Genomic DNA, 72,089 nt, shown 5'->3' on the forward strand with positions numbered 1-72,089 from the left:
ATACTTGCTTAAACAAAAGAAAGAAGAAAAGTTAAATCTATAAAAGCACCTGAAACATTCATTTTATATTTTCAGAAACTCGGTTTGTGTGTGCTGAACATAATTGATGTTTAAAGAACAGTGGAGACAAACACCAACAAAGGACACAAACATAGAAACTTGCCTGTGAAAACCGCAACAGGCTGAACTGAAATAAGTGTGTCAACATTTTACTCCATGTGCCTTTTCCCCCAGGAGACATTTTGACTTTCCAAAGCACAAGTGTTTAATAACATGAATAGAACAAAGCCATTGTTAAAGTGTCCCAGTGACTGTGTGACAGAGAGCTGCATTCACAACACAAGTACCATACTGCGACCAGTCAAAATGTGTTCCATTAAAAAGAGGCGATAGTAAGTAATTGAGAAAATATGTTCAAAGCCGTTCACTAAATGATTGACACAATTCGGTACGTTTTCCCAAACGACATACACTTTCATAGACAAAAGACTACGAAGAAACAGCATTTATGAAAAACTGAACTTTTATTTCTTTGAAATGCTTATACAAAAACACACTTAAAGTTTAAGGCATATATTGCACAGACTATCGAGAAGTTTGTATATATATATATATATATAAAAAAAGAGGGACATCATCCCTCAGTCGGAGGTTTAAGGCACAGCAGCCAATCATACTGCCAACGGTCAGTCATGATTCACAACACCAACTTGAAAAACATTTCTGAATGCATTTGGCTATAAGGAAACTACACAGTTTGAGATAAAGTTCATGCCAATAACAAACAAAAACAAAATACATGACCTTGAAAATATTTACACGAGTCATCACATTGTCTGATCTGATTGGAGCTGATTGGAGCGCCATTTTTGCATCTAAAATCACACACACAAACCTTGCTATAAAAAAAAAACCTGCCTGCCTAATCTTAAACCAGCCATTTCCAGTATCAAAACCGTTGAGGTGTTGTCACAGTGGCTTAATGTAGTATGAACAATAAAACTTTTGACGTTAATACTTAGTATTCTACAATATGACCCAAGCCTGACGTGACCTGTGTAATCTGAGGTATAAATGCACATCTGTCTAGAGAGTACCTGTAACATAAACAATTCCTCCACTGACATCTACAGAGCAGAACTGGCAACCATAAGTCACAAACAACAAAGTAGAAAATACATTAGGAGAGCCGGAGATTCTATATCTGCCATGAACAAAAAAAAAAGTATTTTTCTTGAATGATGGGAGTCAGTGCTTGGACTGGCACATGCAAAATGTAACCGTTTGAACGCAACAAAAGCTCAATGACACTGGTAAACAAGACAGGATTGAAGATTCCCCCTCACAATTCTGCTATACTATTATTCACATAGGAACTTTTCCACATGATACAACTGTTAATAGAATGTCCTGATGGCATTCAGCCATATATTCTGGTCTATGCTAAGACAGTTTCATGGAAACTAGAGCTTTATGAATGATTAGAGATTCTATAGAAACCATTTCTAAGCACAAGTGGAAAGCACTGAAGAGGAGAAACTTGATTTTCATGCTCTTGGGGGGGGGGGGGGGGGGGAATAATTAAATATGAAATGTAGTTCAGGACATCTGCTACATTTGCTTTGCCAAGACACTATACGCGTCAATTCATCTTTCCACTAGTAAGACATTCAGGTTAGAAATGTACTGACCAAGTCTTAAGGCCCCAAACAACAGGGAAAAATTCAAATACCCTCCAAATCCAAGGATCCATCAATTAAAGTGTTTTGCACCACAACAGATAAAAGGCGCCATGTCTCACAGCAAGTGTAACATGTCAGTTGAGGAGCTTGATGCCATCGGGTCACCAAGCTACTCACCTCTCCACTGAAATTGATTTCTGTAACGGATCCAATGTGACCTTCTCCCCTTCATCCTATACCCACAGGCCTCAACAAGAGTCCCTGAAAACCGTACACAACTGACCGAGGTCCCTCAAAGTAACAAAGGTAACCGCTTTAAGCAAAAACACAGAAAATACAGCTTGTTTGTATAAATAGATTGGAAATGGTAGACTGAGACTGTGTTGAGTGTGTGTTGAGATGACATTTCATGAAGGCCAATGTCTCCCCTCAGCTATAAAATGACAGGAAGAGAGAGGGGGGGGGGCTGACACAATGAGGCGAGTCATTCAATCAGGCTTGCCTGGGTACAATCAATTCCCCTTCTGCTCATCTCCTAAAAAAAAGGGGCGGGAAAATGTCAAGTAAACAGACTACATTTTGAAATAAAATCGCCTAGCTGTAGATCAGGGCGTTGTTGCTGTACACAGAGAATAAAAACTCAATATCCTCCTTTTTATCCTGGAGGGGAATGGGTGACAGGCAGCCTAGACAAAAAACATCAATGTGTTTTCTACATTCAATAAAGTCCGGTACTGCTACTGAAGAGGCTAACTGCTGGTGCTGAAAGTGACACCGGATACACTTTGTACAATTACGCGATATTTTCCCCCTTGTTCATTATTTGTAATGTGGAAAGAGATTTTGGAAAATGGCATCAAGCACTTCGTACAATACTTTGACTGTGCACTGAGGAATGTTCTTACCAGCAGGTGCCTCCCATTGAGAACAGCATATTTAACGTCAGTAAAATGTTGCTTGAAACAGCATGTCTCATGTTCCTTACTTCACTTTGTCCCTGTTCAAGTTCATTCCCTGTATGTATTCTGCTGGCACAGGCTTAAATGACAAAGGGGACTGGTGATGAAGATACATTCTCCTATACAGTGTTGTCCTGCCAAAGGGAATGTCTGGCCTCTCCTCCACGTATAGAAGTATATAATATAAAAACATTGCGGACTTCCAGCTCCTAGTTAACAGTTTCACTGACTGTGTGCAGGCTGTGCTGCGGACCCCACACTGTGGTGATAGGGGTCTTTACCACTTGAAGAGAACTGCTTTGCCTGGTATCAGCGTGGACCATGCTCCAAACGCTGGGCAACACTGGTGAATTCCTGGGTGCAGTACTACTAATACAGCTACTGCTGGTGCTGGAGGAGGAGGGCTGGAGGTGTGAAGCCAGGCCCAGGAGAGGTGTCATGGTTGGCGTAGAGGAGGAGGTCGGAGCTTGGGCAGAGGAAAAGACCGGGCTGTGAACCGGGGCTTGAGACGACGACACCGCGGTGGAAACAGGTGACGGGTATGGAATGGAGACTGGGATTAAGGGAGAGTTGTGGAATGGCAGCAGAAAGGGGACTGCTCTTGGTGTAAAAGAGGGGAAGGCTGCAGAGGGAGCCGATGGAACCAGCGCTACAGTGTGGGATGAAGCAGCCTGGATTGGAGCGCTGAGAGAGGTGGAACTTGGGGCGGCTGGGGCGAGGACAGGCGATGGCACTGAGACTGGCCTGGTAGCTGGTGTAACCGATGCATTCACGGTACACGTAGTGGGCAGTACTGGGCTTGAGGCTGGAGCGATAGCTGCAACCGATTTCATAGAATGAGGCTGTCCTAACGCTGAGGCGGATGCTGGCACAAAGATTGGCAGATGGGCTGGGGTCGGGTGAGACTGGTTTGGGCTGGAAGCTCTGACGTTCTCCTTCTCCACCGGGCTCCAGATGACTTTATTCATCGGGAGAGGAGACAACCTCTGGGCTGAAGACACCGTGAGGGGAGCTGGGACTGTTACGGAGGCCGCTATGGAGAGAGGCACCGGATCCTTTGCTGAGGTTACGAGCGATGCTTGGACAGCCATGGCCTTCTCCATCAGACTCTGCACCCTGGAGGGGTCCATGACTTGCTGGCTGTCCTCTGGAGGCGGAGTGGGTCCCATATCACTAGCATAGACCTCCACTGCGTCACTCTGCACAGCCTCTGTGGGTCTCTTCTTCTGGCTCTCCTGCTCCGCCGCCCTCTGCAGAGCCGCATCCACCAGCAGCCTCAAGTCACTGAAGTCCTGTGTGGGGATGAGCTCTGGAGGTGTGGGAGGGGGCGTGTTGAAGAGGCCGCCGGTGGGGCTGGCGCCCATTGTTGTGCTGCCAGTGAAACAAGCGGCCCTTTCCTCGGCTTCCCTCAGCAGACTGTGCGTGTCCAGCCTCATCAGCGCCTGCACAGAGCCTTCTATACCCGGGTAGCCCGCTCCTGTCAGAATGGCCGTGGCCGTGTTGCCGAGGAGACTGAGGTCCAGCGTCGGGCCCGAGCGGATGACAGACGGCCTCTGTTGAGAAGAGCCGCGGGAAGAAGAGTTGCTTTCCGGAGAGCTGGCTCCTCCTCCGTTAGAAGAAGAGTGGCCTTCCCCTTTACCGCCCACCTTGCGTGAGATGGTGAACTTGGTGGGATCCTTGCCGTCCTTGCGGAGCAGGTCGGGGAGGAGGCGGCGACGTGCGTTGATGAACCAGTTACATATCTGAGAGAAGGAGGGAGAAGAAGCATTATCAGAACTGATGCAGACGGCGTACATGGACATTTTTCTTCAAAATAATAGAATAGCATCAACCACTGAAATGACAAGTGACACCAAGGGGAGGACTGTTTTCCTTTTGACAGGAACTAGGTGATTGGCCAACATAGGTCAGGGTGAGTATGTGAGGTTTAAGCTAAAAGAGAAACTCCCACAGTCAGCTGATTGAGTTGAAAGCAGGAACTAGGAGGAGAGCGTGAGTGAAGCGGAGTCGCCAAGCTTCATTTCAATCAGGAGAGACTTAATGAATCAGAGGTTAAAGAATGAACAATAATGTTTTTGAAATGTGCTCATGATATTAGAAAGAGTCCTTGGCGATTAGGCCCCATCTTGAAGTCATCTGAAGGAGGGGAAGAAATTCAAAAATCATCTGTGATTTGTTTAGGATGACCTAGCTTCTGGAGGTAGCTGGTAGGCGGTGCCTTACAGTCTTTCTGCAGTTGTGTTGTGCGTTGTAAATGATTGAAAAGGCTATTTTACATTAAGATTTTTCTTTTCAGCTTCAGGCCATTTTTAAATGAGTCAGCACCATTGCATCACATTACAGATCATCTAAAAATGATCTGATGATGCCTGTGATTTTATGAACCGCCTACGCGTTCCCTTCATCTTCAAGTGTTGACGAGGCCTTGCTTACCCCCCTCTAGTGGCTCAGCCTCCCACACAAGAAAGAAAAGAGTGAGAGACGGAGGAGGAGAGGAGAGCCCTCAGACAGCTGGCAATAATGAAGGTCTGAGCTGAGCTCAAATATGCTGAGCCACAGAGAAGGCAGCCGAGAGGCATTCCAGTGAACTGACTACATGACAAGAAACGCTGCTGCTGCCGCCCCACACTGATCAGTAATGCCTCCTCTAATGCAGCCCGTGTTGGTTGAGACAGAAAGAGGAAATGTCTACTGCTAATTCAATGGAGCGAAAAAGGGAAGGGTAAGAAAGTCTCATTCTCAGCGTGGGGATAGTACCACCTGATGATGCTTTTGCTTTCACTTGTTGATAACGGTTGGCATGACGGTTATGCAAAATAAAAATAAAAAGGCATTGCACAATAAGAGTAAACCTTTTCTGCCACCATAATAATTTAATGATTTGTCCCCACCTGTTTAGAGGTGGAGTCAGTGATTCTGAAGAATGCTTGTTGTCAAAATCACTTTGTCAAAATCGGTGAATATCTCCTCACGATCGCTACCTGTCCTTACAGATGTAGCGCTCAAAGAATACCTGTTTGTTTAATCCCCAGCCTAAGCTCTGTAAAAAGGCCATGTCGCTAGCTACGGAGGGTCCCTTTGTTTACATACCAGTATGGACAGGTAGCGGATTGATTCACTGATTTGACAGAAGGCGGTTTTGACAACAAGCTGTCTCCAGAATTGCTGACTGCACATTTAAGTGGATAACAAATATGAGAAGTCTTAGTAATTGTCACTATCAACCTTTATAATTAAGACTGCTTTTTATCAAGACAGAGTACTCATCTGTACACAACAAGGAGAAAATGGATAGTAGCTGCTGTTCTAAAAGGAACGTGACCGATTGTTTCATCCTTGCTACTTAAATTCTCAATAACCTTCCCTCTGCTATGCCATTAAAATATAATAAAATACAGATTATTTACACCTACGTAAATACCCGTTGTCCATATTCCATAATATGCAATGTTTGTTATGTAGATGGCAAAGATGTTGCTGTTCTGTGCTATTGTTTTTGACATTAAAAAAAAGGTCCACAAATTCATTGTGAAAACGCCAAAAAAAAAAAAATAACAAAAACATTAGAAATATATTAAGTTTGGATTCTTTACGTACAATTTATCATGAGTAAAGGGGAAACACAATGATGACAAGTGATTTTTATTTTTGTCACACAGTAGAGGAATTTCCACTTCAGAACAGAAATCCCCCCTCCCCCCAGAAACGGTGTGAGTGTGCTGCCAGTGTCATTTCCTCTGGCAACTGAGTGCCAGGGGGGGGGGGGCTTTTGGGAAGAAAAAAAAAAACAGTAAAATACATAAATAAATAAAAATAGAAATGTGTTGGTCACCTGCAGCACGGAGAGGTTGGTCTGGCCTGACAGACTGAGTTTCTCCTGCTCTGACGGGTAGGCGTTGAAGCGATGCTCGTACAGCCAGCTGCGCAGCGTCTGCACCGCCTCCTTGGGCAGGTTGCCGCGGCGCCGGCGCTTCCCAAAGAGCCCTCTGCCCGACAGGTCCAGCGGAGAGCCGTCATCGCTGTCCGACACAGCCGAGGAGTGCTCCTGCTCCGGACCAAGGTCTGCGGAGAGAGCTGAGGGGAAGGGAGTGGGGGAGGGAGGAAGAGGTGTCAGTCACGCTTGTTGTTATGCAGTGTGTATAGCCAGCCCTGTATGTATTAAGAGCTAGTCCTCAGTGTTGTGATTTTTTTTGTTGCCATATGAGTGTGTATAGTCTTGTTAATAGCTATTAGAGACTCAAAATGGTTTGGTTTGATCCACTTTTATGCACAGATTTTAAACAAAGGTGGAGTCAGCGATTCTGGAAAACACTTGTTGTCAAAAATCAGTGAGTATCTCCTTGTGATCCGTTTACCTGTCAGTACTTTGTGAGCTGAAAAAAAAAGCTAGTATTAATAAACAGCTTATGCTCTGTAAACGGGCATGTCAACAAAGGGGCCCGTTTACATCGCCTGGGCTTTGTTTTTAAAACTGCATTCTATTTCCAGAGTACACACACAGCACGGACAGGCAGCGGATCGTAAGGAGATATTTATTGATTTTGATAAGAAGTGTTTTTGACAAAAAGCCATGTGAGCAGAGACCGGTCACAATAAATGCTATGCACTGATTTAGCACATAGAGGTAAACAAAAGCACAAACCTTGTCAGTTACTTTTGACCTCATGCTTAAAAAAAACTAATTTAAAGTAAGGTTCATGAATGCATCATGGGCTGAGGCCGCCTAAACACAGGCCTTGTGGTCTGGACTTTGTTGTGGGGTTTATGTCAGTCTATGGTCAGCCACTGGAGAGAATCTCCCCTCAAAATGGAGCATGCCTGATCCCAGGGGTGGGCCACAGAATGCAGTAAATGTCTTTCTCTAGGGCTGGTTGAAACCTGACCCCCGGGGGCAGCGCCTGTCCTCACAAAAGAAGATTGTGTGCATATCAACATCACAGTAGCCAGTGGCCCAGGATCCTATTGACCATGCAAAGGAGGCCGTTTTCACCTCATACCACTCGGGCTCAGAGACTGCTGCAGCAGTTGACAAATCTTTTGAATTCTGCATTCCTTGACAACGAGGGAAGCTCTGAAACAGAGTTAGAAAAGCTCCGTGGGGAGACTAAAAACATATGGAAATTCAAAGTCAGCGCATTTCCCCCAATGTATGTAAATGGGGTGAATGACCAAAGCACATACAATGATATGTGACAGTAGGACTGGGCACTGCTGATTAGTATCTTTAGTGGAAAGTTATCATAAAAAAATCATGTCACCGGTTATCAGTTATTAAATTAAAGAATTGCATCAAATCGTGTAAAAAAAAAAAATAATTGGTGGCTGTCAATATCTGGTCTGACCTACTGCAACAATAGAACCCTGTCCATTGATTTGAACATCACTTTTTCTGAATGCATACTATAGCCTACAGTTACCATTATTCCTATTAATTTCACTATATGACATGTTTTTTCAAACAATCCACCCAGGCCTGTGTTCCAGAAAAAGGAGACAGCATTTTTCCAATGCAATTTGCTCTTTAAATAGTCCACAATCTTCCAGCCAATAAACACAACCAGCCACAACAAGTTGCATTCCTATAATAACTAACTCCACTTGGTGATCAGATAAACATTTAAAGACTTTGTCTAAATCACTTCAAACTTTTAATTTGGGATCGATTAGGCTAAATCAATAATAGCTTACAAAAGGGATTATAGACAGATGTTTGTAGGCTATATCCTAAGTCACACCAGCAGCACCAATGCAACATCTCAAATGTACTTTTTGTTTACTCCTCTAGTGGGTAAATCTGTGCCTAAGGGAAGCGGCTCCAGCCTTTTGAACATTCTCTCATAAAAAGACAGCGTATAGGCCAAATGGTCCCCAGAGCAAAGTTTGAAAGTTCACCAGTGAACCAAACTTCACGACAGCCTCACTCCCACTAGGTAGGCTACGGATTTGAATCTGACCGTTAGTAGCGTCAGTCCACAGTACATCAAACATCAGCTTCTCAGAGCGATGGCGTCACACGCGGCGTGAAACCATAAAATAGTTAGAAAAAAAAAGAAAAGCCCCTCTCGACTAGTGTGCAAAATGTGCCATTCAGACGAGACAAACCGAGCAGCACTTCGGTAAATTGACCATCTGGAGCGCACAAAGGAGGCGAGGCAGGAAAGCACAGCCTCCCGCATGTCACTCCGCCAGATGGACACCATGCCTGCCTCCGGAGATAACTAGCTGGCTAGCTGTCCCTCCAAATTCAAACACAAACACACGCTGCATTTGCTCGCGACAAAAAGCCCGCATACCATGTAAAAGCAACAGCAAAGACGTGTCATAGCCCGCTGAGGGGGACAGGAGACTTTGTGTCTGCTAAAACGTACATGTTGGTGATAGAAAAAGAAAATAAAACAACGCGAGACCCGCTCACCTCGTTTGAATGCTTTCATTCTTTGTTGATGGGCTTGCTTGAAAACACGCAGCTGTCCAAGTTGCTCGCGGTACAAAGCGTGCCCGGGAGCCTGGCGATGGTTGACACAACGGCACTTTCTTCCAAGAAGCTGAAGGTGTTGCGCTTGTTTTTCCACCGACTTAAATACCTTGCTTTCGGGTTCCTGTCGCGCGATAAGGTTTCCAGCTCGTTTCCATTGCACTCCTCGCTCTCTGTCAGGGGTAAATGTTTTCTGTTTTGTGTCGCTTGTTCCTTTTTACCTGCACGTAGCAGCGCCAGCTCTTTGCCAATCTTGACAGTCGCAACTGAATTGGTCCCGCCTCATTGACAGCTATCAGCCAATCACGGGCCTCTGGCACGCCTCATGCGCAGTAGTTAGCCAATCTCGGCGCTTCGCGAGACAGCAGACAGGCCCCTTGTCACTGTGACTGACGGGGAGAACCATTTCATTCAAAGTATATCGCAGTAGGCTAATTGAAACAATGTTATTTTCTCGACCAGGCTGAAAGTCAGCACGGTTACATCGACACAATACAGTGCGAATAGATAGCAACTAAGTAACCTAATCTTTTTAAACACCGCGGTCATTTCTTATTCCTGTGTGCGGGAGACAGCTATAGCGTGGGGAGGCTTTACGTAACGTCGAGCACAATGTTCTCGTTACATAAATCAAACACGTCGAAAGCGTCGGCTGGTGGCTGTATCCGTGCAGTTCATAATCTAATTAACCGAGTTGTTCCCACTCACACTGTCTACAGCCATTCTAGGCCTCCACATCTATTCTACAGTTGGTTTGACTCGAGACTTGTGGGGCTGTTCGCAGAGGTGTTGGGATGCTTTGATTCCTCAAGAGTCTCTGGGAGATCAGATTAGGCTACTAAAAACAACTGTTGGAAAAGATAGGCCAAAGAAAATGAGAAAAAAATAGCCCACGTAGTCCTTATGATTGAAGTTACAATTAATATCAAGCAGATGTTGAAATCATAAACAAATCATTTTCAGTATTATCTGCCTACAAATAAGTAGGCCAGTGTGAACTGCATCATGTTGTAATTCTGCAAACAAACAGTCTCGACGAGCATTTTGAGAAAGTAGTGTGTGCATCTTTATTGAATGTTACGTCTCTCCGTTATACATTAGAACAACCCTTGAAATAGTATAAATAGAGCTACAGCATTGTAAAAGAAGAGTTTCAGTTTATTTTCTGTTCTTATTTACAGAAGATGACTTTGAGAAGCACAAGGGGGGAGAAAAGCAAGCGTAATAGTTTCATCTTAATATCAAAGAACCCTTTTACCTCAGTATTGCACACATACACTGGCAAGCATCTAGGTTCATCTAATTTCTAGGAACAACAAACCCCCACACATCCTATAAAAGGCCTATATAGCCTTTGTCTTAGTCTTTAAAATATGTGCTTGCTTCATAAAATATTGGTTCCTTTTTTACAGATAGATATTTTTGTTGTTGCGTTATTGTAACTCTTGTGGTAAGAGCATAGGATCTGCCCTCACCCACTTCTATGCCTTATGTCGGTGTGGAACAAAGCAGAGATGCTAATGAGCTTGTTTTCTATTTTGCGAGCAGGCCTTTGGAATACTGTATGGAGATGGTACTATAGCTGCTATCCCAGTTGAGGTATACACCCCATTTCCCCCTAATCTTTTGAATCTTTATGCCTCTACTTTTCGTCTCTTAGTCCTGGAATTGTGCAGAAAAAGTGGTCATTTTTTTTAAAGATCTTAAATGGTAGCTAAACTGTTTGTAATGTGTTAAAATGTCAGATCTTAACAGAAAAGAAAAAATGAACAATGAATGGTGCACTGGTATCGAATAATATATGGTACAACTTGGACCATCGCCTAATTTTAAATGACACATTTCACTTTCTCTGGCATAACATTTAAACTATTGCTTTTTTTTCATTGCATTTATGGACGATAACATCTTCCACCAATTTCACTTTTGTTGACATACGTAATACAAAAGGTGAAAAATACAGGTCCATCCCCAAAATGAAGCTTGACAAAAACAGACCGCTGCTAAAGCAAATGCTGATAGTGTGACAGCTTTGGCAGTTTCAAAAAGGCCCAACATCAACCCTACATTGTGACCGTTATTAACCTCAAATCAACAGCTTTACAGAAACAGACCCCCCCCCCCCCAAAGTGCAGCCGTTTGGATCATGGATGACCCTACCCAGGAAATAGACCCAGGTGTGTCCCAGGGATATCTGTGTGTATTGGAGAGAAGCCTTGTTGGAATGTACGAGACAGGCTCTTTTTTCTCTCTTTTGAGTACACCAATGACATCTCTATGCATTTTACACATCCAAGTTTTAACAAGATGGGGAAAGCATCACATTTCACTCCGAGTCGGTTAGATTGTAGAACAACTTTTTTTTTTCTGTGCTCCTGCCCTTGTTCCCTCAGCGTGTTTGAGATGCCACATTGTGTTTGATCTGAGCTCAAGTCAGGCGCAGACAGTACAGTTCTGTGCAGGGGAAGGGCGACAGCAGGCTTTGGGGCGTGAAAATGTGGCAAATTTAAAATTAGGTTATGAACTTTTAGAAGTGGTTGCATATGGGAAAAAGATTAAAGTCTAGTGGGTGCAATACATTGCCTTCTATACAGTTAGCCTGTTCTTTTTGTTTTTTTTTCATTCTTAACACTGAATGTTCAATATCAATGACATACAGATCATAACAATCTGGGAAGACGCAGTAGACACCACATAGGAAAAAGAAACAGCAGTGAGAAATCAAATCAAGCTAACGACTGACATTCAAGTCAAACAAAAGGCCTTCAGGTGCTATCCAGCCCAGTCAAATGGATGGGGGGGGGGGGGGGGGGGGTAATGACAGCAACCAGGGAACAGGCTATTGACACCCCTGAGCCATTTTCCTTTGCGGAGAGTCATCCCCAAACACACAAAAACAACAGGCAAAACAAAGGCCCACCATCAAGAGAAAGCCATTGCCAAGACAGAGGAAGAATAGCGGCCATCAGGATTTTCCCAATTCAAAGCCCCCCAGGCTGCATTTTGGGGGTCACTGTGGGTTAGAAAAGAGGCATCGCAGCAGCCAAAGCAACAAAGTGTCACTGCACTAGTTTAACATAACTAATTAGGAAGGGGGAGATAGGCTTTGTTTGCTAACCATTTGGAAGAAACCAAATGTGAGTGGAAGACGGGACAAACAACTGTGCTTAATGTAAGGCACGTCAGAGTTGACTTTGTGGTCGGATATGTACTTCCCATAGATAGTAAATAATACTTCCAGAGGGAAGTGAGGGCGGGGGGAATGAGAAAGTTATAAACAAAGGGGTTTAGCTTCAGAACTATTTGTGTTTTAGGAACTGGCTTCAAATGAGACAGAGAAGTCTTTGAATTATGTGAAATTCACACAAGGTGTCCCCCTAATGCTGAACAGAGCATGATTGAATGTTGTCTTGTAGAGAGAATCCCTTTTCATTGAGCGTATACACAAAACTACGCGGCACCATGTGGTGGATTGGAAATCAACCAGCGCTGCCCTCTAGAGGTCAGAAATTAAACTTTCTCAAGATGTGATTTGCCTCTTTTTTTCCCAGGCAGGGAAAAGGGAGGGTCCGACAGCTCTAAAAGCAGCCACCCAGTATTGTTGTTGTAGTCATGGGCAGTTCTCGTTAGGCTTCCGGACATGTGCATGTGAAAATGTTAAACCTGTAAAAACCTACGGTGCTTTGGCTACAGTCTGCCGCACCGTCTATTCTCTGCATGAACACTGTTTCTAAAGCTGTTCACATTTAAATACATGAGACGAATTTGAAAAAAAATGAATTCTTTCTTTGGTGAATGCAGGCTTCCATGATAGAAAAGAAAGTAGCAAGTAGCATTTAATAAATGATGAACAACACACAATGACTAATGTATGTAATGCTTTAATTAAACTTTTTTTTTCTTTGCATAAAAAAAGTACTTTGGATGGTGTTGAATGTGGGGAAACAATAATGATAACAAAGAACTAAGATTGTTTTTTGTTTTAAAGTGGTGGGCTCGAAATTAATTAAAATGCTTTCAGAAACATAGTATAAAAATAACTGCATGACACACCGTCCTAATGTGTCCACCTATATATCCAACCCAACCCAATGCCACACTGCGTACTCAGCCAGCAGCGCATTACTTCAATAAAAGCCCTATAGATTTATTTGAGATGTATGACTTGAATGCTAAGTGAGGTTAATAAAAGCACTTAAAGAAGCAATAAACAGATGGATGAAACAGAAAGCCTGATTCAAAATACTAACATATCGGCAGCAACATGGAAAAACATAGTCAATGGGACAGAGAGAGAAGCAACAGAGACTAGAAAAAAAAAAGTAGTTGAAGACGTCTTCCCTACGAAGAAAATAATATTCCGTTATATTGTGGCCACCGTTATTGAGATCGTCATGCTCGGTCATCAATAATATTGGGATGTGCTTTCATTCAAAACCATTAAACTTAACTTTACAGATTCTCACCAGTGTTTTTTTTTTAAATCTTTGACACAGGAACATTTTGAAGGACACACACACAAGAGTTGATTGCTAGGAACTATACAAATGCCCCCCCCCCTCTTCAAATCTGACTTTCAGTTTCATCATACCAAAAATATTAATAACCAGATCTAAACAGATTTTTTTAAGTAAAACAAAAGGATGAAGAAAGTTACAAACAAATACAAAAGGAAGACATACAAAGTTGTTAAGTGTGTGACTGCAGTGGATGTAGTGTGTGCAGTGTGAGGGTGTGTGTGTGTGTTGATTGCCACAAGGGTGGTGTTGTGCAAAGCTACAAGATGGCCAATGATCTGGGAAGAGAGGACGACGATGGGAGAGACGGAAGAGCGTTACTGTTGGAACGCTTTCCATCCACTTAATAATAGATCTTATTATAGCCAAGATAAGAGGAACGTTTAAAACAGTCTTCATATAGTTTCTTTAGGATATAATCGCCATGATAAGAATACTTTCGTTAACAATTTTCTATGATATCAAGAGTAGTAACAAGAAAAATGACAAAGTTCATCATCTGAGGTTTTCAAATGGCAGCCTCAGACGAGGAGTCTCCTGCTTCATAGTCTGTCAAGTTCCAAAAGAAGTTGTGTTTAAATAAGTGTTTGATGCCACTAGGACCCATGACTGTATAACTGTATGAGAGTGTCAAAAATGCCCAAATCCACCCGCCCCACCCCACCCCACTCCAATCTCCAGGAATGTGATCTCTCCTTCCCCCCACCTCCATCCGTCAACACTCAGATTAGCTCATTTGCATTGCAAGAGTTTTTTCTCTCCTTTTTTTTCCAGGTACTCAGAGGGACACTTATCCGTCCTTTTGATGTGAGCCTTATATCCTTCCCCTCTCACTGTCTCTCTCTCTCTCTCTCAGAGGCGAGTCTGGGCCTCGGGAACATAGATTTCGATGCTGTCCGAGCTCTCTGTGGCCGAGTTCTGGCGAAAGGAGGCGGCTTTCTTAGCGGCCAGGAGACGCTTGCGAGCCTCTTGTCTCTGCTTCTCCGCCGAGGCTGAAGAAGTAGGGGATGAGGAGGAGTCTGCACTCTTCTCGCGGCCCAGCGATGGCCGTCCCTTACCGGGCTTCTTTAAAGCTGAAGGGACCGCTGCCTTCTCCTCGTCCTGTAGACATGGTGTATCGCCAAAGACAGGTGGAGAAAAGACAGATTCAAGACAAGTGAGTTTGTGAGGTCAGCTCAGGTTTAGCAGACAGGACTTTGACAAAGACATTATGCCAATGCTGATTCGTTCTGATTCTTTTTTTAAAGCTTGACATAACATTCAGTGGATTAAGGAGGTTATAAACAGAACACTGATAGACAACGGGTACAATTAGGCAGACTTTGACAAACACAGTCATTTATATGATAAGGACATGGACATGAATTAATTGGATCAAACGTGAAGCACAATAAAAAAGGATCACAAGACGCACAGTCAATGCATTTGCATTGCAAAGCAAAATAAGGCAATAGTACCTCAGCTACAACAGTTAAAACACACACAGACATATACAAGGCAAAACGGACCCACAAAGAGACAGAGAAAGGAAAGAGAGAGAGCAAGAAACAAGAGGAGTTACACACAAAGAAAAGCAGGACAATCAAGAAGAGGAGGAACAGCAAAGCTGCATGCTGTTCGGTCCCCATGAGCTGGCGCATCTTAGCCATGCTCCACTGCAACACACACATCAGTAAGTGAGACAAGCATGCTCAAATCAGGGCTTTCCATTTAAAAACACACCAACGACAGCCCTCTTTGAGATAAAGGTTCCCATGCATGCCTAAAGGGATCTCTCTGGCCCCTTTGTATTGGACACGGAGGCCCTGTTAGAGTACATCCCACGAACGGACAGTGGGAGTCGAAAGGGAAGGTTAAAAAAAAAGAGTGGGAGAAATGGTGGTGGTGTTGGTGGGAGGAGAGAGGCCGGTTACGGCGGCTTTCCTACCCCAGCCAGGGCACTGGGCAGCAGGGGTGGGAAGTACCTTCCGCTCAGGGGGCGACTGGGCAGCCGCAGACGGTACGGACTGCCAGTCATTGGACTTGAGATGGTAGAGCTCGTCAAACTTCAGGCTGATGTCCTCGATGGAGAGCTGCAGCAGGTCCCAGAAACCAGCCAGGTCCTGGGCCGTGGGCCGCGGGTTGGCATTCACATTCTGAACAACAGAGGGAGAGGGGGATTATAATGAATAAACAATCCGTGAACCATGGAGAGAGAGTATGCATGTTGAAGGGCAGAATGTATGAAGTGCAGTATGTTAGAGAGTAAAAAGACTCACAGGATAGGGAAAAGGTATATCATTACATTTCCCAAACAGGTGAACAAAATACTTTTTACAAAAGCCAGCATGTAGTTCAAACTAATGCCTTATCTCTGCAACTGATAAAAAGGGAAACGGTTGATCAGAGAGATGCCAAAACTCTTGTACTGACTTGTGAATTTGTGTATTTCTATGAGCGCTGCTTTCATCTAATTGAAATTAAATTCCATCATTTGTCCATCAAATGTCACTGTAGAATTGTGTATTTTGCTTTTAGAACTTTTGTGACTTGATTCTACCGATATTTTGCTTGATTTAATTATATCATCCTATTTGTGCATGGGCTTTAGGTTTGACTATAGTGATGGTGTGTTGTATTTATAAAGGCCTCCTATGCCTATATTAGATAAGATTTTCTGTCTTTATTAGGTAGCCGGCAGTTGCGAGACGAACGGCAATGAGTAATAGTTTATTACAGCGGCTTATTACTGTGCTGCACGTCTGCACTCTGTTACTTGCATACTGTACTTGTCAACAAGTGCTGCCATTTCCATATTCATCACAAGAGGGAGCTGTGTTACAACTAGATTATTTTCTTTTGCAAATCCTGCTTTGACTTATTTTGTAATGTTCCAGGCAGGCATTTATTTGTGCATTCACTGCTTTGATGACCTGACAGTCTTGGCAAAACACATGTGCTCCATCCCTATCTTGCCAACCCACCTGTGGAGTTTAGGGAAACAGCAGAGCACAACAATAACACAAAGTGTTTTGTCACACTGATACAGAGAAGATGGCTTAGTCAGGAGAGTGTATAAAGTATAGGGATATCAATGCATTGATGATTTGTTTAGCTGAGGCAAAATTGTTTCTCTACAGGGGAATAATGTCTAAATAGGACAGCAATTATAACACTCAATCTTTACTAAGCAGTTGATGTGCCTAGTGATTGTGTTATCTGAATCCTCTTGTGATTTGTTCTGTGGTGTGTTGCTTGACCCGGGCCCTGCAAAAGTCTCAGGCTCCTTGTCTTAATTTTCATATTGTAACGTTGTTTTGTAAAGGGACTGTAACTGTTTGGTTACCATCAGATATAAGACACTTAGAAATTGATCTCTCTCTTTGCACAATGAAAGTTTCTCAGTTTTATTCTGACGTTATATAATTATTTACTGTACCTGTTTGCCGGTACTGCTATAGATCAGTATTTTCTGATCAGTGAAGCCGGCGAAGAAGATCCTAATTTACCAGCTGATTTAAAACGGATGGCTCAGCGATGGTAGATGCTTTAGTGTTATAGTGTCTTGTGCTGGTAGTAAAGTGTATAATGCCATTTCCAGTAAAACACAACACCTGAGAGGAATGGCTCAAAGGCGTGTTATAAGCTCCTTATATGTTGTGCTGGTGGAGCGCCATGCTTTATTCTGTGCAGGCTCAATTATGATGTGTATCATGGCTGTTCCCATCTTATTCAGTTGTCTTTTGTGTGGAACCCGTTATCTATAGAGGCAAGCGTATCTCGCAGAATAAAGAATAAACTAAATATAACATTGGGTCTTAAAAACAAATTGGATTGCAGACCGCGGATGTGAGTCTAACTTTCATGCCCGTGCAGACTTATAAAGTAAAAGTATCACAGAAAGGTTATATACACACACCATGTTTTGTTCACACAGTCCCCGGAACTGCTGGAACTTCTGGGATATTAGGAGCTGGGCACTTCCTACTGCACTGCGAACCTTCCCCAGCACTGAGGAGATAAAACAACACACAATTGTGACAATTCGATTTATGATCTTTTTAATTTTTCTTTTTCTTTATCTCAGAGAGTTTCTGTTATTCCAGGTATGAATTGCACAGAAACTCAATGTTTTCATCTATAGTTAGAACATATTTACATACCTGCCTTTTCTTTTTTTATATGATTTTTTTTTTGTTGCATTTTTGCTTTATTAGACAGACTTGTAAAGACAGAGTTGAAATGGGACAAAGAGGGGAAGACATGCAGAGAACTGACCCGGGCGGGATTCGAACCGGGGTCTGGGGGCGCTCTTACCCACTGCACCACAAGCGCCCCATATCTGCCTTTTCAAAAGGAAGGAACAGAAATAACCTCAACTACACCAAATTTCTAACGGCTAACATACACAACTCGGGTTTGATTCAAACCAAAAGCTTGCTATAGACGTCTAGACTTTTAGGTGGACCCTGCAATGCATTGCCCACCCATCACACCAGGGTGGCATGGAAAGGGATTACACAGTATTGAACAACATGTTATCCTCTTTAGAGGCATCTCAGCTTGTATAGATGCTGTAGCCGTCTGTTAGTCAGTGGTCACTATGCCAGTCGGCTGCTGTGTCAAAACTAGGTCAAACATCTGCCCTGACAAAATTGGGACTCCTATCTGATCATGGGATTGCAAAATGATGTCAATGTGATTATAGTGTGTTGAGACCCAGCTCTGGAGTGCTGGTTTGCGTCAGATTTAATGCAGTCTACTTCCCTGAAAAAAAGGCTCACACACACACACACACACACACACACACACACACACACACACACACACACACACACACACACACACACACACACACACACACACACACACACACACACACACACACACACACACACACACACACACACACACACACACACTTTTTTTTTTTTAAAGTAAGAAAAAAACCCACATATGTCCTCAAAGCCACCCAGAGCCCTGATCATACATTTCTTCAAGAATGAACTTGGCAGGAAAGTCTTCCCACTGTTTGTTTTTTGTTAGTGTGTGCTGTGTGTGTGTTCACTGCTGACGTTGAAGCCTAATCTAATCTGGAGTTTTAATCAGTTCCAGAGTAGATTTGTGTAATTCTGTGGATTACAGGCCCGCCTGTGTGTGGTAACCCCAGGTATTACAGTCTCATTCCCTCCATGCTGTATACTGTATGTCTTGATAGAATGATTGTAGGGGTCTGAGGCAGAAAGCTCCAACAGAGCTCATGTATTACTGTAGGGTTCTAACTTAGGCTGCTGCTGCGTTCACACCAAATCACCGACCACCGCAGCCAAGAGATTTGAATGGGAAAACCTGCGTTTTTCGCCATAACCCCTGATTTGGTGTGAATGGAGCCTTTTTGAAAGCAACTTAGCCCTTGAAAGACTGAAAAAAGGGTGTGTCAGGGAAGTTAATATTTTCTTAGGAATATCCTCATAACTGAATAAACAAATTTTACTCCGAGGACAATGTTATCACTGGAACGCTGTTTGAAGTTAGAAAGCGTCCTGAAAAGTTACTGTTTCACCTTTTGTCGTTTACAGCAGCAGGGCCAGCGGTTTTGTTCAGACACATATTCTAGACTTACAATATGTTTGGTTCCAGGTGCCTCAAATTTATTTAGTTTTTGTTTATGCTGACCAATGATCAATAATAACATGTAGATAATGTGTTTTTTGAACTAACTGCAGACACTGCAAATGTAAACAAATCCCCCCTCCCCTGAAACTGCATAGTGCACCTTTGAAGGGGCTCAAGATACAGCATTCAGTCAAAAGCACCTGCACATTTGACTTTAGCAATTCTTTGACTGTAGACTTATTTCTGCTATTTCTTTGCCAAAAAATAATAACGATAATTTGTGTTAATTGGCCTGCACTCTTGTAGTTGTATAGAGAGTATACCCTGGTTGGCAGCCTTACCTTCCTCTGAGAGCGGGTTGTCTTTGGTCTCCTGCTCCATCTGCAGACACCAGCCCTCCATGCGTCCCGTCTCGGCCTGGAGCAGCTTGAGGAACCAGTGTCCGTCTCTCCGACACAGCGTCCCCCCTCCTCCTCCTCCACTGCCTTGGGGGGGAAGGCTGCTGCTGTTGTTGCTCCCATTCCCGCTCTCCAGCCAGGGGTCTGGAGGGGGCAGGGACGAGGGGTCCAGAGCTGGGTCCAGACTTTCAGAGAAAGATGAAGAGCTACTTCGCGTGGTGGAGCGTTTGAGGATCTGCCGGGGCGGCGGAGGAGAAGTGGTGGTGGTGGTGGTGTTGTCCACGATAGTGTTTCCGTTGTCTAAAGAGTGCCGTGCCGTTTCGGGGGGGCTTGTGGATTGGCTGGCACTATTGACCATGATTTTCTTCTTCTCATAGGGTTTGGCATTATTGATATGGGGGGTGGTGACGACAGCAGGGACGTCCTGTGTGTCTGAGTCTGTTTCTTGTTTCGAGGCCATGCTACTGGAGCGACTGAGCCTGAAAACAAACGGGGGGTGAGACTCACTGTTACAGTTCTCAATGTGTCCAGTTGTTTTTTTTTGGTGTTCTTTGTACACTGTTATGTGCACAACAGTGGACAAAGAAGACGATCAATTATTCAACGATGATCGTCTCCATTACTGGAACAAACAGGCAATGCTTTTAGTTTCCGCACAGAGTCCTTTCTGCCAGTCAATGTAGATATAAATAAACTCAGGATCGATCCGAGACTGGGTTTTTTTGTGATATGATAATAGAGCACTCTAGGCTAGCAACACCTGATCTCTTATCAGAGTCTAGCTGCTTGGTTTTACATGGCAGATGGAAGAATGGGCTGAATATATCAACACAAATTTCCATTCCCTGTTATCACTGAGGAAATGCTTAAAAGTCAGAAAGTGAAATATGATCAGTGGACAATCTTAAACAATACCAGAGAAGGACAAGAACAGCAAAACATCAGAAAAAAAACACACAGCATAGGCCATGTGTTGTAATTGTAACAACTGATGGATTGTCACATAGCAGGCATGTGTGTAGAAACAACAAAAACGTGGGTGGAACTCTTGTCCAGCTGGCTATGTCGATAAGAGTATCAGTCAGGACTCAGAACAGCTGCTTCATAACAAAACACTAATCGCAGCATGCAAGAGAATGTAGGAATGAGTGGGTCCCGGAACTTCCTGGAATTCAAAAATCACCACAGGCACAGAATGCAAAGTAGTACACAGCATTCATTTCTTAGAAAAAAAGGGTCTCAAATATACAGTCAGCAGAGATGATGAAGTGTAAATAGTAAAAATGCTCATGCTAAGAAATTCACTTTAACACCACCAAGACAGACAACACACAAAGATAGTTTTTCAGATATAATCACACCCACATCATGGCTTGTGTAAATGGAAAGAAGAGTCAGTAGTATGTGTGGCTATAATATAAATTCCTCACGTTGTTACAAGGACAGGAAGAGGACTTACTGCCAACCGTCCTCCACCTGTACTCCAATTGACTGAAACCTGGCCAATGGCGGGGTCTCTTCCCGTGGAACTTCCTGAATACAATCAACCTGAGAACAAATACACAGAGCTGTTATAACGGGCCTCATCTGTGACGAGGTCAACATGTCCTACGTTTGTATGACACATCACAGATCCCAGAACATTGATTTGAAGCTAGCATAAGCACAGTTATGCAGGGCCTATATTTCCTTGTTATAAACTTGTCATTCTTGTTATAAACTTGTAATTTTTTACTTGGTTTTTCAAGTGAGTGTCCCTATTCATGGTTACCCTTGTCTGAGTTCTGTTAATGTGCAGGCTCTGGAAAATGTTATCTCAGCAAATACAGGCCAGAGAGTTATGGTTGAGGGGGGAACACAAATATGCATCGTCTGCCTTCTGTACTTAAGTATACAGCCAGCTCTAATGACACATGGATGTTCACCCTAATAGGACCTTTGGCTTGGAAGCACATTCTTTGGGCTTGGGGTGACACACCACAGAGGATTACTGCTAAAAAAAAAAGATCTTTCTCCAGGATTCAAGCTCAACAGGCAGAATGAGCTGCACTGCAGAAACAAAGACTATAGAATAGGTTTAGGCTGTTTTGGTATACGTTAAAGGTGCAGTGTGTAATAAAGCTGTATTTCGGCTAGTTACTAAAGATGGCATCATCCACCACTGCCGCAAGTCTTTCTACTATATCAATTAATGAAGTGAAGATGTATTTAGTTATTCTTCCATAGCACTACTTACTCTTCATCTTTCAACAGGTGCATTTCCGGGCAAAAATCCACTATATAAAAACGTGTGAGGCCATTAATTTAGTCCATTCTATGCTACTACAGTAGCAACATGGCGGTGCAAAATGGCGGCCTTTGTGGTGCGGGCCCTGTTCCTATGTAAAAAGCTAATTCTTAAGCGATTATAAAGTAATTCAAACATACGTATGCATTATACACTGTCCATTTATACAAAGTCTATCCTGAAAAATACCAATCCCCTTACACACTGCACCTTTAACAGCACTGATTTAAGAGAGTAGCCGCCCTGGATAAGTGCAACCATCCCACTCCTCCTTACCTGTATGCCGATGGAGGACAGCTTCCGCCTGGGTACCGGTGCCACTAGAGGCTCCTCTGCCAATAGATTGACTCTATTGAATCCTCCCGATTTTAAAATGTCATGCTGGACGGCCGAGTCAGCGGTCTCAGTGGAAGCGTTGCAGGAGGTGGAGGTGGAGATGGTGTGGGCTATGGGCTCTCTCGGGATGGCTACTGGAGTGGGGATGATGTGCGGAGGGCGTGGGATGCCCCGGGCCAGGCTGTTGGCGCGCGTGCTGTCCAGGCTGTCGGAGGAGTTGCTGTGTGCGTGGCTGGAGGACTGGCTGTTGACCTCGGACCTCCTGTCCTGCTGGTCCAGGTAGTTGTCCTGGGCTGACTCTGTGCTGCTCTGCACCGTCACAGAGATGTAGGGCTTGGAGGTGGTGCGGGGCGGCACCGGTGGAGGGGCCACCTTCTTACAGGTGGTGATGCATGTGGAGACTGAGGTAGATAAAGAGGAGAAGAAGAAGAGGGGGATATAAAAAAGGAACAGACATGAGAAATGAGAGGGGGGAAATAAAGGATGGCAAACGACAGAAGGAAATCATTGAGGCCTAGGCAGAAGAGTGAAACTCAAACCAAAAAAATTGTCGATTACAGGAAATACAAGCAAACAGTACAATGCAATACAAGTTGTTATGTTTCCCTTTACACCTGTACTTTCTTTTATTAGCTTGCTTTTAAATGCAATTTATTTTAATTTTTAACAATTTCCCTCCTGTTTTTCGCTCTTTGCTTCTATTATCTCTATAATGCAACTTCAATATTTTCTGTCTAATCTTGATTTATGTTTATGCCCCTGTAAAGCACTTTTGAATTGCCTTGTGTCTAAATCGTGCTATATAAATAAACTTGCCTTGCCTTACTGAAAAACAGCTTCAATCCATCCTAACTGCTTCACAGCGTCATTCTGAGAACTGACAAATGAGTTCCCTCAGCATGTCCATACTAGAACACTTCATACTGTACATGAATACACAGGGACCTTGTTGGAGGAAGGCTGGAACACCAGCAGCATTGAGGGAAGCGTCCCGTAAAGCGGAAAATCTAATCAGACGGGACACTGAACAAACATACCATTCCACACACACACACACACACAGGTGTCTAAAATGACATAACACACCCACACTTCAAAGCCTCGATCATGAGACAGGCTATTGAATCAGTAAAGCTAATTGTTGATCATCAGACTCTTAGGTCTAAATATGGTTGAGAACACCTAATGAGGACATGTATCTATCCGCACCACTCCCAAATAATGCCAGCCAGCTATTAAGGAAGCAGTAGTGACATACATTAACCATAGAGACAGAGGAGGGAAAGAAACCACACAATCTGTCTATGAGGAGCATTATACTGTAGGCCTATGACATAAAGTTGGCAAAATTAACAATTTTAAGAGCAAATATGTGAAAACAAATGCGTGTCAGGTTTAGTGGACAGGAAAGAGCCTGGCACTGATAACAAAGTAGGCTCCTCAAAAACGGGATGTAACAGACAAAACTGTAAGAAAAAAAAGACAGACAGGTTTTACTCTGTAAATGTTGGTCTATTTTACACTGCTTATCATTTCTATAGGCCTATATACCAAAAGTGATAGGGTTAAAATGTAAAGCTGAGCTCCTTACAATTGGAACATTTATGTGGATTAGATTTCCCCGGGCCCAAAAAATCCTCTTAATTTCTCTGTTTTCTGCATGCCATCCTACATTATTTCACCACTAATAGAGCCCCTCATTCACTTATCTTTGAACCAAATCTACTGTCTGCTCAATCAATACTTCCCCTTACAGTCTCTGAACCTGTATCAGTGACAGCAGAAACGGCCTGTCTGTCTGTGAGCAGGAATTCACTCAGTAAAGACAGAGTTTGATATTGGGATGCTATAACTTAGAATCCAAGCTGAGAATTTTCCTTTAACACTATGACCTGTGGCTACTACAGTACAGTGTATGATCCCTTAAACAGATGCTTCATTTGACACCACGCTGAGCAAAAAAACAGTGGAAAGCTGACAACACGTTAAAGAACACAAGAGGAGAATTAGTGCAGAGTGGGAAACAGACTGTTTTGCTGAGTAGAGAGAAATAAAGTTTTCTATAAATAAAAGCATAAAAACAAACCGTAGATATGGCAAAGAACCAGAACAGCCTTGGTTTTGTATCAACACTATTTAAATACCTGTTATTGAGGCTGTATCATTTCATTTGAAGATATGAGTCTGTAATTGCCACCTTGGACATTTTTGCTATAACAAGCACACGATTATGGTGTAGAGTAGAGCACACTGTAATACCCAGAAATGAGTGGCTAATGCCTTCATAGCCTAAATGCCTCCCACCAGATTAAACTATGGCAGAGAGCATTTATAAACAGACTGCTGTCAATGCAGTACCCCAGATGGTGGATATACGAATGACATTACATTGTTTTCCAATTAAATTACGTAATAATGTGAACAGTATGTCATACTATAATCACAATCTGTGTTCCCAAGTAACATACACACAACATGGATGGACACATTTTGACATCTGTTTTTAATGCTGTGTCGAAAACTCTATTTGTCATTTTTATTGATTCTGGTAATTTACAAAGCCTCCACAGGCACAATATCTAATCCCTAGATTTAAGGTATTTGCATATGTGTATACTGATATTATAATAAATAGTCCCAGGAGAGAAAAACTCCCTTCATGAAGCAAATACTGTTTAAATGCCGCCCTCATGTCGCTTTTATTTAATGTTGTAGCCCGACATCTTGATAAATCATCAGGGATTTTCAAAAAGCCCTGCAGCGAGCATGTGAGCTGCTGGGAAATCGCTCAAACAAAAGGGTTGCTGTTCATTTTAATCCCCTTCTTAACTCTATCTGTAACCTGTATGAAACTTCATCCATTACGAAACCGGAGCCCACACATTACTTCGTGTCAGATTAAACTCTTGAACTATATGATTTGATTTGTCAGATTGCTTTCAGTCAGCTATAACAGAGAATTGTATTAGCCTGATAATAATGATAATGCACCATGACTGGCTTTACCGTCCTCCTGGTTTTACTCTTCTTCAACTAACTATCTGTGCTTTTGTGGGTTCGCTCCTTAATTATTTAGTAAAGCACGCTATTGCTTTTGCATTCACCCATTGGCTGTTGTTTTAACGAAAAATCACCCAGTAAATTCCAGCTGTGTTAAACTACATTTTCAGTGAGTTGAGCATAGGTTGGGCTTTGCTTTGATTATTCTGCTTGTTTGAAAATGAAAGTGGTAAGACCATTGTTAACACTGTGCAAAAGTAGTGAGAAGCCGATATTGATCAGTGTCCAATCTTTGGATCGGTTTATCCTTATTAATAAATAGTACCTTAAACATACCTTAACTCTACTCTAGATCCATTTTTCCCCTCAGGAAAAAGAGAAAACAAACTCAAACCCAAAACGCTGGCCCTGGTCCCAGCTGAGATACAGCAAACGGTTCTGATGCCGCTGACACCATCTGCAAACAACAGAGATGACAACCCGAAATCCACACCCAAAATTGGACCATCTCCAGACCTTAGCTGTGCCTTCATATCAAACAAGAGAAAGCTGGACACACACACACACACCCTTTCAGATGTTCAACCCTCATTATAAATAATAAGCTGACAGTACAAAACAACTCCAATGCTAAATGATGCATGCTTTACAAAGGCTTTCCCTTTCCCTCAATGTGACCATTTGCTACTTGGAACACATCCTCAGCTCCACTTGATAAAGATTGGAACCACCATCACTCGCCAGTGTGCTGCTCACCATGCAAGACATCCCCATCCACAAGATAGTAAAAAAAGAAAAGTGTCAACCACTGCATCTCAGGAATATTTCAGACTGAACTGTCATCATTTTTAAACAGCCCACACTCTTGGCATCCTGTATTTTAAGAAACTGCAGCTTAGGCATCCGTCATCGCTAAAACACACGTCACCAGCCATGGATTATCCAGGATCCTCTGACCACCACTCTTCTTGCCTTGGCAAAACCTGCTGAGACAGCTTTTTTACCGACCATATCCCATCTTGTGACAGAGATACAAGCTGGGCAGAATAGGGCTGTCACTGGCGTGGCAGCTTTGTGATTCACCGGCTCCAATCCTGCATGGCAGTCTGCAGGATAGCTGTCACCAACTCTGTCTGTGTGTGTGTGTGTGTGTGTGTGTCCATGTGACTGTGTTTGGACACCTGCCCTGCAGCACTCCTAGTGTCACATCACGCTTTCATCATTCTGAACGGATCTCAACCCTGAGTCTTAATACCACAGAATCTGCTTTAGCCACCAGAAACAAGCCCCAAAATCATAACTGACAGCTGCCTGTGAGATTAGAAAGTGGATAAAGTGGTCTGGCTGGACACAATAAAAGAAGTCCGGGCCAATAATTTCAGCTGATTTACAGTAAGCTTATCACAAATATATTGATGCTGTATGCTGGCCTGAAACTAGAAATAAACATTCCCAAGAGATACCCAACGTTGGTCCACCACTTTGGTCAAGACCACCATCTCTACTTTTACTAGAGTACATTTTGTCTGGCTATTTTTACTGAACTAAAGTGTTTGAGTACTTCCTCCAACACTGCTTTCAATACACCTCCATCATAAGGTCAACAATATCATTCTGTACAATATTTTAGTGTATGATTCCAACACATGTATGACCCAAAATGCCAACACGTTACGGTAATAATGATATCTGCTGAACATGTTAGCACTTTCGTTGCATATTTTAATTTTGAAGCTTTAATGGTCCTCATGTTTTGCACCTCAAAAAGTCAGCAAAAATGTCCCACTCAAAGCATTACATTAATCACATATCACCAAATTGACCGGGAGTTTAGTTTAGTTTATTTTCACATACAAACACTATAGAATAGAATATCAACTGAAATACAGTTATTGCATATTTGCAGCATGTGCGCAGTGATTTTAATAGATCCAGCATAATGATGGCATGCAAAGGACAGCCACATGAGTGATCAGACAGGTTTTAAAAATTGTTTGGAGTTAAACCACATCACCTGTCGCTCCTGTACCATGACTGTAGCTACTGGCTTCTCACACTCTACATCTCAGCAGTGGGAGTAATAAGTGATAGAATGATGGACAGAGCTAAAAAGTCCCGGTTGTAAAAACAGAAATGTACAGTTAAGCCAATAGATGACAGCGTAGAAACATGATCTAGCTGATTCCTGGTAAATGTCTGTTAAAATGCAGAAAATGCCTCCCACACACAAGCGGACACAGTTAGTAAGTGGCACATGCTGTAATTCAGCGCGTTTCCTGTATATGCCTACTTAACAGAACTCAAGCCACACAAACATACACAGCTGTGCAAGCATAAAACACATCCGTGAAATGTGTGTTCCAGACAGTTGCTGACAATTGTACCAACTGCTGACAAAGCCTTTCCTAAACCTTAACGCTCAACAGTCCCACAGAAAGAATAGAGCGACAAAAATGGACATGAAGCCAAGCACCGTTGCATCCTTATTGAGCAGAATATGTCTGTGTAAAAGAAGCTTAATATATTGGTTGCTCTACAGAAGGGAATTTAACAACAGAAAACAAACAGACGCGTTGCGCCAGAATGCTTGAGTGGAATCTGGAGTGGGCGCTGAGCTGTGCTGGTTTCATGCCATCTGGACAGTGGTTCTGTTGTCCACAGACAGCCTGGGTTCAAGATGTTATATTCAAGGCCTGGAAAAAGAAAATCAGTTGCAAAAGCTACTGCAGTTTTCAAGCCCACGCCTGCTTTCCAAATTCCAAATTGCACAAGTGTAATGTTTTCTCAATTATATTTTGTTATTTCAATTTACCACTGATGCAGTGGAGTGGAGTACATACTAACATAATTAGGTATTGGCTAAATACTCGCAAACTGAAAGAATAAACATGGAAATAGGAAGCTTTAGTGAACCTGTGTGCCAGGAGAACCCACACGGCAGTCTGTCTCCTCCCTGTTAATAACATTTTACGGTTTGCCAAGGGAAGACCGCGGAGAGATAATTAACCAACCAGGGTTCCCACAATGACATCACGGTTGGTAGCTAGGAAGAATTTTTTTTTAGGATCAGGGCTAAATAGCAAATTGCCTTTTTGGATTTTTTTTATAATTCCTTTGATAGACAATTTTTCTACATGGACGAGAATGTTGGAAAAGTGTCCAACTAAGACATCAAGATGCACCACCCACCAAAGTCAGAATATTGTATTAATACAGATTACATTTAAGTTAAAATAAGCACCTTGCATGTCATAATATTTGCCATAAATCAAGTAACATACTTGTAATAGATTAATTCTCTCATTGGGCACACAGATTTACTTTCACTGACAAACCCTTGTCCAATCTGCCTCCCATTTTGATTATTTACTTCAAGTGTATGTGGCTAAGTGTATCTGAGGATGGTCAAACATTCACAATAACTGTGGGGCATGTGAAACACTCCGGATGCCAGTTTTTGGTTGTAGTGTTTTAAAGCCTGTTGAACTATTTGACAGGCAACAAAATACATTCAGTTTAAAGAGGATTGGTGGAGCTGTTCTGTGGTCAGTTGGTTGGCTGAACCAGAAGCAGGAACAATCAAGGACCAAAGTTGGATGGTGATGCTCTGTTGAACAGTTTAGCATTGCTTGCCATGTTGCCTGCTGCCAGCCAGTTGACCCGACTGTATTGTTCAATCAATTAACAGCTTTCAACAACAGCACGGCTACAAAAGTGTAGCAACAGCCTGTTTTTGGATCTCGAAATGGGATTTAATCCATGTTCCGATACACAGGAGAAAAGTGGGGCAGCCCTAGAATAATCCCCGTCAGAAGGCCAACTTTCCAATTTACAGACCCACAAGAAGTAGCTTTGATAGGCTTTGCCCCCGGACCCACCAAGAGGGTTCGGGGGAACACACCACTGCTGCTGAAAAAAATCCTGCGGGAAACACTGACTACATACAACCTGTGCCCATGCAGTTTGAACAGCAACCCCATTATACCGACTTCTAAGGCGGAGGGTCACAGATGTAAGTGCACACATAGTGGGGGGGACATGTTTTTCTGATGTCAGTAACAAAGCACTTTGTAGGCTACTGAACACATAATAGGGATGGCAATACAATACTCAATAATTTATATAGGAAAAGAAGAGTGCATCAAAGAGTGCATCACTGGAAGCAATGAAAGACTAAAGAACATTTCTATGAGTCGTGTGAGGAAATAAGTCTCTCAGTGAGATGACAGGGCTAGGAGCTTACAGACATCAAACTGATGACAGAACTGTCTCAAGTCAAATGGGTTCATTCTCCTAATTTAAAAAAACAATTTCTTGGTTCTGCTTGATTTTTTAAAGCTTTTGCTTCTGACTCTTCATTTACCAAATTCATCCTAAATAAAAGATGTTTGACAAATTAGCCGTGTCCTCTAATTATAGCAACAATAGATTAGACGCGGAAACTTGGCACATTAAAGTGTTAATTCAGTGCTGAATATGAGTCTGACAGACAAATGGACAGAGATACATTACTTAGGTCAAGAATAGGCTAATATTTGTGTTATTTTAATGCATCTGAAGGTAGCCTACAGTGGACGATAGCACCTGCTTAAGTGTATGGCTATTACTTTATTATAGCCTATACGACGTTAAAGAGCGTCCAGTCACCAAGCAAGCCGAACTACTGACGTTAGAAAAACAAAACACACACTACCAACACGGTTAAAACACTTACCCTCCTGACAGGCGCAGATAAATAGCCTACAGAGCACAGCAGTGCGTAGAATAAACACTTTATAAAAATATTTTCAGGGCAGCAGTCGAGTGGACGCTCACTCTCTGTCAAGGCAGTGGAGAAGAAATAACCGGCTTGGTCTGAGCTCGAGGGAGGCGTGCCTGATGATGCATTCAGGAGCGCCTCGGACACTCTCGCAAAACACAGTTTGAACACCATTGGAGCGTGTTGTGGGCTTTTTGCTTTCCACACTGGATAACCTGTTGTATTTAAGGCTGTAGCCTGATACATCACACTTGAACACAGGAAACACATATGTTGGTCCATCAAAATGCACTATTCAAACTGAACAGTACATAATAAAATCACCCGAACAATCCTAAGGAGTGAAATACAATCTAGTCCTATTGGCTTTATGTACAAATAGCTTGTCTTAATTTTCTAATTATAATTAAAAAAATCAACCATGACTAGCTTTCAAAATATGTAGATTAATTGAACCAAATAGAACTAACAAACAAACAAAAATGAAGGCTATCCTACAAATCGTTGGGATATCAAACAAGAACCTGAACATTTGACTGGCCTGAAGGCAGCACACGCTCCCTGCTACTACTAGACCGTGGGTAAGAGCGCCACACGGTGGATGCTCTATGTATGACAATAATAACTCAAGCCAAGCAGATGCACATACAGTCTCAACGCTCCCTTTCTGAACTCAGGCAGCAGTCAGATGTCAACAACCAGTACAAAGCTTCTATGTCTTATTTGTCTCATATCACACATTCACAATGCATCTGCTAAAGAACATGTAACATCAAGACAACAAACACATTGCATTTTGGGTATTCTTGTGCCGTTTGTGTCCTGTAATTTTGGAGATAACCAAAGCTCAATAGTGATGCTTTATCTGGGGCAGAGGTTTTTGACAACTTCGACTGTAGCTGTGTGCACATCACTTACCATGGCTGCTCTTTTCTTGAAGTGTAACAATGATAAACATCTTTTTTTTTTAGGGTTAGGAGCTGGTGTCAACTTGTTACCTGTGTGTGCGGGTAGGATGCGTGGTCTGTCTTTCCCCAAACGCTGAAGAAAAATTGCAAGCTGTTTCTCCTTTGGGGCTTTGTCCAAGCCAGTGGCTATCAGGTAAGTGCCAAACTGTTCTTTCCATGTCTTCCACTGTGTAGAAATTCCGTCTAGCATGGGCAAAAGAGGCTGTGTTTGAGCTAAAAAATAAAATGGTGAGGTGTTTGCAAGTTTGGATGACTACACTGCCCCAACCCAGGACCGAAGCTATTGGGAGCATTGGCAGTAGTATTGTTATGAAAAACACAGATCAAACAAAAGTTGGTGATTGGCCCATGTGTCTGAGTCAAGAAGAAAGGTTTCGTAACTTTTTATTTTAACCAAAAAACAAACAAACAGATATACTATATCTTTATATATAAATTGGTTTGATCTCAGTTTTCCAACACATACCACTACATCTTAATTCCCTATGTATATGGTTGTATCAGTTCCAATACTTTTATTTGCAATACTTACAGCTCTGGAAAAAATCTAGAGACCACTCCAAATGTTCAGATTCTCTCATTTGATTATTTATAGGCATATGTTGTGAGTAGAATGAACATTTTTGTTTTATCATTTAAACTACTGACAACATTTCTACAAAATTCCAATACATTTTTTGTCAATAAGAGCATTTATCAATAAGTTATGTAGAGATGAAGGTTTAAGAAAAATCCAGACTGGTCTCCTAATTTTTTCCAGAAATGTATATCATCTGTTTTTTTGGTAGCCAGTCACTCACCAGTGCTGGTGTTGTACGTGCGGACAGTGGTGTCAATGGGAGGTGGTGAGCAGCCAGAGTCCATTGACACTGTGTCGTCGTCTTGGGAACATCCGGCCTGGATGGCTCTCAGGTAGCTGTGGCTGCGGGATCGGAAGCACGTGGCCATGGGCAGGTCTGGAGGCTCCGGGTTGTCCTGAGAGTGGGAACGGGAATCTCTGAATGTGGACTCCGAGCTGCGGTCCTCATAGTGATGGCTCATTTCTAGGTCCCTTAGCTGGAGATATAAAGGAAAGAACAGGAATTGGTTAAAAGACGTAGCAGTAGTGTAGTGTTGACATGGGCCGGTATGAGTTTCTGACGGTATGATAACCTTAAAAGGAATACTTCACCCATATGGAACTGGCGTTCTATCATTGTAAAATCGCTATTATAATGTAATGAATGAGGTTTTTCTTCCCTCAGTCTTTCCTTATTCTTCCCTTGGCCCAGCTGTCCTGTTAATCCTAACCCTACAATTTGCCATGTGTGATGTCACACATGGGAAAATGTAATTTCTATCATTTTTGCACATTTATACTACATAGGATCTCAGAGTTCAAAACACCTTCATATTCCCACCGGTGGAATAGGTCTTTAAGCAAAAATACCACAGTTTCCCGCTATTGTGATTACAGCTCTCAAATGTGTTATTTGAAATATAGAATACTCGGAACATTAATAAACTTCTATGATTACAGAATACATTCAATAATTTAATTATTCTAAACAAAGCAGTTCTTTAAGTGAGCAGCTCAGCAAGGTTTTTAGAGAGAAATGCTCACTTTCTACACATTTCTCTTCTAGCAAAAGTGGTTATGATTCAGGAATATTCTGAACATTAATAAACTTGTATGTTAATATCCTGTAAACTTGTATGTTAATATCTAATTTGTACCTTAGAACGGTTTGACAGAGATAATGGCGGTATTGAAACCTTGACTTTTTCATACCTCAGTATACCTTGAAACTGGTTATCGTCCCATGCATAGTGTAGTGTAACACGGAGAACAACAGTTAGCTGCTCCCACACTCGAGGTGACCAACTGACTGCCCGGCTGGATGTTTTCTGTAGAGGTGCATACTACACCATACAGTCTGTGCCTGTGTGACACATACTTTTATTGGATGCAATTAAATGGCACCAAAAGGGTCGACAATTGGTGTGCAAATTGGGTACAATAAGAGCCAAGTACTGAAGAAGAGCACAGTGCTCTTTAACTCTAGTGACACCAGTGCTGCTGCTTTTATCTGTAAACTGCATTTTCCTTTTAGTTGACATCTCCTACATGATCTTCTATGTAAGAGTTGTCAACTTAAAGGAACTCAAAGAAATCCAAAGGCAAGAGACATCACTTTGAAATGTTTTTCAAGCAATACTTATAGAGTGACTCATAAAAAGCTGGTACTTCTGAGAGTATAAAAATCAGACTTGAAGGTGATGGATTTCATATTCTGTTGATTGACAGAAACAGCCTGGGAGCGCTTGTAGCGAGGCAGCACAAAAGGAAAACGAGGCAGAGAATCTCTGGTGGTTACATCCATACAACGTTTTGGAGCAATGTTAAATTCAAAGTAAGTTTTGATTTGAAAAAGTTACCAAGTCCTTAGTATGATGAATATGTGATTCATTTGGTATGCTGCTGTGCATGCAAATTACAAGCAATCAATTTCTATTTTGGACCATAATTTGTTGTGATGCTGGTGACCTGTCAGATATTCTGTGAAAATTCTGTACTAATAGCCTGCACTGCCTCACTAGACTAGAGCATTGAAAAAGATCAGAGCTACTCTGCACAGTCGTTCATCATCTTAGTGACCTTGTCAGCGGGAAGCTAATACCTCTTATGTAAGAAGATGAATTAGACTAAAAACTACCAATGTCACTCATTTGGCTTTTAGATTCATAACATTGATATGAGATACATTTGGAAAACAGGGATCGTTTTGTTTACTGGAAGTCATTTAAGCTGTAGCTGTGGAAAAAAATGCTAATTATAATATGAACATGAGTGTTAGTACTAGCTCAAGGCAATCAAAGGGGCCTTTGAAACTGACTAGGGATTTGAAAGTAGAAACTCGGCTAGGGGCTAAGTGATGTAAATTTTTTTAAACTGTATTCTCAACTCATTGCAAGAATATCCGCTGAGCTAAGAAAACAGAAAGTCATCATTTGGCTTTAAATTCAATATGCCCCGTCTCTCTCCTGCCCTTTGCAAGCACTGACCTGTCCCATACAGCTACGTCTGCCCAAGGTGCTGCACGCCTGGCTCAAGTCATCGTCATCCCAGGGTGGCAGAGACGAGCCTGTGCCCCCAATGCAGTCTAGGTTGTCCAGGCTGCGATTATTGGAGAGCTCCCTGAGAGACGGAAGACAGCTGGGAAGAAGAAGTAAGAAGAGAGGGGGAAAAAAACATGATAAAGCAGATGTGTTAAGGATACAATTGAGGATACAATTGAAAGCAATGTCCTTAGTGCATGAGGATACTGTATATTCAGGAAAATGTTGGAAAAATGGTTGGTTAATAACAAATTAAAATAGGATGACAAGAAGGCCGAAGGGAAACATGAATGGCAAAACCGGGAATTGAAAGAGAGATAAAAGGCAGGAAAAAGGTTGTTTGTCAAGTTATCCCTTTCATTTCCACTTCCGTTTATGAGTCATGGTTAATAATCAAAATCTTGATCAAAATCAATTTCATCTAATTTTTTTTCATCTCAGCAGTGATCATTGTAGCACGTGAGCATGCAAAGCCAGTGATGTCAGGCGGCGCATGTAAACAGCTCTCAGTGCCCATCATGGTCCCACAGACAAAGAACATGTTTAGGTTGATTCAAACAGCAGCTTCACAGTCATGTTTTTTTAGACATTTTTTGTTGGCACACATGGATTACAACATGACAGTAGGCTGCCATGACGCAGATGTACCCTCATCACCCCCATTTGAGTAGGGTCGAACTCAGCTTCTTTTCCCCCTAAAAGCACTGGGCAGATGGTATTTACAAGCTTAAGGGAGGGTTGGCAGTTGTTGTGCAGCAGGGCATGAATTAGGCAGTTGGGAGTTGCCACTGACTTAACCGACATCTGAGGGGGGGCGGTGCAAAAATGATTGATTGTAGATTGCTCCAATCAGACAAAAGCGTCGGGGCACCACACCCCCCTGAGACGTAATTTAACAGACCTATCACTGACCTGCTCATTGACCTGCTCAGCTGGTGCAGAGAGGACACACTGTGGAGGGGGGACCACAGCGCATCCAGCTCCCCCTGCAACATGCTGTAATCCAGGGTTCTGCTGCTCACGCCAATCAGGGTGGAGCAGACCGGAAGAGAGTGGGGTTGGTTGGTCAAGGATTGGTGGGGGGGTGGGAAGGTGGGTAGGGGGGTTAGTCACTCAATAACGCTTTAAGGAAGAATAAAGCCTTAACAATCTAAACTTTAAAGGGAGTTGAAATCTTTCATTTATGTATGTTGAAGGATGGGTATGGCAGGTAGGCTTGTGGCTGTGTTTCTCAAGATGATGCCCTGTTGTTTCGGTTAAATGTAGTTGTAGTTTCTTACATCAACACTCTATCTCTGATCCAACCAGAAATATGCACACTTTTTTTGTCTTGCTTTTATTGGCTTAACATTGCCTTAGATACAAATGAAAGGGCAACTCAGCTATTATATATGTCCAATTGCACCTGCATCACATATTGCACAAATGACTGCTTGAGAAATCATGTAACTTACTGTGACATAATGGCAGTCAGTCAGAGATATGAGTCCGATTTGTGGTGATTTACTGGTTGAGTGGAAACAAAATACCCTTTCATATCATTTAAACAACACCTGTATCTCCTTAGCTCGACCGATGCTTTAAGGGTCCAACAGTTGGAAGGTGAATCACAGATGAGGAAGGATGGAAAGGGTGGCCTATGGAGGACAACAGGGGTCTGACACCGTTAATTTATTTGCTTGCATAGGGCAGCGAGGACTGTATGTTTGTGTTCATACTGTAATGAACACAAACTGTAAAATGTATTTTCCTTTTGCTGCATAGTGGCAGGGTGAGGTTGGGCGTTATAGTTTTCCTTCCTGTCCGCACAGAAAAAGGGTGGTGTAACTATTTTCTTTTGATCGCTAACAGATTGTGCCAATCGGGATAAGTTCATGTGTTTTCACGAGTGACTGGGTGTTTTTGATAAACACACATTGTTACGGCTCAAACACAAACTTTTCATCCAAATAGCCCTATATCCGCATAGAACAGTGGTTCTCAATTATTTTCTGTCATGCCCCCCTAGGGGACAGACATTTTTTCGCGCGTGAGGTTTGCATTTCATTCAAAACATTTTTAAACTCTAAACATAGTTAAGGTGGTGTTTTTTTTTCTATTATAGGCCTATATGCCTTCTGTGATGCAATAACCTATAATTCATTAATGTTATTATTAGTCTACTTGCTTGATTTCTTTTTAAATAGCATACAGAGACACTTGGAGACACATGTGGACGTTTATTTACTGCAAATTGCGGCCTTTCGCGCGGTTATGACCATACACAAGCACACATCGCGCTCGCTAGCTTGCTTTGTCAGTTGAAAATCAAGGCCACCCACCCAAGACAGGCAGCAGCACAGTTCCAGAGTTACAAACCATCATTTAAAAACAACAGAGAACATATAAATATAGAGTCACAGTCAGGACATCATCAAACAAAGCATGTACAGACAGAAGAGCCTGCTTCAACATAATTAAGTCATTCTTAGTTTCCTGGTCTTACTTGCGTGGGGGCAGCTGGTCGCTCAGAGACTGCTGCGTAGCCCTGAGGTAGCTCTGGCGGCGAGCGGTGCTTTTTGGCGAAGGTTTGGGGCTTCCCTCCGAGTCGTCGCTGTCCTCCAGGTCTCCCATTGCCTTCACATAGCTACCGCTTCGCATACGACGACACGGGATCTCATTGGCACCCCCGCTGTGACCTAAAGTGCTACTCCAATCACCCTACAGACAGCATGCAGTAGATAGATGGATAGATAGATGGATAGATAGATAGATAGATAGATAGATAGATAGATAGATAGATAGATAGATAGATAGATAGATAGATAGATAGATAGATAGATAGATAGATAGATAGATAGATAGATAGATAGATAGATAGATAGATAGATAGATAGATAGATAGATAGATAGATAGATAGATAGATAGATAGATAGATAGATAGAGTTAATACACAGGCTAGGCTCTGTGAACAGGTGTGTGAACAAATGGTATGTACAAGCACTATTATTTACTTTAGACCTACTCACCCTTCGTCCAACCTGCAGGTAGTTGCAGGTCAGTTCCTGTTGGCAGGATTTGGACTTGAGCATGGACCTGTCCAGAGTAGCCGAGCCCTTCTGGATCACCTGTCTCGGCTGGCCCATGGTCAGTGTGGACCAGGACCCTCCTTTCATATAGTCATTATCATTCATTACCATTCGCGCTGTTCCACTTAGCCCACCACCACCACCACCACCACCACCACCTACGCCCCCGACCCTGGGCACAGGGATGGGTTGATACTTCATTTCATGGCTGCTTTTGGAGGAGCTGATGGTGTTGTAGCCACTGTGGATGTATCTGCTCTGGCTCTCCTGGCTGTCGTGGCCAGGTGGACGCCCCAGAGTCATCATGGCCATGGTGTTGTGGTAGCTGCTCAAATCGCTGCTGTCCAAATCGTCTGAGCTCCAATAACCAGACATGTTGGAGCGTGGCCGTCGCTTGGCGGTCGTCTCCGATTTTGTACCCCGATCTTTGCTTTTGGCTCTGCGATTCTGCTTCCCTCCGTCTTCGGTGCCGGACGAGCCCCCGCCGCTGCTGGTGGAGCGTCCATTGATATTTCCTTTCATGGTTTGGCCCTCCATCGACTGGGACTTTGCAAAGAGCTTCTGCACTGAGTGTAGCATGTAACGGATGCGACCAGGACTGTCTGTGCGCTGCTTGTCGGCAGCAACGGCAGACGTTCGATGATATTGCAACGTGCTGAAACCGTCTTGGCCTCCAGGCAGCTGCTTCTCAAAGTCCAGTAGACTGTGTGGTGCCTGGCTCTTTGTCATATGATGTGATATAGTTGCTGAGCCACTCGTGATCATAGGTGTTCTCCCACCAAGCCCTGCCATGCCCATGCCTGATCCCATGCCCATGGACATGGATGTGCCCATGGTTCCTGTGCTAATCCCCCCAATGTTGTCCCCGGGTGGGGAGAAGTCAGACTGGTCGTATGAGTTGTAGTGAATCCTAGGGAAGGTGCTGCTGTTGGAGAGCTGGTTGTTGAGAGGCATCATGCAGTCTGGTGGAAGGGAGCCTTGGTTGGCAGATTGATAGAGGTGGGGGTCCATGGTGCCGTAGTGCTCCATTGTGGGGCTCAGCAGGTAAGGGCTGCGGGTCAGCGTGCTGGCCCTTGGGGGGTAGACGGCCTGCGGATGGCCCTGAGAAGGTTCACAGGAGTCAGGCAGATGTCTGCTGCGGTTGGTCCCCAACCCTTTCATGGTGGCGAGGAAGTCCAATCCACTAGAAGACCCCCTGGTCAAGTAGAGATGACTGATTCCTTGAAGAGAAAACAAACAAGACAGAATTACACAACAAAAGTGTTAGGGAATAGGTTTAGATTTGGTTATAGCACAGTACCAAACTCACAAACAAAGACATACACATTCAAATTCAACAGCGCCTATCATCTCTGCCACACAAACACACCCACAGACATGCCACACCAGACTGCAAACATGCTGGCTGTGGGGCTTTGAGGGCAATACAGTGCAGTGAATGAGAGACAGCTTTCCACTGCTTCCCACAGTGAACATCTGTGTTAAACTGCTGGAAGTGGATGGAAAAAACAACTTGTGGAACAATGGTAGGCTGTAGACAGGGGGCCATGGCATATATTATAGGAAAGAAAATAACAATGGCTGGCTGAAACTGCAGACACCTCCACAGCTATGTGGCACTACAGTAGATGATAGCAGTCAGTTATCAAATATCTCCTCTTTTCTGTCTAATGCAAAAGGGAGATTAGAAAAATGCTAACAAATGTATGTTCTCAAATCAACAATTTTCACTTTGTGGTGATGTGGACATTGGGTATTTCATTATGTGCCATTTCATAGGATAAAACACACACAAAAATCCCTCTAGATAAAAAAGTCAAAATAATATAGTACCTGCTCTACCTGCTTGACTGTATATCCTATGGGTCAGTAGTGACACAGAACGGCCAAATATCTGGGAGAGCCCTTTCTTTCAGCTTGTAGCTCTTTTTCTCTGCCAATTGTTCCATCTGTTTCTCTTTCACTATCTCCCTCCACTGTTCTCCTCTTCCCACCTCTAGTGGGTATCCCTGGCGCTGGTCACCGAGCTCCTGTCCAAGCTTTGAATGGCGAGCCAACAATGGCAGGCAGACTGCCATAGTGAAACAAACCAGTAAAGAGGATCTGAGGTGTGTTTCAGGGGTTTGGCAGCTGCACCTCCTTCGTCCTGCTAGTCACTGTGTGCCAATGCCCTGTCTGGCAGAGATGGAAAGGGTAGTGCCTCTTGTCATGGCAAATGACTAAAGGAACCTTGATGATATTCGTGCATTGAAAAGGTATGCGGCTCTTTATTCAGTGTTGAATAACCACCAACAAGAAAAAAAAGTAATGTCTATGTAATAATGCGAGGGAGCGTCCAATCAGCACCAGTTTGTTTGTTTTCCTTTTCGCAAAAACTAGGCACTTAGTTTGAGAAAAGAAAAATAATATTCTCTTTTGTATGTTTTAGTCTGTGTGGAAAAAAGTGTTGAGAATATCTAGAAACATTTGTGATTTCTTTTTATCATTCCTGCTGAGGTAAAGGACTCCCCCCGGCTGTCTATAAAAAGCGAGATAGCATTATTGAAAATCTATTCAAAGCTCAACAATATGCATGCTGCATCCTTATCTCTGTTGGTGTAGTAAAGTAAATGTAGTTTAATAAAATAACATTCTGCTTTGGGTCTAGAGGCTATCTGAAACACTATCATTCTTAGCTTGGCTCACACAAATGTTCCCTGAATCCATTTGTCATTTGTTATTAGTGTTGGCAACCGAATCTGAATGACACGGTTAAATCATCGCCCCATAACTCATATTCTTCCACATTTTTTCAGATCATTCTAAGCATATTTTGGTGGATATTTTATGTACTTACACCACACTTTTCTTTGAAATTCTTATCCAGAATTGATAGATAGTAATTGTTTTGTGTACGATTGAATGAAGTATATACTGTAAGTAAAGTAACATTTAGTTTGGACTGAAAAAAAAACAAAAAAACAATGATACATATTGTTTCAGCAGATGTGAGGACATCTGATAGAGTGGTTAAAAACTCAATTTCCCATTTTGGTATTCTAGCCAGGTAGTTCTTCTCATATTGCATGTGAAATACCAGAAGAAGAAAGTACAACACAACAGATAGTAGTACCGAGGAAAGGTACAGTATTGGCCATTCATTTTGTGATGAACTTCCAACTTGCATGCAGTCAATGGCTTCCGAAAGTTGAAAATCATATTGAATTCAAGTCTACAGCCCACCTTAAACTGTCATCTCAGCCTGGTCATGTCTAAAAGAAAACGAAAGTCTCCTTCATACTACTGTACAAATTGACAATTGTATCTACGGATTAGACTGATTCATTTGTAGACAGTACATGTTGTAGTGAAGGATGTTTGCTACATGTCTTGGTGCTCACCGAGAGCTACACATCTTGAGAAAATGACATATTTGCATGTTGAAGGGCACTGCTAGACGGTCAGTGAGTGACAGGACGTCCTCACTTAATTTACAGTGTGCCAATGCCTTAATTCACAATGTGCATTGATTGTGATGAACTTTTTCTGATACGATACTAAAATGTATTGTGTTACTTTGCTTTTACATAATATGCACACACACACACACACACACACACACACACACACACACACACACACACACACACACACACACACACACACACACACACACACACACACACACACACACACACACACACACACACACCTCAAACGCACTTCTAGCAATTAGCTATATGCAAAAAATCTCCATGTAATTTATAAGCCTGGATTTCACACCACCATTATTAGCATGCTGCAGGCACAGACTCATTTAGTGTCATTAACAGAGCCTCTTTGAGTGTCATCTCGGCTGATAGGGTCAAATCCTCTAAATCCTTTTACACCACATTAGTTAACTGTCTCATATCCCGTCGTGACACGCCACTCTGCTAAGCTTAGCACATCCTCCTCAATATGTCAACCAGTACAGCTCAAAGTGACTGTGAAAGTCGCATTATTAAATGGGGGCAGGATTGTAAACTCTACGTTGTTACGTAATTTTGTTCTTAGAACGTTTTAAAGCGCTGAGTAAGAGCTAATTAAGGTGCTGATTCATAGGTCCTTAAAGGCCCTTCCTGGTGTTGTTATTGTGGCCAAAAGTGCCCTCCAGTCCATTCATTCATGATAAAACCTACTTCAAATGTTCATACAGAATGAAATACTTATTTATCTAAGCTAATTTTACCTACACCATTAATTCCCGGACTTTATTTGACATTTAACAGAAATATTAAAAATTAGGGTGTTATATGTTATATAGAAGCAAAGCTCAATCTATTGCTCACATCGCTATAATGGAAAAGTTGCAATATTGCACATTGTTTGGATTGCCCTCTCAATACAAATATTAGATATTATGGTGGCTTGTTGAGTGCATGGAAGTTGTTGCAGGTTCAATTGTTTTTTCTTAACTTAAGCATGGCAATGGCAGCGGAATGAAAATCCATCCTGGCAGCTCAACGGGATGTATCATATGTAACCACTGATTTCAGTACTTGTGACACAAACCTGCTACAGTATCATTGCATCGTATGATAACAGAGCTCAAGAGACATTTGGAGCCTCAGAGCAAACACATGAGACTTGAGGTCAAGCTTCTGCCTTCATCAACTCAGTGCTGGACAGACAAGTGCGTGAGTGCATCTCAGTCCGTGTGTACAGTGCTCACAGACAGAGAACTCGTAAACGGGTGCACACAGATACGTTAATGTGTTTGTGTGTGTTTTTTTACACCCTGCTCGGAGCGTCTGGAGGCAGTATCCCCCTGCATTGTGCACTGGGGAGCTGCCATCTGCTCCCCCAGTGGGAGAAGGGGGCGTTTGGCACTGTGTCCAACTCATGACCTTAGCCATTCTCTCAGCTGTACCACAGCCCCAGAGCCACAGGCAGGCAGTTCAAGCTACTCACCAGAAGAGGGCGATCACAGTCAATACAAAGCTGCACTGTGCCTCTGCCAAGTTCCATCACTTGCTGATGTTTTCATACAGCATGCGGCGGGGGAGGTTATATTGATTTACTGCTTCATGTCAGAATTGTCAAAATTAACTGTTAGTCACAGAACTGTACAGAAAGCAAGCAATTTCTGATTGAAATGTCTGTGCTAGGGTCCAGTTTTGTTTAAATCATATTGACAAAAAGTCCCAGAGCCCTTTTCATTACGACAATATTGTCTCAGAGTAAATAGCTTTTCTGATGATGCTCATAAATCACGTAGTGAGTATCTTTCAGCCATTGCTACATGCATCTCAATGCTTAAATAGCAGCATAAAATAAAAGTGCAATATACCTAAATACATTTTTGATCTTCAAAAACCCAAATTTAACAATTTAACCCAAAAGTTTAAACACGATGGGGACTTACATGTTTAATATATAGTACTTCATCATTCAAGGTACTAGCTTTAAGTCTTTACCCAGACAGCCTTACATATGTACCTTCAGTAAAACTCCTGTCTGTCAATATTTGACAGTGAAGGAGCACTAAATGAATATTTCATCCATTTTAAGTCCAACAATATTTACTCAATTCCCATATCTGCTGGCAGGGAATAGTTTAAAAAAAAAAAACAGACTCCTCACTCAAACAAAAAGTGAGAACTTGCATTGCCCAATATGTTCATTCACCATCAATGCCATCCTGGAAATTGCTTGATTTCAAACGCCAGAATTTTGCAAACGGTTGCCAGTTTCTTAAATTGGCAAGTCTGTGGGCGGCCAGATTAAGATGAGAGAGGCTGTGCAAAGGACATCTTCCCCTTAATCTGAGCAACACTTTATAGACAGGCATGCACATATAGCTCAGTCAGTCAATCAGTGAGCCCATCTGCTCCATATAGGCTTACAGCACCGTCCTAGAAAACAGGGGGGCACTGTGTCTACAGGCGGCAGGCAGTTTGTGTTGCATTGAACAAGGAAGGCAGGGTTCTTGCAGACTGCTTTGCTGGTGAGGGAAAAAAAGCACAGACGGAAGTGAGGGAAAAGCTGTGGGGAGAAAGGTGTGGGTTTTGACAGCGGTGCAAATGAAAGCCATGTGAAGGCAATGAGAAGGTGTGACAATGAGTAAAATGTGCTGTAAACTGCACACGGGGGAGTAGGTGAAGAAATGTATAAGCGGCAGAGGGAGATAAGTGACAAGTAGGGGAGAAACGCAAGCACACAGGAGAACAAACCGGAATGGTTTTGTGTCGAGAGAGTTATGAGCTCAGTTTTCTTTTTGCGTACTTAAAAGAAACAAGCCACGTGTGTCAGTTGAACAGAGCTAATCAAATGATACTGGAGGAGGTGGAGACGTGTGTCGGTTAGCAGACTGTTCCATGCATGTGTTCATCCCAGAAAATGTGTGAGGGTGTGATGAGTGTTAATGGGAGGCATATGCGCATGCAGGATAATAATTCCCCACGACTGCTTGAGAGATTTTGAAATTTTCGTTTTAAGTGAAGAGGCCTCGTTCGAGTCAGGGTAATAGAATAATTTCACTTCGAATGCAAACACAAACCCTCACTTGTATGTATGTGTGTCACGTAATTATTAATAATAAATAGTGGGTACGTGTGTACGTGCACGTGCGTGTGTGCATGTATCTGTGTGTGTGTGTGTGTGTGTGTGTATACGTGTGAGAGATTCAGGCTAACCTTGTCCTAATTACACTCTATCTATTCCATCAGTGCCGTGCTCTGGCCTATTTTCGCAGCTATAAATTTACCACTCTCTCCTCTGTTGTGATAGATGACCCACTCATTTTAGCCCATCTCTGAAGACTGCGAGCCCGAACGCACCGCTTCACTGCCTATGATGGCGCTGGAACTTTCCATGTCCTCAAAACCATGTGTGAGTGTGTATGTGTGTGTTTTTTTTTGTGTGTAGCATGCTGAATTAAATGGGTGTCGAGGGATGTTTTTGCATTTTTGTTTCGTCAGGGTGAGGAAATTCCCGGTATCAGAAAGAAGGGTACGTTTGATAGCTTCCATCTGGAGATCTCAAGAGTGTTCCACATTTAAGAAAGCAAGTATTTCTCACTGTTGCAGCATACAGAGGATTTGTGACTTTGTAGTCATGACTATCATACAATGTTCGCAGTGGTGGTTACAGACTTCAAGGCTGCGTATTGGCCAGCATCTTTGCACTGCAGTTAAGGCTCTGTATAGTTGCTGTTTCTGACCAGAGGGGAGCCAATGAAGAGGTCAACTTAAATGTCACATTTTTATATGGCTCAGCTCTGTAAATACACCACTTTGCATGTAGAAAAACTAGCTGATTGTCATTTATTACATCTGGATTTTGCCATTAATCTCTATAATATGTACACATAAACAATACAAATATGATATACCATTGAATAGATGTGAGGGTTCATTGAAATCCCACATGCAAGTCCTTGATGTTGACAGCGATGTTAACCAGGTTTGTTTTGCAGATTCATGTTAAAAATGTGTTGACGGAACGTTGAATTATTTCACAATCTGTTTTATAATCCACAGTTAAACACAGAAGTGCTTTTTCTAAATGTTTGCGCTGTGGCTTATAGGGTCCAAAGCCCAAGTCTGACTGCAAATCAGCCCCAAAACTATTTATCTGTACGAACCAGAGCAAATGTGGATTCAAAAATAAAAACAAGGGGAAAGTGAACATATTTAATCCCAAAGCCATATGATGATACAAAATGTGGCTTATTCTTTCGACCTCCACCCCTAATCTGTGTGGCAGCAGCCAACATAAATCCTCCACTCTCACACCTTTGACCTTGTCCGTGTCCTTTTGTGGGTCTGCTCATACTGTCTGCCTTGCGGAGGCAACTCTGTGTACTTTATTTGATATCGGATTTCCCACCTTATTAATTAGTGACTGACTGTAAGTTTGAAAGAAGACACCCACGTGAGTTGACGAATTCAGACTGTAGAAAGTAACCTCATGCTAGCTTCAGCCGCACCATGGAATGCATTTTGCTGTGAATTTCACCCTTTGCACTGAATATGTTTGAGGAAATGATATGGTCAATGAGTCTTTCCCTGTACATTGTTTTTGTGACACAAATTAAATAATGTGAATTTATTGGAGGTTTTCAAACTGCGGTAAGAAAGAGTCTGTTCAATATGATCAATTCTAACCTCATAATGTAACCACTCTTAACCCAATTTGAAGCAGAATTGGGGAGGCCAGACATGGTTTTTAAAGAGTGTATTTTTACATTTTGGAATAACACGTAGATGGGTTTCTCTGGCTGGGTCAGACACACAGTGAATCACAGTGGGAGGAGAGAGGGTTGTGGGCTACAGCTGTGGCCTCCATCTCTGGATTCAGGGCAAATCCGAAGCACTAATTCAAACAGACATAGAGGAGAGCACATATATATGCATGCACATACACATACACAGGCACTAGCAAATTTGTATGAATGTATATCACACAGACACCAATTCAAACACACACACAGCTCCCAGACAGAGACACACACACACACACACACACCACCACCTCCCACACAGAGTAAGGATCCACTTCAAAGGCTAAAAGACTATCTATAACACTGAAGGCACTATGCTATGCTCTAAAACTTCAACACTAAACCTCAGCTGTTCTTTGATTTCCCTTGAAATTAAAGCAGAGTCTCTTGCTAATGATATGCTAAACCAAACAACATTAATTAGCATTCTTTCATGCATTTCATGCTTTTGCGCAACAAAAACGAAGATTGTGCAGACAGTAGTTAAATGAAGGGGTGAGAAGCGTTTTTCTTTTTTTAACCACAAGATAACTTTTTGTAAGACTTGAACGCTCACGTATCTTTACTTCTAAGCTTTGAGCTCAGAGACATTCTGTGCTGCCTGTGAGTCGCATTGTGTGTGTGTGTGTGTGTGTGTGAGCGATGAGCAGTCACCCACAGCCCATTATGAGCAACCCCGACACACAGCTATTAAATCCCAGCAGGATAAGCCTTAAACCTCACCCACTTCAAAATGCCCTTGGCCTGACACAAACATAGCCATGGTTCAGTTCAGTCTAACAAATCCACACAGCCCTGACCCCCCCACCCCTACACACACACACACACACACACACACACACACACACACACACACACACACACACACACACACACACACACACACACACACACACACACCTCAAACCCCCACTGAGGAAGCAGCAGCACAAAGAGATTTCCTGCCGTGAGAGGAAAAGGTGAAAAGTCACTTCCTGGTGAGATGGAAACAGGTGATCATGTGACTGTAGAGAGAGTGGACAGACAGGGGACCCCTCTCTCTCTCTGGATGCCAAGTGGGTCAACACAGCGTTCGTGTCACGCCTCACAATCCCCCGCGTGACGTCACAATAATACCCTAATGGCCGTCTGTCAACCTGTCAGAGGCGCAGGGATGAGCTGTTGCCATGACAACAGTCATAAGGTCAGCCAGGACAGTCAGGGATGATACAATATATATATATATATATATATATATATATATATCACACACAGAGAACTGACATTTAGGAGATGTGAGCAACAACTGTCAGACCACGTAGCTGTTGCCCAAACTCACATGGGATGTATTATACCACACGTGACTTCCATGCGTAAGGGGATATTCATTTACCATGGATGTACAAGCGCAACAGGCTACTTCATTTAAGCTCCATTAAGAGGTCCTATTTTTGATCAAATGGATACAAATCTTCAAACCCCCACAGTTTTTTTTAGTCCTTTGATTTGCACCAAATGCCATATGAGGCCTTTTCCACAAAGCTAAGTGGGATGCTTTCTACATTTAGGCTACAGCATGCAGAGGCAACAAAGCCAAATATGATGCAATGGCATCATATTGGCCATATGGCAATGAAGTATCATAAGGCAAATTGATGCCCAATATGTGGACTGTTGAATCTACTTTGTTGTAAAGCTACCTCTCTCTCTCCATTCACTTTCTTTGCATGGTGTAAGCTGTCTAAAACTCACACCTATAGCTAGGGCTGCACAATATATCGAATTTTCATCGCGATGACGATATTGGCTTCCCACGATGACGTGTACATGAATGTGCGATATTTTAAATGTGTGCTCAGCTGCGAAGCAAATCAATCCCTCCCCAAACCACTCGCTGATCATGTGCCTGTTCATGCTCCAACCTGGCAACCCCAGGTTCCCCGAGAGCTGTCAATCAAAGTCCAGTGGCTCCGCCCCCAAAGTGTGAACAATTTTCTGCCCGCATAGACAGAAAGCACTCCAAGAGCCGCGCGAAGAACCATTATTACATGACACTTTGCCAGGTCTGTTATCCAGCCAGACAGACCGCTGTCAAGAGTATAATGTATAGCGAACGGGTCACCTAAGGACCTACGTCATAGTTTTGATGGATAGACGTCCACAAACAGGGCTACTCGTTCAGAAAACAATGGAATACTTTTTCAACACGTCTTTGCATGTATCAGGAGAGCAGGGAACACAGGAGTCATGGTTAATGTCCGACAGGACTCCAGCAAGACGACGTGAGTACGTTTTGCTTCAGGCTGCAGCCCGCCATGTAAATGTTCGGCAGTCATTTTCTCCGTGAATTGTTATAGATTTTGGGGAATAATGCTTTGTTAGCTAGATGGAGCTCTGGTTAAGCATGTTGGCTAACAGCTGAGCCGGAGCCTTCAGTCAGCTGAAGCAGTCTAGCTGGGCGAGTAGACTATTCCACCGTTGCTAGTTCGTATCCTTGGTCGTTCCTATTTGCTGGCGTATTGAACTACGTTTTCATTACATAAGAACCTAGTGGGTTTGCAATGACTATTCCAGTTATTAGACAAGCTCCCAGGGTTGCTAATAACTCCATACAGTCAGTGCCTCAGCGTACACACGACCTGAAGCGAAGATGAAACCTCGCGTTGGGAGTAAAGGCATGAGAGGCAGCAACATTTAACTAACGTGTTGCTGAGTGTTACCTGCCACTTCCCGTCTCCGTCCTTTCAAATTAAATTCCGACATAGTAGAGCCATATAGGTTGTGATTTATTTTGACAGGGCGCAGCTCATAATATACTTATTTTAGTTATACATTGTGGGCACAATTTTATTTAGTTCAAAATCAAGTTTTATACACATCCATCATGCAGGTACAATGAATGGAGTAAAATATTTTATATTTTTGCTTTTAGGAGATGCAATGAGGTCAGGTGAGGAAACAAAGATGTGTTATTCAACAGAAATGTAGCACAAGGAAAAGTTAAAGCAGTGCTCTGTTGATTTGATTTTGAGTAAAGTTTTGGTGCAATATTTTGATTTATATTTTCTTTGTGGAAATGCATTGACTTCAGGTAAACATTTATTATATTTATGCAAATATATGTACATTATCAGTAATATTGCATAGCCGATCACATGGATATGAAAGCGCTGTTATGTTTACGTGACAATCCAATAAAAATATTTTACTCACTACAATTACTGAATAATCGTGGTAAAATATCGTGATATCAATATTGACCAAAATAATCGTGATAATCATTTTGGGCAATATCGTGCAGCCCTACCTATAGCTAACAATAATAACCAAACAAGTACAAACAAAGTCTGCCATGATGTAAATAAACTACTGTCGCCTCTTTATGGGAAGGTAAAAAAGCTGAATTCATGTTGTAGTACCTGTGGAATATCGAATTTGACAAGTTGCCCGGGCTGAGATTTCACGCAACTCAACAATATTGGGAGTTGCAACCAACATTCAACATTGACTTATTGTATTTAGGAGCTGTCACCAATATACCATATATCGGTTTTTCTGTTGCGTTGTTCCAAGGTGTGATTTAGAAATATAGAGACTGGCAGGTTTACTACATTTATAGGTCTGCTTAATCAACTGGCTCCCATGTGGCCTCCTTCCCACTGTGGTTTGAATATCACCGCTGGGACTCATTACCTTGTTAAACTGCACTGAAGCAGGTAATGTGGATCTGTGCTGATAGTACCTCCCTGTCAGTGCTGATGCTGCTGACCTTGACATAGTAACACAGTAGTGACATCTATTACATTCTTACATGTTCTATTCAAAGTGTGAATAGGGGTGTGGGTTTGCGTTTGAGTGACTTCCTCCTGGTATAATAGAACATTATCAATTTAACAAATGTGTTCTCTGCTGTGTGACTCATCTAAAGGTAACGGCACATCTAACCCATCTCCGGGGACAACCCAACGAGTCAGCTCGGCTTCTTAGGCATCGTTAACAACAAGAGTCGGACAAATGAAATAATAAGCCAGTTTATATTCAATATGCAGGACAGGAAGAGCACTTGTACGCTGTCGTAATCGGACTAAAAAGTCCTTCCACGCCTGATTCCTCCTGTCCGCACACACACACACAAGAGGCTTCATACCAGCACACGATGAGCACTTTACAACGCAAGTGCATTACAAGAGGGATGAGAGAGGATGGAAGGCCTGAGTAGACGACAAAAAAAAAGTTCTACACTTTGGATTTTTTGAAAATTGCAGAGGTGGCCTTCCCTTTGTGCGCACACAGCCGGGAGACAGTGATGAATCAATCACAGCTGTCCTTTGCAGCTCTCTGCTCCGCCCTCCTCCCAACATTCTCATTCTCATTCGAGTGATCTCAGCTTTGATCATAATATTTCAATATTTTGGTCGTATCCTTTTCTGTCTTTCCCACTGCATAGCTATCATGGATCTAATTATCTCCCTGGCAAGTGCTGCGCGTCTCACGTTGACCTAAAAAGGAGAGCACTAAGTAATCCGCCACCAGTGAAAGTTGTACGATGAATTCGTTGTCAAGCGACGGTTCACCTTTTGTGTACAAAAGCCACTGTCAAATATGCAACCTGCGGATCCAATTTTAACACCTCTAGCGGGGCCTATTGTGAGTGCGATTTGTCAGCTACACCTTCTCATTCTGCACCCCAGGGAGACTCCAGTCAGGGGCCTTTTGGTGGGGGGGGGGGGGGGGGGGGTAGAGGGGAGTCCTGTGATTGGAGGTTTCTGTTATCTCCTAACCACAGCAACAGAGCTGTGACTAGATGTGTGTGCACATGTGTGGGTCTGCTGAGGTGTACATGTGCCTATGTGTGTGAATGTCAAGGGCTATATTTGAATGCAAATGTATTCCTCAGTTTGCATGTGATACTGGGAGACTGGATGTAAATATTTGAGAGAAACTTAAAAGACAGAGTGTGTGTGTGTGTGTGTGTGTGTGTGTGTGTGTGTGTGTGTGTGTGTGTGTGTGAGGGAATGGAGGAGAGAGGTGCTTGACATTTAAAATGTGTCTCCAAGTGAAGAAATTCTCATGTTTGTGGTTATAATCCTGGAATTGAATCTGGTGCAGTACCGTGAATACACAGTCTCAAATTTCCATTAAAATTACAGAATGCAGTTGAAGCCATACATAAGCCCTTGCAAGCCATTTTTACATTGTTGTACAACCTGTGCTCAATGATATTTAGCGGTTCTGCTATGACCCTAACAAATATAACATTAACTCATAATATAATTAGGCAAACAGAGAATTCAATGAGCTGTGTGATATTGCAATTGTGTTGCCCTTATTTCCTCATTATAGCCACATTGTTACAATTTGCAATAACACTAGACCTGGACTACAATTCTCCGTATTCTCAAGTCATTTCAGTCTCAATCAGTAATTTCACATTAAAAATTGATAAAATTGGCTGTTCATAGTACACACATAGTTTGTACCCACCTCTGCAAACCTTAGTTCCCAAAAAAGTTGCTGAATTACCTCGTTTTAACTGCTCAGCACGTAACAGAAGACACAGAGATAGCGGCAAGCTAGTGGACATGATGTAGCATTGAACAGCTTAAGGGTTGGATATTCTCCTCAGGAGTTGGTGAAGACCGGAACGGGGAATATTAGGCACTTAACCCCAAACTGATCCAGGGGTATGTTCTGACAAATGGTAAATTGTGTAAATGGTATAATAAAGATAACTTAACTGCGTGCACATTCATAATGTACTGTAGTGTTTATTCCCAGTGTATTTGATATCTGGGTTGGAGTTTGCTATACATATGAATCTACTTTGAAGTGAATGCACTAAAAAAAACCTTTGTACACTTGTCCCCTAACATCTCACAATCTTCCCAAAGTGATTCCCTGAAAGCTGCAGCTTCGTATGCATTGCTAGAAAGCAGAAGTGGCTGACTACACACTGCCTCAAGAAGAAGTGCTCGGAGGCTACAACACAACAGCCTTGAGGTGTGCGGCCGGACACTCACTTGTTCCAGGTTTTCAAAAGCAAGCGCTGGCACCTTGGGAAAACTCAATGAAAAGTCTACCGCCCTCATGCATTATTGATAGCGACTTAAGCCTTCATGTGCTTGGAATTACAAACTAAAACAGAAGGAAGGGGTTTTGTTTGAAATTTGACTTTCACTCATCTAACAGGATGTGTTAATATATACTGTGCAGGTTTAACACATGGAGACACTTGTGTTGCCGGTGTAGCCTCAGGTACTTTATTACACGCTTGTTTACATCACTGAGTGTTCACCCCTAAACCTTCCCCGACCTCCTTACATACAGGTTCCTACGTATGTCACTACAGCTAGCTTGTTCTGTTGTGTGTCATCCCTCAATGTCCCATTAGGTGTGTTTTGCAGTGGGAAAGCAATTAGCGACTAATAAACGTAGTCAGTGGTGAATCCGGTCACTGATAATAAAAAAAGAGAGTTTGTTGATATGGGGTCCAAGGCCACTGCCCCCTGTGCGCTTGTTCGTGTGCACTCAATTACAGCTTCCAGTCAGTTCAAATCATTAGAAAGCTACATTACCAGGTGAGTGCTGAGGTCAAGCAGAGGACTTACATTGGCAGCTCATTTCTCAGAAGCCTCTGTGGTTTGAGTGGGTTTCCCTGAAAGAGATACGAGAAAAAAACCTGTGTCAAACGAGGACACGTCATGCTTTACTTGTTAACCCACACCAAAATCTGAGCGTGTAGCTTGTTAGACACACACACACTTACGCACGCACGCACGCACGCACACACACACACACACACACACACACACACACACACACACACACACACATGCACACACACACACACACACACACACACACACACACACGACGACTGTGGCTCAGTTCGTAGAGCGGGTTGGCCGATGATCAAAGGGTTGGAGGTTCGATCCCCGCCCTGCCACCTATGTCATAGTTGTTGTGTCCTTGGGCAAGACACTTCACCCAACTTGCCTCGTGTGAATGTTGATAGTTAGCCTGCTATCGGTGTATGAATGTGTGTGTGAATGGTAACGTGGGAAAGGAAAACAGGTCTCCCTTGCAAAAGAGTCTTCGGTCTCAATGGGATATACCTGTATAAATAAAGGTTAAAAAAAAAAAAAAAAAAAAAAAAAAAACACACACACACACACACATGCAAAAACACACACATACAAACACTCTGTAAACACACACACCCACACACAGCGCTGAGGATAAGGCTTATGCTCATGCAGCATTGCGAATCGGGTTAAAATAATCTGATCGAGAAGCAGTGGCTTGAGGGCAACTTGTGTTCCTGCTCAGGCCAGCAAAGTATCAGCAAAGCAACTCCACCTATCTTGTTGACTTTACTCTTCCCCTGCCCTACTTTCTCACTGTCCCTCTCTCTCTCCCTCTCCCTCTCTCTCCCACACACCTTCTGCGGGATAGTACAAAGGCGCCGACTCGCTCCGGCACATTTCAATCACAGCAGTCTCCCACTCATCCATATTCCAGTCGCTCTTATGTCACCTGCAGTGTGACAGAAGATTTGACAGTGTCGAACCAAGCAAACAGTCATTCCACTCACTATGTGTCCTCCCTTAATAACACTACAGGCCTGCACTGAAGAGGTAGATCAGTGTTAGAAGAACACAAGATTGTGTTTGTGTGTAGTACATCTGTGTGTCTTTTTTACAGTGTTCATGTGAGTGTATGCTTGAGTTCATTCAATTCATGTCTTGACGCCTGTGTTAAATATACATTCTGAACACTGTCGCTGTTTTTCTATTTATTAGGGGGCCAAGCCCGAGAAGGGCTGGGACCGCGTTTTGCAGAGCAACGCGGTTCCCAAGCCCTGCGGGGCAGGGAACCCTATTGTTTTTGTAAGGATTATTCTTTATTCTTTATTCTTTATTCTTATTCTTCCATGCGTAAAAGTGGTGCTGCAGCCCAAACCGTAAAGGGTTGGGACATGCCACTTGCATGGCTTATCCAGGTCCATGGTACGTACGCAGAGGAAAAAATTCAGACATCCCGGCCACTAGGTGGCGCTACAACAAAGGAAAAGGCGTTTTGGGCTATAACTTCCGCACCGAAAGTCCGACAGTCAAAAACTTTATATCCACAGATGCACACAAGTTAGATGCATCTTTTGAGATAGGCCACGCCCATTTGCGTATATATACATTTTTCGCTATATCGCAAAAACTGTGTCAGTCACCAAAACATACTCCTCCTACAGTTTTCGCCCGATTTATACGAAACCAAAAACATTATGCTCTACCAACTCCCACGAGCAAAAGTTGGTCAAATAATTTTTCTACGACCATCGGAAGACCAAACGGTAGCGCTTTAAAGATTTGCGAAAATCCGTAAAAAAAAAAAAAAAGAGGGATTTTCTTGAAACTCAAGGGAGACTATCATGGGGCATACCTGAGTCTATAAAAAAAATATGGGCAAGAAATTCCTATGTATGCCGGACTTATTAAAAAAAAGAGTTTTTCAATTTTTTGGCCTTTTTTCGCCATTTCCTAAGTCTTTCGGCGGGAAAATGGGAAAATTCAAAAAAGTCTCTTTACAATGGAGAGGTTCACAATTTCATTTTGCTCATAACTCCCCAACCAAACATCGCACATTGAAAAATGTAACATCCACTTGTTCGGTACATTGAGCTGCATCTTTCTATCAAACACAGTTTTGCGAATGTCATCCATAGGGGGCACCAAAACCACAAAAAGCAAAGAAAACGCGTTTGGGCCTATAACTCCCACACCGAACATCGCACATTCAAAAACTTTACATCCCCGGATTCCGTGAAGCGAGGGGCCGGCGCCGCGGACGACGACGCCCGATCCCGAGTCGCGTGGGAGGCTTGGCCCCCGTTCACAACTGCTTGCAGTTCTAGTCATTTCCATTGTCATAGAATGGGTTCAAGCTTCTCAGCAGCACCAACTATAAAAGGCAACTCACTTTGACAAGTGCCATGGAAAATATGCGGGAGAAACGAGTCTTTTTGAGGTCATACATCAAAGTGCATCCCCAGCATTATTATTTTGCATTATGGATTCCTCTTTTTTTTTAACACGGAGATTCAGAAAGAAGATGCCTTTGTTCATTAGTCCCACAAGCAGTGAAATACACAGCAGGTAGAAAGGTGTAACCTTGATGTCAATATTCAAATGCTGCCGGGCTTAGTGTTTCATGTAACTGGTTTATTACATATATTCAAATCACAGCATGAAAAACTGTTGGTTATTCTCTTTGAAATGTTGGCCATGCATCTGTTTTTGATCTTTGATGGAGGCAATCATGCAAAAAAAAAATACTCAAGAGATTGGATGGCATACTAACACCACGACTGTTGAATGCAAAGAAAGATAAGTTTCCACATATGGAGCCTGTTCCTGCTTGTGTATATGTACATGACACATAGATTTACATTAAGATAGGTTTAGGGTGTTTCTAACACATAACTGTACACAACTCTTTTCCAGATCCTAACCCGACAGCTCAGCTACAACATGTAGGCATCATAGAAAGAATGATACAGTACACAATCCAGCATCACCTGTTAGTTCAATAGGGTTTGAATCCATTTCTAACAAAAGAAAAGCCATTTTACACTTGAATGACTCGCAATGTATAAAATAAAAATAGTTATAGTTAATGCTAATGAGTAAAGCTAGCTGATTACCCAACCCCTTTTTCCATGTACAGCCAAAGCTACATCAGGAAGCCATTAGCACTTCCCCGAGAGAACATAACTCACACATGTTTAAGCTCATTCATTAAGCACCGATTAACTTAATATAAAAAGACAAATGAAGGGCACGTTATGGAGTTTTGGGGATTGAATTGAGAACGGGGGATCTATGCCAAACCACTCTTCTCTCACTTTCACCGCCCAACAAACAGCATGTGCTTCGCGGCACTGGGTTTTGTTGGGGCAGCGAAAGAGATAAATTAGTAATGAGATAGAGGCATGGGGGCCAGTGGGATCTGCTGATTGGTATCTTCATTTAGGGAATGTATTAGAACTGTCTGTTCAGTGGCGCTGGGAAAATCCCTCTCACTGTTGGAAATTGGCCTCAATTGAGAAACAATCACATTACAGTAGATGTTTCAAGCGGCTTAATTGAGTGCACTGATGATTTGGGGGATGATTGACGATTGGCAATAAAAGTCAGTTAAATCGTTATTTTTTCTGCATTCCTCAGCTGCCAGATACACTGTATACTGCCTGTACGGATGTAGGCCTGTAGTCACCTTACTCGACCTTCAGTGCACACCAACCTATAGTCATATTATGCATTCTGGTGTAAGTAGAGAAATCCTTCTACAAAATGCGATGTGAAAAATAATAGGAAGTGGGTCAAAATACGAGCCCTGTTCTCGGTGCACTGGTAAGGACTAATGTATTATGTATTATTAATCATGAGATACCGACAGTCATTATGGTCTGTTCAGGAACACTGTGGTGCTGGTTGAGGCAGACTGTCCTGTTCAGCTTTGCAATGGTTTTCAAAAAAACTTCATAGCCTTGATTTGGTATTAGACTGCAAATGTTACTGTAAGATATTCCATTTACTAGGTTCCATATTCTAGGTCCATTTCACTTTTTAAAATACATTTTATTGTAAGAGAACATTTTGGTTTGGTCAGCAACTGTCAAACTGATTCAACCATTTAACTTAATTCAGATGTTCATGGTTTCCAGAGGATATCCCCCTGATTTTCCATCTAGTGTTGAGGTTAACATTTGTGGTTTTAAAAAGAAACGTGTTGATAGCATTGGATTGGCTTAACATGAAATGAAACATCCCTCAACGTTTCATGTATAGCTTCATCATCAAGTCGCAAATTGCCCAATACTTTGCTTAATGAACCAAACACCTCAGCAACATAACCATTTTAACGCTGTCATCGTGAGCATGTTTCCATTCTGACATTAGCATGTATCCCAAAGCACAGCCTCACATATTTTTCTCAATTATTTTCATTCAAAATTCTTTTTCAAGGCATTACCCCATTTAGTTTTATTTTCAAATGTCCAAAATTCGCTAATACAAAGATCTACTGATGCAAGTCTGCTTTGGCTCTAAGATACCTACATTGACCAACATGTTGAGCAAACTCTCATGTCTCTTATATGTGCTAGTAGTTATTGTTTGAACAAAGTTTATGGTTTTCAGACGTAACCGACCATCTGATTAACTGATTAGCATTATCACCTATCCTGAAAAAAAAAACCCTCAAATGCAAGGACGAGAGCCAAAATGGTGGAAGCAATCAGCTCCAAATTAAACAAGCCCTTGTTGTCACTTCTCAACCATGAAATCCAATTACTTCAAGAGCCGAAGGTCACTATGTCCAGGTGCGTTATTAAGCAAACGTTGACTAAGCGAAGGCTGTTAGTGTTACATAAATGTTGTCGAAACTATATCAAGCATAAGAAAAAAAACCTGGTTAAAAAGGCTAGCAGGCATAAAGGTCCTTTGGTTGGGCCATTTCACGAGTATGAGGACGAAAACTTTTTCTATTATAAAATGTGTGAATATTCAGCGAGCAGATGGGAGGCAACTCGACTGTGACTGAAGATGAATCCCTCAAGTAAGGCAGTGTGACAACGCTTTTGGAAAGAATCACACGCTCATTCCAAAAACCTCCGCATCTCATAATGATGCTAATGACTCAGTAGCTGGCAGCAGATACGGCGACATGGATCTAATGTGGTCACTACAATAATGGAAGTTGTAAACGTGTATGTGTGTTAGTGTTAGTGTATGTGTGTGTGTGTATGTGTGTGTGTGTGTGTGTGTGTGTGTGTGTGTGTGTTTGTGTGTGTGAGAGAGAGAGAGAGAGCATGAGAGAGACAGAGAGAGAGAGAGAGAGAGGGGTTTGAATGTATATGACAACGATAAAACGTGCAAACGTTATGTTCATTTATCAATGTTAATTTTGAATAAAAATCCATTTGCCTGTGTCTTTTGTTTATTCACAAAGAGCAATCACTTGACGATTAATAGAGTGTCACAGGATGTGATCAGAATTTTCCCCTGGTGTCTTGGAAAGCTCTTAACAATAACAGTTTGTCCTTGTCTTTAGTATTCAGAAGTTAACGGATGCTGCCTTGTTCAAAGGGATGTTTAAGTGGATCAGTCTGTTTTTCTTAACTCACACTTCAATGAAATTGTTTTGTGAGGAACGCAGTCCAGAGCATTCAACTTTAAAGATATTTCAATCGTTCAATTCCAAGTTATTGGACACTCGGACTGTGTGACAGTCTCCAAGTGCACCTGCTATTTTGGTTCATGTGGTAATATAAATTAACAATAAAAATGGTAAAGGAAGCTGTTTAAATGACTGAATCAATCTGAAGCTATTGGTGACATCAAATATATTGTGAAAAAAAAATGGTGACATCATAATTATAATGTTCCACACTAGCGTTTGCACCATTATTGAGCCGTTGTAATCTGACATTCGCAGGATAAACGACAGAATAACAGAGATATAACCGACTGGTCTGATGATGTATAGACGTGTGTGCAGGTATTTTGTCATCTGCATGTGATTTAATACAGGGTAAACACAGTGAATGAATGTGCGTATTGATACAGCACACTGAGGCAGCGCTTTTCAAACAGAGGCAGATTTGTCAACATATGGCTGCAGGTTTTTTTTTATTAAAGGTGGGGACAGCTATTCTAGAGAATGGTTGCTCAGTGAATATCTCCTCACGATTCGCTACCTGTACATACTGTACATTAATACACAGCCTAGGCTCTGTAAACGGGCATAGCTACGGTGGGCCCCTTATGTTTACATACCTTTTGTTTAGATACCAGTTTACAGACCTAGGTCTATTAACACTGATTAACACTGATATAACAAGATTTTCACGGATTTTGAAAACATTATAATATTTTGACAATAAGCATTCTCCACAATAGCTGACTACACCTTTAAACTGAAGCAAACATATTTTTTCCTACAGAATAAAGCAACCTTGAAACACAGATAATATAAGTAATAGCCCATATTCATTTAAATGCATAACCTTTCAAACACATAAAATGTTTATTAAGTGATGAGGGATTTGAATGCTTCTACTGGAAAGGGATTAATCAAAACAGTTCATGCAAGTTTTCAACATTACTCCATTGTTGCTCCACATTTGCTGGAACTATTGTATTTGCTCTTGTTGAAAAATATGTTTAATGAAACAAACACTGAACATTCACTTAAAGGTGAAGTAAGCGGTTTATTTATGTTAATATAAGTGTTAAATCGCTCTTTATTCATACAGTGATCACTTACATAATGTGCGCGTTTCATAAAGCCGATCTCTCAGTCAGCTGCTTTAGATGTAATCGGCAAATAAACTTATTGTAGTATAATCTTTATCCAATCAGAAGTATTATAATCTTTATCCAATCAGAAGAGAGAACGCTACAAATCGATACTCGTCTCACTCATATGTATACACTCCATGGTCTCACTGCCGGTGCACGCCAGAGCAACAGATGGGTGAATGTGTATGCGCCTACAATGGCGGAGCAGGTAAAAATCGTTCCCAATGTCTGTTTTGATGGTTTTTATCATGTTTTATCACACTTATGTATCTGAGATGATGCTAGATAACTCACTGCTTGAAGACCTGCAGTAACTGACAGGAAGTTAGCTAAAAGAACCATTCCGCTTACAGCACCTTTAATTTTTTGTCTCTAATCTACTCGTGCAAAGTTAACTGGAACACAGTTAAATGTGTATGATTTCAGGGCCTACTCTTGTCGTTACTCACGCCAATGAAAGCACAGAAGTCCTCTGCAGCAGACCAGAAAGTGTTTGAGGGCTCCCGTCTGTTTTTTAATATCCGTTCTTTGAACCTACGCAATGCTATGAGCGAGAAAATGGAGAACACAGAGATAAAGAGCTGGAAAAACAGTCAGTTCAGCTGCTCCTCCCTGGGCTACAAAAGTCATACTGTACACAAGACGGAGTTGAAAACCTAACTCTTTCAGTGGATGCCAGCTTTTCTGCTGTAGAACTTTAATGAGTTTTTCGCTTTGCTTTCAAAAAATACTAAACAAACCATTACGTCTGTAGGGATGCAGTGTCAGTACTACAGAGGCAAAGACCAATTGGCATTTGTCCTCATCTTTTTATTAGACCTTGAATCAACCCACACAGGACAAATACAGTTAAATATCTGACTTGAACACAACCAGTTTCTAATTACTCTGTATCCTCCACAAATAGCCCTCAATTTCTGTTTGGAACCCACTGCAAAACTGACCTACATTTAGCCCGCCTGATTTCTACACATTAAAAAATCTATTATTTCTGTCGCTATTAATAAAGAAATAAAACAATTCTAAGGCGCGTTCAAAGGCTATTGCTTCGGGGCTGGGTTTCAGAGAATCTGAAACAAATACACAGAACACTTTACAACTGAATTTTTGGTTTCAATCTGATCACCGGCAGTTTCCTCGGGCCAGGATTTCAATTCATATAATTGCTTTAACCTTATGTCAAGTTTGCCCTCGATACAATTCTCCGCTGACCCAGTTCTAATTCAGCAGATATATTGCAAACGACACCAAAGGCCAGATAATAATGGTGGAAAAGTGGTAACTGAAGATTGAATTTATATCTGACACCTTCCCGTTTTATGTTGAAAAATGTAAACTAATTCTTCCTATCTCTATCTATCTATCTATCTATCTATCTATCTATCTATCTATCTATCTATCTATCTATCTATCTATCTATCTATCTATCTATCTATCTATCTATCTATCTATCTATCTATCTATCTATCTATCTATCTATCTATCTACAGTAAGTATCTATCTATCTATCTATCTATCTATCTATCTATCTATCTATCTATCTATCTATCTATCTATCTATCTATCTATCTATCTATCTATCTATCTATCTATCTATCTATCTATCTATCTATCTATCTATCTATCTATCTATCTATCTATCTATCTATCTATCCATCCATCCATCCATCCATCCATCCATCCATCCATCCATCCATCCATCCATCCATCCATCCATCCATCCATCCATCCATCCATCCATCCATCCATCCATCCATCCATCCATCCATCCATCCATCCATCCATCCATCCATCCATCCATCCATCCATCCATCCATCCATCCATCCATCCATCCATCCATCCATCCATCCATCCATCCATCCATCCATCTATCTATCTATCTATCTATCTATCTATCTATCTATCTATCTATCTATCTATCTATCTATCTATCTATCTATCTATCTATCTATCTATCTATCTAGCTGTGCTAAGCCAAATAATCTATAGATGTTTCAGTCTTCGACGGTCGAGTGGCAGACGGTGTAAATGGAGACTGTTGGTAAAATGCAGGCCGACTGTGAACGCAGCGTGTAAACTCTGTGGGACCTGGCTCGAGAGAGAGAGAGAGAGAGAGAGAGAGAGAGAGAGAGAGAGAGAGAGAGAGAGAGAGAGAGAGAGAGAGAGAGAGAGAGAGAGAGAGAGTAGTCGAACCGCTTCCAGCCAATATGCACACACGCACGCACGCACACACACGCACGCGCGCAACCTGAGTGTGGGACTCCATTGACAGATGGGAAGAGGAAGGAGTGAGGGAACAATGTAAATAATGACTTAAATTAAATGTTCTCAATTATCTTCAGACTGCTTTTCAGTGTCAGTAAAAATTCATCTGTGCTTCCTTTGTGTAAAGTGAAATGATGTGTCTCTATTTGTCTGTGTGTACGTGGGCAGAATATAATGCCTTTAGACTTAAATATTATCATTATCATGAGCTCATGTGTGTTTTTGTTTCAGAAGTGTTTTTATCACGGATGTATTTCACCTGCTGAGCATGTTTCATCAGAATAACATTATGGTTAATTTTTTCTTACCTACAAAGAGCACATTTTCTGGCCTGGGTGTTCTGGCCAAATGGACGACTGGCCATCCCTCACATATGTGAAAATAGCAGGTTGCAGGTGAAGTCTCATGTAGAAGAGACATGCCAAGAATCTACAACTGGTCCTTGATTTAGTGCCATAACTGCTGTCTGTATGCCACAATATATATTTTTTGAATAAGCTACAAATCCTTCCAACAAACATTCCATCTACAGTGAATCTGCAATGGTAAAATGTTTTCTTGTCACTGGATGAGATTTCACCCACAGGCATATTCAGTGCAAATGTGTAAATGAATGACTTCTTTCATTAAACCCCTACATTAGAACCCAATGTTAAGCAATGGCACCACACTGAAGTGCTACTTTAAGTCCTGGCATCGGTGTGATAACATGCTTACAATGACAATGATAAAAAATGTTTTATCTAGATTCTAAACCTATTACTGTAAACCCACCCACAGATCACAGATCACCATCCAAAGGGCTATGCCGCTAGAAAGACTTAATGGTCTACCATCACACACACACACACACACACACACACACACACACACACACACACACACACACACACACACACACACACACACACACACACACACACACACACACACACACACACAACACCTATTGCATTACGTGCATGTCCGCACGGTACAGTAGCTCTATGCCTGTTCTAAGCTTACTCCTGTCAGTGAAGCCAGCCTACTAGGGTTAATGAATGGCAACGTGGGTCATTTTAAGTGAGCCTCAGGGTTAACAAGTGTCCACATAAGGTCAAACACTATATGTACTGGGGCAGGTGTTTATTTCCAATGCTGTGATGAACTATATGCAATAAAAGCATCAGCATAGAGAGATAGCCGATGTTCTAATCTATCTAACGAAGCGTGAATTGAATCAAATCACAGAGCCATGTGAACAAAGAAGCAATATGACACCTCAAATTTTCAATTAAGCTGGCAGGTAGCAGCCATTAACAGCAGTTACCGTTATCAAACTCTCTGTTTCATTCATTGCAGTGTTGGACAACGATATATACGTGTAACTGAATAAGTTACATTCAATTACAGCTCGTTGAGAGCCATAGCATTACCGATGATGCTATTACCACTGTCTGGAATATGGCTGAAGGTATTGCCATGGCAACCCGGCTATGGCAGTGATTCTCAATTTAACATCCTGTTTATTGGTTTACAGCGGTGGGTGTTGACCGCAAAAAGTCAGACCTCATTTTCCACCCTGCTATGATGATATTGTTAGCCCTGACCATAGCGGCACCACCGGCCCTTTGTGAGTTACAGGCCAAAGCAGCATGCCCTTTTGTAAAGAGAGAACAGAGTACAGGAGAAAGTAGGCTATAAGGTTACAAAAACCTATAACTGAAACAAATGATATGCTCGCGGCACCCGACCAGACGGCCCAGATTCAAGGGAAGCCAAAGATGGATGAGTGTCGGTGGGGTGGGTTGCACGAGAGCAGGGAATTGGATTTTACAAGATGGATGGGGGCAGACCAAGCCACCCTGTCTCTGTGGCTAGTGGCTCTGCTGTCTGCTACCTCAGAGAGGTCTCTGAGATGAGGGCCGGCACGTCAACACTGAACAGACAACTAAGGGGGGAGGACAGGCGTGCAAGAAAGTAGGACAAGAGAACAGACTGCCCTACTGTAAAATCCCATGGGACGTCCATAGATAAAGAGAGAGCACTCACACTGACAGCTGTGCTTCCTTTACAGAGGCGCAACAGTAGCCTGTTAGGACAGCAAGTGTGAGATTTTAGCCCTTTATTAAAGTTGTTGTTTTATGTACCATGTATTTAAGCTTGCTGCATTGGATTAGTACACCAAATAAGTAATGGCTAGTTATTATTTACCTCTTTCCTTTCGTACAATGGCAGTGATTTGCAGTGGCAAGCGAGTGGAAAGTATGGCTACTGAGACCTCAAGAGACAAATGGGATGCACGCTGGGAGGTCACAGTCTAAAAATATCTAAAATGAGAAGCAGCATATAACGTTATGTGTAACACACACACACACACACACTCGCATGCAATTAGTTTAACCGCCTCAAGGTTATTACAATTCAAAATCCCCCAAGACAAGAGGTGTCGGGATTGGGGTCTCAAGCTCGTTTGACCTGAAAATGACTGCATATACAGTACGTAGTTGCTATATGTGCGTACTTTGCTGGGGTCACTTTTTGTTCAACATACACACACGATTTGATAAATAAAAGCAATCCAATTATATTCATCCTCCCGTTTTCACAGAGATGACGGCAACAAATAAGCAGCTTCAGTAAACCACTTTAAGTGAGGAGATAGGGACGGAAGGGCATGCAGAAGAATCTAGGCTAAGTAGGAAAGGTCTCAATATGCCTTCACTCTAGTATAATAGTATCTAAATGGTCTGCAGCCCGCTTTGTGTTTCTCCATTCAATAAAGATGAGCATGAAGCAGACGTGATCTGGACAGTCTCGGAGCACTCTGGAACATCTGCTAGTGCTCAGCGGCAACACAATTGTGTGTGCAAATCTATGCAGGTCTTTTTTTTTCCAAGAATACACACACAGATTTCTTCATGCTGGAAAATTGACATGATCACTTCATTTGTGTCATTTGTTTTTTTCTAGGAGGGAAGAACAAATGCTCAGTGGCTACCATTACTGAGGACATCCGTTACCATCTGCACCACAAACTTAATAATGAATGAATCAGAAATGACAGAAAAAGGATGCAAGCAGAAAGGTTGATGCTTTAAGGTGTGTTCAAAGTGGCACGGTGAATAAAAATAAGTTGTTTTGGAATGGTTTGAGTGAACGGTTGAAAAGTAATCGCTACATTATGCACTTCATTTTGTGGGATGTTTGTGTGAATTTGTCTGATGCAATAAATGTGCAGCTTTGATTGTCCTTTGTTGTTCAGCAATCACCGCAAGTGTCTATACTGCACGATAAAACAAACTGTGCAGCAGCATACAGATATCTAGATGTCCCTTTACTTTGATGTAACTATCCTGTAAGGACACATCCCCTTGCCTCTCAATGGGTTCACTTTGCCTCTGGCACAGTGAGGCATGTACAATCAAACCTGGCTGTGCTGTCCCTTCTTGGTGTTTCATCACTATTACGTACATTGGGAAAAGGTAAAGCAATCCGTGCAATATTTTATTTGAAAAATGACTTAAAAAGGAGCTTCAGTAAATTGACATGCAGTGACGGCACTTTGATAGCGAGACGCTGACTTTTTCTGTACATTGCATGTGATACAAGCAAATACAAGCCCCAACCTCAGCGATTTTTACCAGCATCTAATAAGGAAGTGACCACAACTGTAGTAACCCGGATGTGCCACTGGGGGCTGTATACAGAAGAGAGCCCGTTTCCATTGACTCCAATGTTAAATATGCCGTTGTCACAGCATTGTTAAACCTATTTCAGGCCTGGATCAAAAAACCATTCTAGTCTGTATGTTTAGTTCATATCTCCATGACAACTCTGAGGGGGGTGAATTATTTTGGCCCACGCTAGTTTTTATTCTTTTGGAGGTTAAAATGTATTGGCGCGATCTCTTGAGTGACAGCTCTCCGCCCGTTGTCCCTCATTTTGCCTCGGAGCTATACGTCAGCTTTCTCCCTCCCCCCGACGTGAGGCGGAGGAAAAATCTCACAAAATGGCGACGCGCACAAACCAGGATTATTGGATGCCGTGTGAATAACTGAGGTCAGCCCAGATGCTACATCCATATTATTTACTATCTATGGTCAAATAGTGATAACCATACTGTATGTTTGACCACATTGTAAGACTAAACACTTAATGAACCACTGAAAGTTAAAAAATGTTGATTTGCCAAATCTCAGTTTTAGCAGAACTTAATGACAAAATAAACTAATAAATTACATTTCAACATTACACCTGATAAACATTAGCATATTAGCATTGTGATAGTGAGCATGTTAGCATGACAGCCATACCTTTTAGCTCAAAGCACACCTCTAACTAGTTACAGTCCCACAGCACCGCTAGCATGTTTCTTAATTCTTGTCTTGTTATGACGAAGTTGGTCATTATTTTGAACATATTTCTCTTTATTAATACTTTTATCGCTGTATTATTATCAGAAGTTGCTTTACATTTCTGCATGGACAGGCATTTGCTTCACTTAACTATGCATAACATTGCCTAATAAAACATTAAACATAATAATGGACTATATTGACAGACAGACTGCAATGTAAAATTGCCTTACCACCATCTAATATTTCTTTAACGAGAGATCAGATGAACATGCCGTGTTCTCATAAGCTTTTTTTGTTCATGTATCAGATTTTCATATCTGAAATCGATGGGGAGATATGCTGCTGCTTGGTTGAGGTCAAATGCTGTCGCTGCTATAATATCTGCAAACTATCAGATGCTGCTTTGCTTTCTGCTTTCAACGCGGTTCAGCTTCTGATCTTTTTGTTCAAGGTACGCAGCAAGAAAGACCCTAAGCTTCACACGGCTTTGTCCGCCAATCATGACTGGATTCACTAGCCACAGAATACACAATGAGGTAATTGTAATTCAGAAAAAAAAACATGGATTCAACCATTGAAATGTGACTTATTTGGGGTTTTATAAGGAATACATGATTCAGTGCCTTTTGAATCACACTTAAAACAATGTCCCTTGCTTGTTTTCTTTGACATAGCATGGTTTTAAAATAGTTCTTCTTGAAAAATAATTCCCTTGATGATAGTCATGTTAGTGCAAAATGTGAGGGAAATGTATCCACAGATAATAATAATAATTGTAGCTTAGTTTTATATATTGCCATTCAAGAAACCCAAGGATGCTTTATAGAAGTACATGGGCCACCCAACAGGTGGATGAAAATAAAATAATAACAAAAATAAGAACCAACCATTTTTTTAAATCTGTTTTTTTAAATCGAAGAGGGGCACAGTTAACTGAGGCCAATGGCATATATACATCAATCTACTCATCAATCTAGAACTTATAATACTTTAATACACTGTCTTACTTTATTCTGATTAAATATGGGTTACGGTGACCTGTTTTCATGCAAACAAATCCGACTTTCCAAAATGAGAACATCCTCTTGAACATGTTGTCCCTGTCCTCACAACCCTGTATAGAATCAGTCTGTCACACCATCATCAGGATGTGTTTCTAAGGCTTGGAGGGTGTCTTCTTTGAGACCCTCCTGTTTTTTACTATACCTGGCTGAGCTAAAGGCTGCTAGTGTGCAATAGACTGATATCTATTGGACACTAGTGATCCAGCAAAAAACCTGTGTCATATTATCCTCTCACATAATCAGCCAAGCAAATGTTGACTCAATCAGTTTCATAATTGTTTCTGAGAAAGTCTTACCTGCGACAGCAAGTGTCCCAGTTCTCTATAGCTCTACATCTGCGACTCATTCCCAGGGGAAACCTCACAAAGAATGACATGCTGCAGTCATCCAGCATGGCAAAAAGAATGGAAAAAATACAAATAAATGCTGGGCTTTGACATTGAGTTTTAAGGACTAAAACAACTCAACAGGCCATTTATTAAACTGAAGAATTACACCTCACTTAAATGTGTGATCTCTTGTATAATCAGCAGCTACTTATGTCAAAATGTAGTGGGTTCTTAAGAGGAGCACTAGCTCTTAAAATTAGACTGGAATGACCATTGAGATGCAAGGATTATATCCGTATCTAATCCTTATTAAAGACTGCTTACATTTTCATTGTTCTTATAAGGTGCATGGGATAGGGAATATATTTAGATTTTTTGAACTGTCATTTCAGAAATCAGTGCACATCATACGTTATTATTTTCATAAAGCAGTCCTGCTCAACAAAAGACTTTCCTATAGTTGTGCATAATAATGGGTTCTACTGTCTGTAACAAACTAATACAGTATGATAACAAATATGGGCTTTAAAACCTGGGGATGGTGTATCCATGTAACAAGCGGAACATTCAAAACATTAGTTAAGAAATATACCACAAATGTTCTACCTTTTTATATCTCGCTATTCTTGATATATTCTTGTAGGAAGTCTGCACTGAATCTAAACAGAAAAGTAGAACAAGTCCTGATGCTGTTCTGCTGAGGCTCCATCTCTCAACCAATAAGACAACTCTGTACATTTTGTACCGAATTGTAAATGGGGACAAATTAAAAAGTCAGCAAGCACGAATCAAGCTTTCGTACACTGTGACGGTCTCATATTTCTACAGCCAAGAGCCTGTGCAGTCCTACTTAATCTGGAATGAAATATTGAGACAGTTAATGTTTTTTCCTACGAGGGGAAAGGATGTCACAAGAATGCAAAACAAGTAAGGCAAAGCCGTCGCATCTGACGGACAAGTTGAACAATTTGAACAATTTGACTCCCCAATTTTTATAAAGAATACCACCAACTGTGGCACATAAATAATGAAAGTTAAGTACAGCACCATTCTTTTAAATGTATCGTAATCCACTGGTTGTTATTTACATTAAAATGGTTGTTGTAATTGCGTTGGCTTTGACACCATTTGACTCACTCTACTGTGATTGTATACCTTACACCACACATACTTTATATCCATATGAATTGAACTCCTATTTTCAAATGAATCTAATAACACACCAATTCACATAAACATAAACATGTAGGAACAAATGAACACGCACACACAAACCCCACTGACATTGATCAAACTACAGGTTCAAAACAACGCATTAACATGTATTCACTTAGTGAAAACTTTAGGCAGCTGAATTCAGTTTTCTTCATACATTCTTACATCCTTTCCTTCTGCAGTAAAACTAAATTCTACCTGTCCCTGTGATTCAGACTAATAGGACTGCTTGTGCTTGAGGCTGCCCTTTTTATTTTTCCACTTCATATCCTGAGCACAGCCGTGTAAATTTGACAAACAACCGCGGCCGGCCTGTCACTGACAAATCCTGTGTCACATGCAGCGAGGAATTGGATACGGACAGCTGGTGATTTCACCTGCACGCCCGTCTGCCGCTCATGAGCAGAGACACACTCACTTAATGATAAGAGTCGGCCCCAATGCTCGTCTTCCCGGGGCCATTCAGAGTGTCACTATGTCACTGGGCAGGATGTGAACAGGCGACCCACAGTCAGATGTGTCACCAGATGTGTTATCCTGCTCAACTTATGGCTGATTTAGCTGATTCGAAGGAGAAGAAAAGACGGTAATGAGTCGGTGTGTATTTCTCTGGCCCCTCAGTAGCTGGTTAATAACCTGCTATGTTAAACTCCTGGGGGTTTGGCTGAGGCTGACAGTCTACAGTTCACAGGTGAGTGGACTAGAATGCAATTAGCATGTTTGGAAGAGGCATTCGGTGCAGCAGTATCATACGCAGCACTGCTCTGCTTTTTGCGCACGCACATTTCTGCAGAGGAAAAATGGGATGTAGGTCATTTTCAGCTGAACCCTCCTATAAGGAGAGCTGTGCCAGCCCACTAGCCCTTTGCTGCGGTCCAGGCTTTTGTTTCCACAATGAGACATCTTGAGGCAAACTCCTCCACTAAACAGGCAGCACTTCAGACATGACAGGATTTTCTTCCCTTTCTTGCCGCCTACCGAGACTTAAAACGTCACATTTAAAATGCTAAGTAGAATTGAATATGTCAACCATGGCTACATAGACTCTTATTAGTCCTCTTCAATGTAAATCGCAGAGGCATTGGGAGAATCCTTTGAAGAGTGGGAACATTACTGTATCAGTGCCAGAGGCTTCAGAAGGAAGGTGCTCAGGCATTGGCAAAGCCACAGGAATACAGCTTAGTCATCTCTGACTCCCAGCCACGTGTGTTTGCGGGCGTGTGAGATCACTGACTTTCTCTGCTTTTCTCTTTGGCATTATGGTTCCACATTGCCACTGTGTGTGACTTTAGCGTAATGAATGAGGTGCCTTTTCTTCATCTGCTCCACTTTCCTGCGTGTGCTGAAAAAGGTCTCACTACTCTCTATCATTCTCTGGCCCTTTTCGTCCATCCCCCTCCTCCCTCCCTCCATCCCTGTCTTTCTCCCTGTGTGGCAGCTGAAAGCTCTTTAAAGATGCCCGGGGGCTTAACCACTTTGACATTATTACATGAGCCTGTCTCACTCAAACCAATCCCAAGCCAATTGAGAAGCTTACGTCTTTGCCACAGCAGCTTTACTAGTAAGAAGGAAACGCCATAGTCCTCTGGCATGACCAAGCAACAACGGCATGACTCGGACACATAAACCTCTCTCGTATATTTAACTGTTGAGTGAGCAGACACAAAACGTAAATTACATTACTTTAGTCCATTTGTTTTCACCGCACGCCACATTTCTGCTAAAGAGCAGCTGTAGCTAAAGGGCGATCTTATATAATTCCAGAGTTTAATATTCTATAGGTGCTGTAGACTATACAGTATATGCTGTTGTGAGTCACTGGGGTGTGATGATAATCCTAATAGTTTTATGCTTAAATCAGACGCTTTGTAGTCAAACAGCATGCTACATTGTGAAGCTTAGTTAGCAAAATTCAAATATGTGTAAAAACATGTTTAAGGTACTCAAGAAAAAAAAGGACCTCTATTAGTGCAGGGGTCTGTGCGCACTCATGTGCATTGTAGCTCCTGTATGTGCGCTGCTCATTGTAAATGTATGGTTTAAATGCCTGGTTTAAATGCCTGGTTTAAATGGATATTGCGTCAATGTTACATCAGCACTTTGGTTTTAACGTTGTGATTTTTTTATATTGATTTTAAAAATCTATTTAACACAGTAAGTCTTCAAAGGTTTTTTCAGTTCACTTCAATCACGCTCACCCCCTGCCTGCAGACAATCAGCATTTTAATTTAAAGTTAACGGGAGACAGTCAATCATCGTAACCACTATAATGAATCACATGATGTGTCTAGGTCTGCATGCAAAATTCCCTAGGTCAATATATTTTAGTTTTTAAATTACTTTCGACTGATGATGACAAACAGCCGGATCACTGATATTTTAATGAGTAAAAAAAAATGGTGTGCTTCATATATTATGCCGTTCACAGCTAGATGTCAATCATTCAGTAGACTTATCTCCTCCCCATTGATCTGTTATTCCATACAGCTAGGCTTAAAAATATATTATTTCATAAAAATGAATAAAACATGCACTCAGTAATACAATGTCACCAACTATTATCAAGGGTCAGCTTGATTCTGCACAGGTCCCAAATGCACAATACCTAATTCATCATTCCAGCGCGTCTATCCCTTTTATTGATTTTATATTAGGAGAATCAATTCCACCGTCAATCAAAAAAGCACACATCAGCTATCACTTAAAAAAAAAACTTTTTACTTTCCTTAAAGTGTACATTTTTGTCAAAGTACACTGGGTTCAGTTGACCTGTCAGCTCCATTTGACTTTGCCTTTTGTTTTTGGTGGCCCCTCATGCTCTGGAATACAATTCTTTTTGAATGCAAACGCAGAGACACAGCAGGAAAATGAATGGCAGTAAAAAAGAAGGATATAGAAGTCTTTGCGAACAGCACTGCACCCACAAAGATCACGATGATGACTTATCAAGCTGTGAGCTAACAGCGGATCACGGCCCCCGCAATAACAATTAGGTAATCTCAGCAGTCTATATCCTAACATGCTTTTTTTTATGTCTTTCTTTCTATTTTTATCGCTGTGGAAACATGGCTAAAGCACTCTCTAGATCGGCTCCTGATCGACCTTGACGTGATGACTTCTGCAGTTTTATAAAACCCAGAGCCTGACTCATATTTCCCAGACTGCTGGTCCTCCTCTCACATTTAATACGGCTGCGTGGCGGTGACAGAGAATGTGATAGCGCCACTTCCTGTGCCAAGTACACAGTGTGTCTCTGGAGGGTTTTAGGGGTGGGGGGGGGGATGACTGAGGACAACAGTCTCATCCTGGCACCCACGCTGATAAGGTCCATGTTCGTCTTAATGGGTGTCAATGAATGAAATCCAGAGACTAACACCAATTCGTAAAAAGCAATGTCTGAGTGAGGTTTCATCCCTGAACAACTATGACAGTGAACTGAAAATAGCAAGGAGTCTGTTTGAACATGTCAGCTCTTCTTTTTGTTAACACGGCTATATTTGGACTTGACTGGAGTTGAGGATCAGTGGATACATAGCTCAGTTAAAACTAAGGTTTGCTGTACAAATGTACATCAAATCCAGCCATTTCTAAAGCTTTTAGCCAGACTTGTTATTTTTAGTCATTTTCAAACAATGTGTCTTTCAGACAGAGGTAGACCATGGCAGGCTTCTTACTTCCAGACAGTGACCATTGATTTTGCCGGCTAAAATGACAACTGACGCTAGACGATTTTTATCAGCCGTAGCTTGCCAGGCCAGCAAATTTAGATAACGTCAGCTCCATGAGTTGATTGAAAATGCTGTTTCCGGCTGATTTGTTAATGTTTAAAGCAGAGAGGCTTAAAAAGGATGATCCTGTAATAGGATGTCTTAAGCTATATATGCACTTGATGGTCAAATACATGATATCATGTTTAAACTGTAGTTGAAGCTAAACTTACACGTCCCAGGTAAAAGTGAAAACAAAAGATTTCCTCACATAACCTTGCATTACTCCTTAGCTTACATACTGTAATCGAGCAGGCAAGAATGAGGTTTAACCATTACATGAGAAGAGTATTTGAGAACTAAGAGATGTATATGGCAAATGTAACACTGCCGGAAAAAAAATATTTGTTTTAGAGTACACTTCCCCAATTTGTGTTTT

The 72,089-nt window shown here is 42.0% G+C and overlaps 2 protein-coding genes across 2 annotated transcripts; both read right to left on the reverse strand.

The window, feature by feature from the left end:
- Nucleotides 1–652: 652 nt before the first annotated feature.
- tgif2 (TGFB-induced factor homeobox 2) lies at nt 653–9,230 on the reverse strand. The gene is made up of 3 exons (XM_080025391.1): nt 9,057–9,230; nt 6,474–6,715; nt 653–4,383 (listed from the first exon to the last, which is right to left on the reverse strand). Exons 1-3 carry the CDS (start codon nt 9,073–9,075, stop codon nt 2,851–2,853), a joined length of 1,794 nt encoding a protein of 597 aa, XP_079881517.1. The 5' UTR covers nt 9,076–9,230; the 3' UTR covers nt 653–2,850.
- A 5,183-nt stretch (nt 9,231–14,413) lies between these two features.
- Nucleotides 14,414–38,305, reverse strand: dlgap4b (discs, large homolog-associated protein 4b; the record flags this gene model as incomplete). Its single annotated transcript, XM_080027045.1, has 12 exons — nt 14,414–14,734; nt 15,598–15,768; nt 17,532–17,623; nt 19,570–20,105; nt 21,086–21,174; nt 22,190–22,650; nt 31,007–31,159; nt 31,777–32,032; nt 34,022–34,172; nt 34,988–35,089; nt 36,561–36,772; nt 37,085–38,305. 12 exons carry the CDS (start codon nt 38,303–38,305, stop codon nt 14,486–14,488), a joined length of 3,693 nt encoding a protein of 1,230 aa, XP_079883171.1. The 3' UTR covers nt 14,414–14,485.
- Between the last annotated feature and the right edge of the window lie 33,784 nt (nt 38,306–72,089).

Source organism: Ammodytes marinus (assembly GCF_949987685.1).
Source record: "Ammodytes marinus genome assembly, chromosome: 4".
Lineage (NCBI taxonomy): Eukaryota > Metazoa > Chordata > Actinopteri > Uranoscopiformes > Ammodytidae > Ammodytes > Ammodytes marinus.

What these genes read in the sequence shown, in the direction of transcription:
- tgif2 (XM_080025391.1), bottom strand. An exon ending in CCAACCTCTCCGTGCTGCAG is followed by an intron (nt 4,384 to 6,473) that starts GTGACCAACACA and finishes TCCTTCTCTCAG; the next exon opens with ATATGTAACTGGTTCATCAA.